The sequence below is a fragment of the Dipodomys merriami genome, unplaced genomic scaffold, assembly GCF_024711535.1.
Source record: "Dipodomys merriami isolate MVZ:Mamm:240054 unplaced genomic scaffold, mDipMer1.0.p SCAF_296, whole genome shotgun sequence".
Classification (NCBI taxonomy): Eukaryota; Metazoa; Chordata; class Mammalia; order Rodentia; family Heteromyidae; genus Dipodomys; species Dipodomys merriami.
The window spans coordinates 1,335,966-1,408,054 of NW_027204448.1; the positions used below are offsets into that span (position 1 = coordinate 1,335,966).

Sequence of the window (72,089 nt, forward strand, 5' to 3'; positions counted from 1 at the left end):
AAGGAAAACGCAGAGAGATGGCTGGATATTTGAATCCCAAGTATTCCACAAGCTGAAAACTATTCTCCATTTGTCAGGGAGTAGACATTGATCAACTGCAACAATCACAGAATTCATGTTTTGATCATGGTTCCTATTAGGTGTGAGAAACAAGTAGGCCCTTATTTTAACTGTGTGGCGGTTATCTACCTGAACATTATGCAATCTAGCACTAGAGTACTCTCAGATGGAGTGGTGACTGGTGACACTTGAGAGACAGAGAGAAAAGGGATGGGAAAGCAGAACATTTGTCACAGTTCCATTTAGAGCATTCTAGGACCACACCTGTGCTATGATCACCAACTTCTTTCCAACAATTTTATCTTATCATGAACTTGCCAACAATCATTCACGTTGCACTGAGCAATGATTCATCGGCTCATGTCAGGTCCAAGTGATCCAAAGGCTGCCACAGTAACATGTAATAAACAATGGCAAGTTGGATTATGAGTCCAGTTCAGGGTCAAGCTTCTCCACTTTGACGACTATCTCTGGGGCTGGAGCATCAGCAGAGGCGTGGTGGGCCTCTGTCTCTGACTCGGACAGCACTTCCTCCTTGATCTTCACAGGCTTACCACTGGCTTCCTTCTCTTCATCTGAGACTCATCCAGCTCCCATTCATCATCGATGTCCATTTCAAATACTCTTACATGATGGAGACTTGAACTTAACTAAAGAAAAGGCACATTAATGTGTGTGTGTGTGTGTGTGTGTGTGTGTGTGTGTGTGTGTGTGTGTGTGTGTGTGTGTGAAAGCGCACATGCACCTGGAACTGGGACTTGAACATGGGGCCTGAGCATCTTTTGCTCATAGCATTCTAGTGGAGCCACAGCTCCTGAGCAGCTAGAATTATAGGTATGAGCCACTGGTGTCAGGAGTTACATTAACAATTTTCTAACTAATGGCTTTGCAAACAAATTTTATAAAACGAAGCAGAAATCAGAAGCTTTAAGCAAAGTATAGATTTATAGGAAAGTTATATTTTTAACAATTTACTATAAAATCACCCAATTCCACCTTCATTTTACATAAAAGGATCTCCACACAGCACATGGTGAATTTATGTAACTTAGAAGCCAAACTATTTTTGCCAGTCCTGGGGCTTGAATTCTGGGCCTGGGTGCTATCCTTTTGTTCAAGGTGAGCGCTCTACCACTTGAGCCACAGAGCCACTTCTGGCTTTTTCTGTAATTCATTGGAGATAAGAGCCTCTTGAACTTTCCTGCCTGGGCTGGCTTCAAACTAAGATCCTCAGATCTCAACCTCCTCAGTAACTACGATTACAGGCGTGAGCCACCAGCACCTCGCTCTGAAATTGCTCTTAATTACTCAAAGTTTCTCCAAACAAGAAAACAAAATAACTAGCCTGCTGCTTGCTCAGTTAACTGAAACCAAGGGACAGAATGACAAGCAGAGAATGAGCCTTGGAGATGACATGCTTGAGTACTCATAGGATGCTGCATAGAAACAAAGCCATACTCACCACACAGGACACTTTGTGAAAAACATTCCCAGCAACGTACTGAGCTTTCATGCTCTCCAGTAACCGCCAGTGCTTCTCAAAGTGCAGGGTGCATGTGGGAATAACACTGCTTTGTTCATCTAGCCTGGAGGAAAAACCAGCCCAGGAATCAAACAGGACCTCCACCTCCCACATTCACTAGAGGAGGGGTTTGGGGCAACTGGGGTCCTACTCCCACCCACACTCCATTCCCAGGTGACAAGACAGTCTGTAAAAATACTACATTCCACAGAGCCTTGGCTTCATTTTAGTAAGGTCTTGGTGCCCTTTGTTTTTTGGGTGATGGGGAGGGAGGATACAGTACTAGAGATTAAATTCAAGCCTTGCACAACTGAGCTATTCACCCAGTCCTCAATTCCCTTTCAAGGAGAGCAGATGCTCATGTTTTTAAATTAGAGAAGGAATCTCATTACTTTAAATCCTCAAGCAACTAAAACTATCTCCTAGAACTGACTATAGACTCTGCAATGGAACTGGGGTCCCAATTCTGGAAAACACTAAAGGCAAGTTTATAATTATTAGTGACAACAAACTAAAGTTAATGCTATCCTTTAAAACATAACTCAAATGAAGTCCTCTTCTCCATTCCAAATAATTCCTCATCTTATTCTAGCAAAAAATCCTAGTTTAATATTAAAGCAAGGGACAAGACAATGATTAAAGTCGGCACATTTTTTCCCGTTTTTTAATTTTTGAGGTAACATACAATTGTAACATTAGGAAATTTGTAACATTTGGGAAGACTTTGTAGCATGAAGGAAGACTTACCTTCTGATTTTTTTCAGTTGTGGGGTAGATGATCCTCCTAAATTTAATAGCAATTAGTCTCCTCCTCATCTTTCCTAACAGTGTTTGGTGGGTTTCAGTGTGTTGTATGAAGTTCGGATTTTAAAAATACAAAGTAGGAAGCCAGGCAGGCACTGGTGGCTCATTCCTGTAATCCTAGCTACTCAGGAGGATCATGGTTCAAAGCCAGTCCATGCCGGAAAGACTGTGAAACTCTTCTCTCCAATAAACCACCACAAAACCCAAAGTGGCACTGTGGCTCAAGTGGCAGAGTGCTAGGCTTGACCTGAAGAACTGAGGGACAGCACTCAGGCCCAGAGTTCAAACCCCATGATGGACAAAGAAAAAAAAAACAAAGCAGGAGGTTTTCTGCTCAGCTGTCTGTATGGGTAGACCAGTAACTAAAAAAACATTGCCTAGCATATGTAAGAAACTGGAATTCTTGGCATATGGTAAATATAGCTAAATATAAGCTAAGCCTGGTACCATATGACTGACAACTCAACACCTTGGAGACCATGCAAGAACTTCATGAATTTGAGACAAGCCTGGTTATTTCAAGGCGAGGCAACCTGAGATACACAATGGGACACTTCTTTTTTAAATTTTTGGTGGTTCTGGGTTTTGAATTCAGCACCTGGTACTGTACCACTTGAGCCACACTTCAGCTCTTTTTGAGATCCTACCTTTAAAAAACTAAAGCTAACTTTAACCACACAGACCCTATACCACTAAGGTAGTTAGTTACCTTGTGGCATAAGTTCTAGTGAATTGATACTCTGCAGCATCTTCACTGTTATACACAAACGACAATGGCAACTGGACCAAGAGTCTGTCTCTTCCTTCACGTCCCATGGTGTCTTTAAGAATGACTGTTACAGTTTCATCATCATAAAACTGGGCATCTAAACAGCTGTAGTTGCTGGAAGTGAGATGCATTTTGTTATATCAGAAATGATCATAACCACATAACATGCTGACACTAAGCAAAAACAAAATAAAACCATAGGTGATATTCCCTGCAATGACAAAACACCTTATCAGTTTATACTTTTATATCAATTTTCACAAATATAACTAGTTATAACAAAATAAGTAATCATCAGATCAAACAAAATGATCTGTGACATTTTATCACTGTTCTAGAAAACTCTGAACATAAATGGCTAGGCCTTAAGCCTGTGAAAATTTCATGAGTTATACCTTATATATAACTGAGTGAACAGAGCTAACAAGAATCAAAGTAAAAGAAAATCTGCCCCCCTACAAATGACAGAGCCCCTTTATTGACAGCACATCTGACATAGCACTGACTACACATACATCACACATGCTTCTGTCCCAAATCAGGCTTGGGCGTTATTTTCTTCTGACTTTTTCAGTTGTAGCATAGGTGAAGCTCCCAAATTTCACAGCAATTAGTCCATTACTTACAGATCTTGAAGAAAGAAAGGAGAGAGGGGAATGAGACCCTATGGAACAACTACATAGCCAATAAATCTAAATGCCTGAACAAACATGACTGGCAATGTTAGCACACATATCTACTTCCCAAATCCCAGACCAACACTACCACTTCCACTCCAGAATACTATAATTTAAACACTTAGTCAGGCAAACCAGCTTGGTTTAAAATCTTAATCACTAAGCAGCTAAAGGCCATAACTAAGGAAAACTAACATCTTGAATTCAAAAATTCCCTTTAGTGAAGGTTCTCAAAAGGCACATAGAGCTCCCCTATGACCCAGCAATCACCTGCTGGGCATTTACCCTAATGACCACAAACAAGGCCATACTAAAGCTACCAGCACAACTAGGTTTATTGCCGCATTATTCACCATAGCTAACATATGGAACCAACCCACACGCCCTTCAGTAGATCAATAGATCAAGAAAATGTGGTAAAGCTGGGGGCCAGTGGCTCACGCGTGTAACCCAAGCTACTCACGAGGTTGAGATCTGAGGAATGCAGTTCAAAGCCAGTCCAGACAGGAAAGTCTGTGAGACTCTTATCCTCAATAAACCACCAGAAAACTGGAAGTGGCACTGTGGCTCAAGTGGTAGAGCACTTGCCTTGAGCTGAAGAGCTGAGGGACAGTGCCCAGGCACAGAGTTCAAGTCCCATGACCAACAAAAAAGAAAATGTGATACACATATGTATACATACATACACACATATGTATACATACATACACACATGTGTGTGTGTGTGTATATATATATATATATATATATATATATATATATATATACATATATGAAATTCTATTCTTCCATCAGAAAGAATGACACTGCCCCATTTGTAAGGAAATGGAAAGACTGGGAAAAAAATCCTATCAAGTGAAGCCAGACACCCCCCCAAAATAGGTCCCATTGTTTCCCTTATTTTCAATAATTAGTATACTTCTAGGATAATTTTAACAGATGAGAAAAATAGCTCAAGAGCTATGTACATATGACCATATAAGATGATGCTAAGTGAAATGAACTCCAAGACATGGAAACATGAGGTTTTTCTTTGTTATTGTTGTTTTTGTTTTGTTTTGTTTTTTGGTTCCGTTCATGGGGCCTGAACTCTAGGCTTGGGCGCTGTCCCTCACCTCTTCAGCTCAAGGCTAGTGCTCTACCACTTGAGGCACAACGCCACTTCTGGCTTTTTTCTTTTTGCTTATGTGGTGCTGAGGAATCGAACCCAGGGCCTCAGGCATGAAACGCAAGCACTCTACCACTGAGCCACCTTCCCAGCCCTGTTGTTTTTAATGTACTATGTACTTTTTGTTTCTTTGGTGTGTTCTTCCCCCTGCGGTTTATCCCCTATTGTCACTGTATTTGATTTTGGTACCCTGGTATTATACATACATTTATCTGAATTAGGGAAGGGAAAGGAGAACAGAATCGTGAGACAAAGGACAAGGGGGATCCAATACAATAGCCATATTCACAAGTCAATATGTTGGAAATGATCTGTACAATTTGGCAAGTGGGAGGATTAGGGAGGGGAGGGAAAGGACAAAAATGAGGCAGGGGGTAACAAGTTAGACAAGAAATGTACCTATTATCTTACTTATTAACTGTAACCCCTCTTGACAATGAAAAAAGAAATCCCTTTAGCTATGTGCTGGTGGCTCATGTCAGTAATCCCAGCTACTCAGCGCTGAGATCTGAAGATCATCATTTGAAGCTAGCCTGGGCAGGGATCCAGGAGACTCCTATCTTCAATTAACCACCAAAAAGTCAAAAGTGGAATTGTGGTTCAAGTGGGAAAACAATAGCCTTGAGCACAAAAGCTGAGGGACAATGCCCAGAGCCTAAATTCATACCCCAGAGTGGCACACAAAAATAAACTAGTACCTTCATAGTGAGACTTAAAACGATTTAAAATGCTAATGGAACCCTGAATATCATTTGATTTTCAGAATGTTTACTTTGGAATCTCAAAAAGTCTCTGTGGGCAAGAGCTCTTATTTGATGAAAGATAATTAACCTAAAATTTAAAAAAGCCTTTCTATAAAGTACTTACTAACACAGTTTTGAATCACTAAGTGTTCTTAGATATAACACAGGTCTGCTGTCATTTTCCTAAACCTATTTTTAAAAAAAAACTTATATACGAGGCTATATACTAATATAAAAGTTAAAACTCTAGAACAAGAAGGGATCAAATAGCTTCTCAATTCAGCATTACCATCTCCCAGATGTGAGAACTGAGAATACTGAATGCAAACCTAAAGTCATGAGGCAGCTTCGCTGAAACCCGAAATGCTGGAGGGAAGCTGAATGGCTTATTATTATTACAAATATTAAGCTCTCATCTCTTCGGTTCAAACTTCAAAGGAATACTCACTGGGAAATATCAGTATGCCTTAATCTTAAGATACACATTTTATACAGTGAGTCTTCTAAAATAGTAAAAAGAAGGTACTGTAGATTTGAACTTTTATTATTCCACCTAAGGAAAGAAAAGTAATGTATTTAGCTATTTAAGTTTAGAACAAAAACTACTGTTTACACAAGACGAGGAGACACACACAGAAAAGGAAATGTGAACAATCTGCGCGCAGAGTCCTCACTAAAACAAAAGCAAAAAAAAAAAAAAAAAAGAGAAAAATTCAAACTTGCTGCTAAATTATACTACCTAACAGGTAAAGAAGATAACCTTCTAGCATCTCTATATAATGGAATACAGATGGCTTGATTCATTGATTTTCCAATTTCATCCTACAGAAAAGCAAGATTTGGAAACATCATTAGAGAGAAGGGGAGCAGCTAGTGGTGAGGAGCCTGCTTGGCCTGTGCTAAAAGACCACTCCCTCCCTCTGGTCTCATGACATCAGTCACTGACAAGACACACCAGCTCTGGGACTAAGACTGTATTGAGATTGATCTGGGGGGGCAAATAAAACACTAAAGATACTTTACTAAGACGATAATTTTTAAATTTATGTGAGCAGAAAATGAGGGAGGGGGTTACATTGTTGAAAAAGAAATGTACAGTATTCAGTACCTGACCTATGTAATTGTAACCTCTCTGTACATCACCTTTACAATAATTTTTTTTTTTTTTGTCGGTGGAGGGGCTTGAACTCTGGGCCTGGGCACTCTGTCCCTCAGCTCTTCAGCTCAAGACTGGGCACTCTGTCCCTCAACTCTTCAGCTCAAGACTAGTGCTCTACCACTTGAGCCACAGTGCCACTTCTGGTTTTCTAAGTGGTTTATTGGAGATAAGCCTCATGGCCTTTCCTGCCCTAGCTGGCTTTGAACTCGATCCTCAGATCTCAGTCTCCTGAGAAGCTAGGATTACAGGCATGAGCCATAAGTGCCTACCTTATAATAATTTTAAAAATACATAAAGTAAAATAAATTTATATAAGGAATTAACTATGGATATAACCAAGCCATAAGAAACTGCCAATTTTGACAATCAAAACGAGTTGAATATCAGCATTTTTACAATTTATCCTAATATATATGTTCATTTACATAGACGAGACATACTATACTCTTGTTCCCACACGAAGACATGCATTTCTTCCCAACTTACTGCTGTCATTTGCAAACACTGATCAATAATGGTTTCCATTTGCCTTTTCACAAAATGCAATGATTTTCGAGCATAATAAGGAAACAGCAAAGGGCTTTCTGGTTTCAGACAAAAACAGAAACAAAACAAAAACTATAGCAAACCAATGATTAGGAGAAAATAATCCATTGTCAGAGGCAGTCCATACTTTTTCTTTTTTTATTTTTTTTTATTTTTTATTTTTAAATTTAAAATTTTATTTTATTTTATTTGAGAACATACTGTACAGAAGGTTTACAATTACATGGGCAGGATAATGCATACATTTCTTACCAAGCATTGCAGCCTCCTCCTTTGTTTACCCTTCACCTCCCTTCCCAGCCACCCCCTCCCCCCGACCCAATCATACCCCCTCCCCCCCCACACCGACATTGTAAAGCTGGTTTTGACATGACATTTTGTACTTCTCATTGTTGCAACAGGTCCACCTGAATCCTTAAACGACTTGTTTGTCCCCATCTCCTCCACATGTTATACTGACATCAAATATAGTGAAAGCGGGGGTTACACTGTGGGGGAGGGACATACAAAGCAACAAAGAAATAATCTTATAAATGCATTAGAAACACATGCATGAAAGAAACGAAAACATTAAAATACATATTTAAGGGTTCATTTTCCTAACATCATATTATCTGACCTTTTCCGCTTGACTCATACCTATACTAGATATTGCAAATAAGGGAAACCATGGGACCTATGTTTCTTTGGGCCTGGCTTACTTCACTTAATATAATTTTTTCCAAACCTTTCCATTTCCTAACAAATGGGGAAATGTCATTTTTTCTGATGGAGGCATAGAATTCCATTGTGTATATATACCACATTTTCTTGATCCATTCATCTACTGAGGGGCATCTGGGTTGGTTCCATATCTTAGCTATGGTAAATAATGCTGCAATAAACATAGTTGTGCTGGTAGCTTTAGTGTGGTCTTGTTTGTAAACATTTGGGTAAATGCCCAAAAGTGGGATTGCTGGGTCATAGGGGAGATCTATGTGAAGTCTTTTGAGGAACCTCCATACTGCTTTCCAAAGTGGTTGAACAAGTTTACATTCCCACCAACAATGAAGTAAGGTTCCTTTCTGTCCCCATCCCCTCCAGCATCTGTTGTTGTTAGAGTTCTTGATTTTTGCTGTTCTAACTGGAGTGAGGTGATATCTCAATGTTGTTTTGATTTGCATTTCTTTTATGGCTAGGGATGTTGAACATTTCTTCATGTGTCTATTGGCCATCCTTCTTTCTTCTTCAGAGAAGCTTCTCTTTAAGTCTTTCGCCCACTTATTTATTGGGCAGTTGTTTCTTTGAGGATTTGTTGTTGGGTGGTTTAATTTTTTGAGTTCCAAGTATATTTTAGATATGAGACCCTTGTCCGTTGTATGGCTAGTAAAGATCTTCTCCCAATCCGTGGGCTTTCTATTGATCTTGCTAGCTATGTCATTTGCCCTGTAGAAGCTCTGCAACCTTATGCAATCCCATTTGTCCAACCTTTCTTTGATTTGTTGTGCTTCCGGGTCTCTATTCAGAAAATTTCGGCCTGAGCCAAGGAGACCTAGGGTTTCTCCTATTCCATCCTGTAATGTTTTCAGAGTGTCTGCTTTGAGTTCAAGGTCTTTGATCCATTTGGAGTTGATTCTGGTGCAGGGTGATATATAAGGATCTAGCTTTAGTTTTCTGCATGTAGTTAACCAATTTTGCCAGCACCATTTACTGAAGAGGCTGTCTTTCTTCCATTCTATTGTTTTAGCTCCCTTATTGAAGATTAGATGGCTATAGGTCTGTAGGTTCATTTCTGGGTTTTCAATTCTATTCCATTGGTCCTGAGGTCTGTTCTTATGCCAATACCAAGCTGTTTTGATTACTATAGTCCATACTTTTTCATGGTGGAATTCTCATTATACTTTCGACATACCTTGTTAAAATAAATGACCAGAATCTCCCTTCAATCCAGTCCACTTAATACAACTACATTCGCTTGGTCCTTCTCATGCTTAGTCCTACACCAAAGCCCAACAGTAAAATGCTATTGGCTATTAGAAAAATGGAAGGCATTGGAAACCATAAGCTATGTACTGAAACCTGTTCTTTCTTCTCAACTCTGCCACAATGTGATAGCAGCAGCAGTCCAGGATACTCTGCCACTGCTAGCTTTGTTTCTTTTTTGCTGTTGTATTCAGTATGCTTTTTATTTTAAAATGGCTTTTTTATACAGTATTACAATATCCATAAGAACTCATCTTATTCTCCAACTTAAAAGGAAAAAAAACAAAGAGGCCTACTGGGCCTCTGGAACTGCCTGGGATGAAAAGAGCTGTGAATCAAGCTGTGACTCAGGCCCACCAGCTCAAATGGCTCTGAGACTGTCTCTCCCACACTCAGCACTTCCCTTACCAGCTGTGTTAGGTAAAAAAAAATAATCATTTCAGCACTTTAAGGTTCAAGAGGTGACATACTAGGTAATTACAGAAAAACATGTTGCCTTTGTCGCCAGTTCCCAAAACTCAGCTCCTGAAACCCAGATATCCTGAGTAGTAAATGTGATGGCCAATTTTAATTTTTTTTGGGGGGGTCCGGTTGTGGGGCCTGAACTCTGGGCCTGAGCGCTGTCCCTCAGCTCTTCAGCTCAAGGCTAGAGCTCTACCACTTGAGTCACAGCTCCACTTCCGGCTTTTTTCATTTTGCTTATGTGGTACTGAGGAATCGAACCCAGGGCCTCAGGCATGCAAGGCAAGCGCTCTACCACTGAGCCATCTTCCCAGCCCATGATGGCCAATTTTAATGTGGCCACTCTGGCAGGTTCCTGCAAAGCCTCAGGGTTGGGTGGCGTGGAAAGTCTATGCCTTAACCAGAAGCTTATAAGTTTCAGCTCCATCTGCCAGACTGCAGGAAAGGAATCGGGGCTTGGGGTTGAATTCTACCCCAGTGACTAAATCATTATAATGAAGCCTCCATCAAAAACCCAAGACAAACTGGGAGAGAGCAAGGGAAAGGGTGACATTGTCAAAAAAAGAAATGTAATCTTTACCTGCCTTACGTAACCATAACTTTTCTTTTCTTTTTCTTTTTCTTTTTTTCTGGTCCTGGGGCCTGAACTCTGTGCCTAGGAGCTGTCCCTCAGCTCTTCAGCTCAAGGCTAGCACCCTACCACTTGAGCCACAGAGCCACTTCCAGCTTTTTCTGCTTATGTGGTCCTGAGGAATGAAACCCAGGACTTGATGCATGCAAGGCAAGCCCTCTACCACTGAGCCAACTTCCCAGCCCACCATAACCCTTCTTTACTAACCTTCTTAATAATTAAAAAAAAAGACACTGGGGAGGTTTGGATGGCTCCCTGGTTGATGAACATGTTGAGTGCTGGGAGGATCTAAAAGCTGTGGCCTCTTCCTCCATATCAAACCCTGAATGATGTTTTCCACTGGGCTATGCCCAAGTTAAATTTTTATTACAAACAGTCTGGAAAGGAAAGCTGAATGTGTTCCTGAGCATTGTACACCAGTCTGGAAGCTATGCCAACTTAAGGGAGAAAGTTGGGACATATGTCCCATAGTCAAGTCCCACAGAGGTGTGGGTAAGGGAACCTAGCTCTTGGGACTGATGTGATGTGAGGAGTCTAGCAGACTGAGCCTTCCTCCCTCTGGAGGCTAATGATCATTGTGGGTGCTCAGTGTCATAATTGCAATGAATTGCATTGCAGGACCTTCAGCTGGTATCATAACTGGCTGGTGTCAGGAGGGAAAAAATAATTTTAGTGTCAGCATAGTTAATGTACCACAGCACAGTTAATTTCAGGGTGTTTTCTATCTATCATGGTGACATCATACTCTACTTGTTAAAATGCTGTTCTCTAATCAAATAAAATGGACATGCCAAGTAAGCCTGAAGAAATTAGACAAATTTTGAGGTTACTCTTTAATCTCAAATATGTATAAACATGGCCAACATCTGCTTGGTTCATAAAGTACCTTTAAGATGGCTGCTGTTTTGGAGGAAGTCATACCACTGGTTTCCTTCCGTGTTAGGGGGTGACACAAGGCCATCATCTTCATCTTTCAAATACTAAAAATAGTTTAAATTTTTTTCAGTTAAGCAATGATTCAGGCTCTAATCTGTATTTAACATTATTCTAGTTACTAAGTTATCTTGTTGTACTGCCAGGTTCTCTGAAGGTACATTATTTTTCTAAGTGAGGTGACAAATTCTAGACAACATGAAAATGACTTAAATGGTCAGAGTATAGTAAATGTAGAAACCAGAGTTTACATTTTGTGGTTCATTTTCAAGATATATTTTAACCTTACCTATCAGGGCTATATTTTAGTTTTACAAGTACCAACTGACAGTATGCTCCACAAGGGCAGTTCTCACAGTGTAGCCCCATCCCTGAGAGTGCTCAGCATGCTTCCATTGACTACAAGGTTAATGCCAGCTTTAGTGCCAAGGTGTCACTTGCCCTTTCACGGTGTCAACATTTGCACTGAAGGTGTGGAAGAAAGAACAGCCAGTACCTGCACCCCTCACCTAGTAGACCAAATTCTTGTGTTCTTTGTCACATATTCAGTTTCATTTATCCTGATAGAACTATTAAATTGTTAATTCTCAAGTCTTGATGGCAGATCTTTTAACGTTTTTTGAGTCAGAGTTAGGAGGCACACGGGTGATTTTACAACACATCAAAGCATGCAAAGTTGTCTTGAAGAAAAACTGAAACTGTCTTGTTTCAGTTGTAAAGGCAGACATTTTATAAAAAATGACATTCCAAGGGGGAGGATGGGAAGGGATGGGAAGGGGAAACTAAGGAGGAGGCTACAATGCTTGATAAGAAACGTACTCATTATCTTGCCCATGTAATTGTAACCCCTCTGTACAGTATTTTCACAATAATAAATAAATAAATATTTTAAAAATGACATTCCATTTTTACTTAGAAACAAAAGACTAGGGGACAAACTGGTTCTTCATACTTAGATGTTTGTGAGGTATTTTTTAATTTTAAAATTTTTATTTATTTTATTAAATAGATGTACAAGGAGTTGCCATGGTTCAGCTTATGGACAAATATGTCTTGGTCAATGTTACCCCTTTGAACATGCATACTCATCCATCCCTCTACCCCCTCAAACTCTTACTTTTGGCAGGTATTTTTTTGAAAATAAAGTGACTTTGAACAAAACAACCTAAAATATTTATTGCAAATAACATTTCAGCTAAACTTGGTTCTAAAGGCCTGTAATTCCAGCACTTAGAAGAGGATGAGGCAGGAATATCACAATTTAAGGCCTATAGAGCAAGACCCTGTCTCAAAAAAAAAAAGCAACTTTTAAGCAAAACTCAAAATGTTGGCACCTGCATCTGTTACTGAGTGCCTGACAGCTTCACAGTAACTAAAGACTGATTAGAGTAGACTGAAGTCACATATTTATAATGTATAATGGAAGGCGTCAGTACTTAAAAAGATCTGTAAAAGCCACAGAACCAATATTTCTAAAAAGACCAAGTTATGATGCTATGAAAACAAGCATGAGTAAAAGTGCCTTTCAAAGTGCAAGGAAGATGGAGAGATTTTTAATGAAACTGAGTATGAAGTGTCTACTAAACACAATTTTAGATTCCACATTAAAAACTTCCAAGAGACCAACACTTGGAAGGATTTTGTATAATATTAAAGAATATCCTCAGTTAAAGGACAAAACTAGTTCAGTACTTTCTCCTTTCCAAGGACACACACCTGCTTGAAGTTAGATTTTCCTTATATACATTAAGCAAATTAGCATATTAAAACAGAATAAACACATAGGTAGACATTAAAATTAGCTGTCTTCTATTAAGCTGGACATCAAAGACAGCTGAGAAAATAAACAACAATGCCAGTTATACTGGCATTGTATTATTTTCCATAAAATTTAGATAATATGAATTAACAGTACAAAGTCTTAAAATTCGTTCTTAAAAATCAAACCAAGTTCAATAGAAAGCCCATACCTGACCAACTTTTTCAACATTAAAGTATTTTCTTTTTCGATTAGAAAAGTCTGGAGCCTAGAAAGAACAAACATAGTTTATTTCTAAAAGCTCAAAATATTAAGAAAATAATCTTAAAATTAACAAACTCAATATGTATTTTATAAAACAGCTATCCATTGCATTTAGTTTTTTGCAGATTGTAAGATACATACAGACAGAAGTCTACTTATAGACTTTATGTTTAGTCTTTTTAAAATTAGTCTTTTTATAAAAGTAATTGCTCATTACTTTTTAACCATGAACCATCTTTGCTGTGATTATTTTCAAAGTGACTTAATTGTAAAAATAGCTATTTCTTTCCTCATTGAAATGTTCAGTAAGAAATTCAGTAACAAATGTGATATCTTTCTGAGTTATCTATTAACAAAAAGGGGCAAAAAGAAAACAAATCACGGTAAAAAGAAAGCTTCCCAATAATTTGCCTGAATCCACAGTTTGGGCCTGGGTGCAGGTGAGTGGGCTGTGGAGAGCAAGGAGGAGGCTGGCTGTTCTCTAAGCTCGCTTTCAGGGAATGCTTCTTTCCACATCCTCACAGAAAGAAACTGCTCATTTCCAGGCTTCAACTTAGGTACAACATTTAAGTACTTATATTTCAAGGAAAATAAAAATGCATTTAAGACTTAAGGCATAAGATATAGAACCAACCCAAATGCCCCTTAGTAGATGGAGTGGATCAAGAAAATGTGGTATATATACACAATGGAATTCTATGCCTCCATCAGAAAGAATGACATTTCCCCATTTGTTAGGAAATGGAAAGGTTTGGAAAAAATTATATTAAGTGAAGGAAGCCAGGCCCAAAGAAACATAGGTCCCATGGTTTCCCTTGTTTTCAATACTTAGTATATGTCTGAGTCAAGCCAAAAAGGTCAGATAAGTTGATGTTAGGGAAATGAACCCTAAGATATGTATTCAAATGTTTTTTTTTCTTTCATGCGATTGTTCCTATCACATTTATAAGATTATTTCTTTGTTCATTTGTATGTCCCCCCCCCCCCCACGGAATAACCCCTGCTATCACTGTATTTGATGTTGTTATAATTTGTGGAGGGGAAGGGAAAAAAACAAATCATTTAAGTAGGGATACAGGTGGACCCATTGCTACAATGAGATGTACAAGGGCTGGGAAAGTGGCTCAGTGGTAGAGCGCTTGCCTTGCATGCATGAGGCCCTGGGTTCGATTCCTCAGCACCACATAAGCAAAAAAAAAGCTGGAAGTGGCGCTGTGGCTCAAGTGGTAGAGCGCTAGCCGTGAGCTGAAGAGCTGAGTGACAGCGCCCAGGCCCAGAGTTCAGGCCCCACGACTGGACTAAAAAAAATGAGATGTACAAGTCATATGTCGAAAACGAACTTTACAACTTTGGTGGGGGGGGGAGGAGGGTTAAGTGGGGGAGTGGGGATGGGAAGGGGAAACAAAGGAGGAGGCTACAATGCTTGATAAGAAGTGTACTCATTATCTTGCCCATGTAATTGTAACCCCCTCTGTACAATATTTTCACAATAATAAAAAGACTTAAGGCAGTTAAAGAGTATAAGGATGCTATGTTGTAAGAATTATACAACCTCATTCAAACATGAAAATTGTAAATTCAAATATCCGTAACAGTATTCCGCGAGATGAAAATATTATGCAACCACTCAAATTTATTTAGATAACAAGACCAACGTCCTGTTATCTAACTCTGTAAGAGTACCAAAACCATGAGCAAGGCTGAGCTCAATCAGGACAATAGGTAAGGAAATTACACAGGTGTCCCCTGTTATCTGAGAGATTGGTTCTAAGACCCCCACAGATAACACAATCCTCAGGTGCTCAAGATCTTTATATAAGAAAACACATCCTCCTGTACACTTTAAATCCCATTTAGAGTGCTTGTAACACCTAATACGATGTAAATAACTATTGTTGTATTGTGTAAGGAATAGTAAAGAGAAAAACAAGTACATATGTTTGGAACAGATGCATTATTTTCAGAATATTTTTCATTGGTGGTTGGTTGAATCTACTGAGATGGAACCTGCTGACACACAGGGCTGGCCATAAGTACTTCTGTGCATACCTTATTCAGCTCAGGAAGCAAATGGTCTTCGGTCATTCTCAACATGGCTGGAAATACAAAGTTAAAAATTATCTTGAAATGTAATTTTTATTACAGATATACCTCAAAGACCAAATGAGGTTTACTGAACTAAATTTTCCATTTGAACAGTTTCTTTTTACTACAAAAAACTTTCTCTTTGAACAATTTAGTATGAACTAAAATCTGACTTAATCAGGATCTAAAATATATTCAGGATTGTTGGTCCTCACCCCAAACAAAACCTTATTGATTATGCTGCTGGGGACAGAGCAGTAAAAATGCCTTCATGGAAATTACATTTTACAAAAAAAAAGACAACAAAGTTATAACCTTGTGTCAGTGACAAAGCCAGGGTGACAACAGTGTCACATTCTGGAGATAAGAACTGAGCCGTTACTCACTGCTCTTCTACTGCTGATGCTTAGTTAGAGCACGCAATAATTATAAGTAAAACTAAACCACTAATCCCATCAGAGAAAGGATTTCTAAAGTCCTACTTTTAATATTGCAATTTATTCTAATTAAAACTCAGATCTGCAACAAGCTAGCCTGAAAAAACTCCAGTTCCCTATTCCAACTATCAATCATATAGTTGAAAAAAAGGAAACAAACAAAAATATCCAACCAAGAATTCAAGTAACTTAAGATCACATTCAGGTTTTAAACAAAAGTAACTATAGTAGAGTGATAAGCATAAAGTCTGCTTTTGTAATATTAGAACTGAACATTTGGACACTTTGCAGTATTAGCATATCAAAAGGAATTTATCTTGTATTTCACTCTAAATTTTAACAAATATGAGACATAAAACTAAATGTTGCATATGTTGGAGAGAAATGTTTGTTTCATTATTTAAAGAATATACTTCACAAAAATAGCAGTATAAATGGGCCTAAAAAAATGCAAGTACCTCAGAGTGGTGATCAAACCATCTCATGTGAAGTCAACAGGTATTTGTTAATTAAACTGCCTACCCAATGGCAAAGACGTAGTGGCATTACAAAGAAAGTCCTAAAGAAGTCTGTGTACCACTTAGCAAGGGCACCACTGCCCATGAAAATGTAATAGCAAGATCCCAGTTCTGTGCTGTCAGTGATCATCTGTGAGTCCTAGGAACTTCAAAGAGGCTAGCCTGACTACATAACTAAATGTGTAATTTTAGATGATTTCCATCAATTCAACAGCCACAGGCTAGTTAGTGGTTACCACCATGGACCACACAGCTCTAGAGACTGAAGAACAGAGTGTAAAATGTAACACAAGCTACTGAAGGGCTTTTTGAAAATCTTATACCCGTGCCCAATATATAGCAAGGGCTCAAACACTAAATTTTAACCTAAGGAAATGCAGTTGTCCCTCGCTGTATTGTAGCTTCATTGCATCCCAGGGTTAAAAAACAAAACGAAACAAACCAGAAATAGTGATCCCTCACCTATCAGGTAGTTACTTTCCAGAGCAATAAATGAACCACAATAGAGCATGGGATTTTCACTTATCACGGGGTTGTCTGGAACTTAACTCCCAAGATAGGTAAGGGATCACTGTACTAGTGAGTGTAAGGGGCACAGGTGTTACAAATTAGCTTTAATACTTCTATGGGGGAATCATGGAGTAGGTGAAATAGGACTGCCATAGATGGACAACAGTTGAAGCTGGGTGAAAGAAGGAAACAAGGAGGCTCATTATACTATTTTATAAGTATTTGAAATTTTAACAGACTAATTCAAATCTAAGATGTATTTCCACAGTTTTCAAAAGTGTTAAAACAACAATGTTAAAGTTAACTTACCCACAGAAAGCCACTGGAAAAATGCCTTGAAATTCTTTATACTAATGTCTATAACTCTGAAAAGATAAACAAATCAGAAAAAAAAAGTCATGTGCAGTTCATGTAGTACTGTTCAACTGTCACAGAGTAAAATAAACCTTACTGTTCTTCTTTGTCTTGTCAGGATTTAAGCCCTTAGAAGAGCAGATTTTACAAGCCAAACATTATTACATTCCTAAAATTAAGGCAATCAAAAACAAAACACATCTCGATTCTTTCAAAAATTAAGCAAATAAATGATACTATCTGGTTGTAACTGTGTTTCCAAAAAACTGAATCTTTCCCAGCATTCTGTGACATATGAATTCTTTTCCTAACTCTGCAAGTAAGTGAGGAAAAAATTTTCCCACATTTTTTGTTAAAAAATTACTAATCAGTAAAAAAAAAAAAAAAAAAAAAACTGACTCCAAGAGGAAGTTACTACTATAAACTTATGTTATGTCACAATGTCTGATACCACTGGACATCATTTTATGAAACTAATCTTTTAGTCCAACAAATAAATGAGGTCTCAAAAATTGAACTCTCTTGGATTTGACACAAATGAAAAAACGTTAAGTATTATAAATCAAACTCATTTTCATTTTGGTGAACTTTCTGAATACAGAGATGAGTTCAATTTTTATAAACTCTTTAAGTTTACTTCTATGTGATAATTACAGTAAGCAAATAATACCTGTACTGATTTTCCTTGAGGTCCTAAGACCTGAACCGGGAGCCTGTGCATACTAGACAACAGTGTGCCAGTGAGCTACATTCCCAGCAGTACAAGTATTTTTTTTATGTTTCATAATATCACTGAGAGGTGGATCAGTATCAATCACCCTACTAGGAAATCAAAGATTGCAGCACTCCTATGTTATCAAGTAAGGTAACTAACATTCTCTTGCAGCACCAGTGAAAAACAAAGTTTTCTGTGTTCTACCTAACTAATACCTTCACCCCTACCTAACACAACCAGACCACACTAAAGCCCTCCCCCACTGCTCTGTTCCTCCATCTGTAACCCTTCGTAGTGACATTTTTTCTACTTAAGAGGATCAAGAAGTTAAATACTTTCTATTCATCGTGAGAGGTAATCCTAGAAAACTTAGTATATCATATTTGCTCTCAGCAAATGTAAATTCCAAAAATATTCCAAAACACAGGAAAAGCAATGTCATTTCTCCTCTCACTTTGTCTTCTGAGCAAGTGCTGGGGTTTTCACTTTCTAGAGCCCAATCATAATGACAGTGAACAGGAGGAAGCATATGTATTATAAACTTAGAAAAATAAAGAGTAAAGAACAACTTAAAACTAGTTTCAGAAGTACTGAATACTGGTGAGTGACAAAGTTCTCCAGGAGAAGCCAAGTGCAGAAAGCTCAAAGAGCCAACAGCCAGGAATGACAAGAGAGTCTGAGAAGCTTGGTGCTGTGGCGGTTCACGCCTCATCCTAGACACTCAGGTGGCTGAGATCTGAGGCCTGCAGTTCAAAGACAGCCCACACAGGAAAATCCAGGAGATTCATAAACTCCAACTAATCACCAAAAGCCAGAAATGGAGCAAATGGTAGAATGCTAGCCTTGAGAAAAAAAGCTCAGGGACAGCACTCAGGAATTGAGTTTAAGTTCTGAGACTGGCACCAAAAAAAAAAAGAAAGAAAGAAAAGAAAAGAAAAACAGCTCAACAGAAAGAGAAAGTAAAATGTATTCCTAAACTGTATCTTACTGTACTGGACATACTAGCCAAATATAAATAGATTAAAAACTGAATCAAAGTTAAATTTCATAGACTTGAAACTCTTTGTATGATTAAATAAACTTACAATCCTTTTGCCTTAGCATACCAAGCACTGGGATTACAGGTATGTGTGTAAGGTTCTTATTAATTTCAAATGTAAATATTCACAATCAATAGCATCTAAAAGGAAATAAAAAATATAAAGAAATAGTCCTTGTTAAATAAGTAAACTATACCTAATATATTCTGTTGAGAAATTAAATCACTACCTTCAATTCCCATAGCATCCAGTCCAAGGGGTTTGTATTTTTGCTTCCATGAAGCCATTCCTTTCAGTTCACTCAAATAATACAATAAAGACTCTGAGCCACTAGCACAACAGGAGACATAGTATCATTACTTAGTCACAGGAGACATAGTATCATTACTTAGTCAGGGTGGTAGGCAGTGGTAGACAGTTCCAATTTTTCAGAAATAAAAATTTAAGGTAACTATTTAATTTTCTTGCCATTAAAAAAATTGTATCTCTAGTTCTATAAACATAAGCACAATCATCTGGCTATCATCTACTGAAATGAATATACATGACAATACGATTAAATTTTATATGAACAAATTGTGTTTCACAGTCCTGGCACTATCTGAGGGGAGGCGCAATGCTAGGGATGAAGCTAGGGCCTTGCATAAGCTAGCAAGTGCTCAACCACTAAGCTACCCCTTAGCCCCAATCTTGGCACTTTAAAGAGAGCCAGTAGGCAATCTTGTTCACCCATATCTATCCGATACTAAACAAATAGTTTTTGAGATCCAACTTTGTGTCAGACATTGTGCTAGATGCTAGGGACAGAAAGCTGACAAGAATCAGGTCCTTGTGACCACAGAAATTACAGCATAACAGGGGAGACAGGTCTCAACCACACAATCATACAGTGTAATCTTCCCAATGGCCATAAATACCTTGAGGGGAATGCATAGGACAAGGGTATAAGTGTAATATGAGTTAATATGGGGACTGGTGAAAAAATATGGGGACTGATCAAAAAGAAGGGAACAGGAGCATCTGTGAGAGGTATTCTATTGGATTTACTGAGGAATACACATTCTACAGGGATGAGGATATAGCTCACTAGTAGAATCCTTGCCCAGCATATACAAGACCCTGGTTTTGACCCAGAGCATTGCAAGAAAAGGAAAAAGAAGAGTAAAAAGACCAGACATTTGTGGAACAAAGTATAGAAAGACCAGTGCAGAAGGCATTACATAACGGGCTGTATACAAATTTAAACTGAACATTCAGCATCCGCTTGTAAAACTGTCACTCAAGCAGCTACGGATAGGAACAACACGAGACCTGGAACACTAAAAGGAATTGTGGCTCTGCCATGTACTATCTTTGGGCCATACATATAACTAATTCAGTTTCATCCTGGTAAAATGAGACTCAGAACAAAATTCTAGGGTGTTGAATGAAAAATACACAATATGTTTTACAAGATAAAATATACAACATACTCAATTTTCTCTGTGGAACAAAAAAAGGAATATATGCCCTATTTCAAAATATACCTTATAGTATAGTGGGGGGATCCAGATGGGAGACTTGCTTGGTGAAAAGATAGTGAAAAATTATTTCATGAAGCAGAAATAATCTTTACCCTTGAGTGTGCCAAGATTCCCCTTCAAATGCCAATGCAAAAATTTCAGCTAGGCACTATTCACAATCAATAGCCAAGATATAGAAACAACCCAGATGCAGAGAAATGGATGGAACTAAAATGAATCAGTGTGAGTGAGGTAAGACAAGAGCAGAAAGACAAATAGCACATGTTCTTCCTGATATGAGGATGTTAAAATCCAAAACGCAAGGAAATACGACAAAGTAAACAGGACTCAAGAAACAAAGGACATCTACTTAATCTGCCATATAATTTCTAAATGACTCCATGTTCTTGACCTCATATGGGGTATATATGTGCACACATCTAAGGGAAGCTAGGAGGAGGGCATGGAATCAGAGGGAAACAGGTGAAAAAATACAACAGAGGAACCCATCAGCTACACTGGGCATTGATGAAAATGAACTAAAGAACTCAAGGGAGGGAGGGATGAGAGGGAAAGAGGGAACAGCTAACACTAAGCAAAAGGAAAGAAATATATTTATCACCCAAAGCAGAAGAAATATTGTCAAAGCTCATAGAATTCACAAACTTTATAGACCAAGATAATGACAATTTGCCTTGCAAAGGTTAAAATGTGTTTGTGATTTTAACAAAATATCACTATCCTACAGTACTATGAAATTTGTGACATTTATATAATCACTTAATCTCACTAAAAATTATTATTAAAAAATTTTCAGGGTAGTGGCACTGTAGCTCAAGTGGTAGAAAACTCTCCTTGAGCTGAAGAGCTGAGGGACAGTGCCCAGGCCCAAAGTTCAAGCCCCATGACTGACAAAAAAAAAAAAAATTCAGCTAGGAAAGATTCCAGAAGAAAATGCCAGACAATAAAGGTAAATTTTCAGAAAGACCAAAGCAATGTCCATCATCTTTATACCTCTGCAAATGACTTATAACCAACTTCTGAATACTGGAATATGATGACTTTAACAGCACCTTTACAGTTAGCTGGTTCACCAAAAGGGGCTGAAGTTCAGCACTACAATGTAAAAGGATGTTTTAGTCATTTCTCCATCTAAAATCTGTACACATTGCTTAAAATCATAGATTTCAAAGAAAAAAACAAGATTTTGGAACAAAGTAAAACTACTCCCAACAAAAATAAAACTTTCTTAAAAAAATACAACTTTCTTTTGTATACAAAAAGAAACAAAAAAATAACCCTAACACACTTAAGTACACATGAGGATACACTGCATATTAAAAAGGACTTGGCTTAGTAAGGCAAAGGGCAATGCTCACTAAGCCATATTGTACCAATCTAAGCATTTAGGAAAAGGATGGCAGAGGTTTCCACAAAGCACCATGGAAATCACATCTGAAACACGGGAGGGAATAAATGAAAACCATAAAAAATAATTCCAGAAGTAAATACAGATTAACCTTTTCATGCGCTTAAGATGGGGAAAGTTCTAAGATACCAAAAAGAAAAAGTTTAGTTTGGCAACATAAAAACTAAAATTTCTGTACAAAATGATCACATTAACCCAAAAGGGTATATCAAAAAACCTGGAGATCTATACTCCTAATACTCTTTTTATACCAGAATTTTCTATTTCATTTGGACAAATGAATTATTCATTTTTATTTACTTTTAAAATCAATTGATTTAAAAAGGGGAGAGAGAGGTGAAACAGGGCATCAGTGGCTCATGCCTATAATCCTAGCTACTCAGGAGGTTGATATCTAAGGATTGTGATTCAAAGACAGCCCAGACAGGGCTGGGCTCAGTGGTAGAGTGCTTGCCTTGCATGCATGAGGCCCTGGGTTGGATTCCTCAGCATTACATAAGCAGAAAAGGCCTGAAGTGTCGCTGTGGCTCAAGTGGTAGAGTGCTAGCCTTGAGCTGAAGAGCTCAGGGACAGAGCCTAGGCCCAGAGTTCAGGCTCCAGTACAGAAAAAAAAAGACAGCCCAAACAGAGAAGTCTCTGTGAGAGTCTTATTTCCAGTTAACCACTCAAAAAACTGGAAGCAGGGATGTGGCTCAAAGTGGTAGAGCGAAAAGATCTTAAGGACAGCACATAGGCCCTGAGTTCAAGCCCTACAACCAATCGGGGGAGAAGGGAGGAAAAGGAAGAGTTTATTACCTTGCCTTCCCCCACAACAGCAAGTGCATAAATTCATCCTGTACTGATGTGGTTATGTTCTTTTCCTAGATAAAATAAAAAGAAATATGTGGTACATGTTTTGCAGCTTATAAAGTACATCTACTCACTGTTCTTTCCTCTGTCTTCTCTCAAGCCCTTATATACAGGAAATATCTGAGGTTCAGTGACTGGAGACAACCAGTCAGCTGTTTCAATAGCTTCCTCATTCCCAAAGCACACCCACTGCATTAAGTTGTTCCAATGGTGGAAGAGTCAGCTATGGATCTGATATGGTTTGTCCCCCAACGGTTCATGTATTATGATGCTGCTGAGGTAGTGGAATCTTTAAGAGGTAAGGCATACTGGGAGGTGGTTAGGTCACTGAGGGTGCTGCTATGTGAAGAAAATGTAGTTCTCATAGGAACCTGGTTAGATCCTGCAGAGTGAGTTATTCTAAAAGAGCAAGACCACCCTTCTCCACTTTCTGGTTCCTGCGTCACAAAGTGATCCCTCTGCCAAGATGCCATCTCCCAGAGGAAGAAAATAACAGAGCCACACAATCTGGGACTTCTAGTCTACAAAACTGGAAGATACATAAACCTCTTTTCTGTATACATTACCCAAGTTCAGGTACTTTGTTATAGTAACAAAACCTAATATAGACTCCTTTTTGCAAATATTTTCTGTGAAAATAGTCATTAGGCCAAGCTGTCTGAAGAAATTATGGTCTTAATATTTCATAAATTAAACTGACCTTTCTCATATAGCATATAAAGCAAATAGACTTTTAAACTCTTTCCACAGGAAATATCAGTTACATTACCTGCACAAACTTAGTGAGACGAGAATCCATCTGCATCAGTATTTCTTCCCATACTTCACACATACATGTCAGTGACAAATTTATATACTATTAGCAAAAAGAAAAAAATATTTTAAACCCACATTCTACCTAATATGTGCTATTTAAGGTCACAAAAAATCCAGAACTTACTTTCAACCACCCTAATTAACTTAGTTAAGCCAAAGGAAAAGAGAAGACCATAGCTAACCTTTGGTAACTTCTTTTTTTTTTTTTTCCAATTGTGGGGCTTGAACTTGTGGTCTGGGGACTGTCCCTGAGCTCTTTTGCTCAAGGCTAGCTCCTTACCACCTTGAACCACAGTGCTACCTCCTATTTTCTGGTGGTTAAATGGAGCTAAAAGTCTCATAGACTTTACTGCCTGGGCTGGCCTTGAACCATGATCCTAAGATCTGAGCCTCTTAAGTAGCTAGGATTACAGGTGTAAGCCACCAGGGTCTAACTGTTTGGTAACAACTATTTTTACCAAAGAATCAATGATTCTTAGAACTTTAGAAAGGAACTTTTTTTATACTTAAATTTTATTGTAAAGGTAATATACAGAGGGGTTACAGTTACATAAGAAAGGTAATGAGTACATTTCTTTTTTGCACAGTGTTACCCCTTCCTTCATTTCAAAAGAACATTTCTATACCTAGTAAAACAAACATCTTTTACATTTTATTATTTAAGCTGTGTTTTATTACACTGTCAAAATGTTAATTTGTTCAACTATTAAACTGTCAGAGGACCCTTAAAAGATTTCGACACCTAGTTACATTTGCCATCAAGTAAATTAATGGCTGTGGTAGAACAATAATGAAAAAAATGGCCTGAATTCTTTACAGTTCTTCTATCCTGACTTATTCTCCTCACCTTGCACCTGGCTGCCCTATAACTTGCTCTAACTGAACATAGCAGAAAAAACACTGCTGAGGCCAGGGCTTTCAAGTTGTTTATACATCTTGACTTGCACTTTTTTTTGAGGGGACGGAGAGGGAGACAGGATCTTGTTATATAGCCCAAGCTTGCTATATAACTCAAGTTGATATTATAATACTCTTGCCTGAGCCTCCCAATTGCTGGATTATAGAAGTGTCCCACCAACCACAGTTCAACTTACACTCTTATTTATTTAATTTTTTGCTAGTCCTGAGCTTGAACTTGGCCTGGGCAACTGTCCCTGAGCTTCTTTTGTTCAAGACTATCACTCTGCCACTTAAGCCACTGCTCCAGTTCTAGCATTTTTTGTGTACATGGTACTGAGGAATCGAACCCAGGGTTTCATGCATGTGAGGCAAGCATTCTACCACTGAGACACATTCCCATCCCTCAATGTGTACTCTTGAAACCTTTGCTGCCACTACCCTAGAAACAGCCCAGGACTAGCTGGCTAGAAGATGAGGGATGCAGGGCAGAGGCAAAGCCACTTCAGCCAGGGACACATATCAGCTTGCATGATCAAGCTGGGTGATATGAGCCATACCAGGTACAGATCACCACAACTTTCTGGCTGAGTTTAGTCCAAACTGCTAACCTACAAAATTATCTACTAATTTGGGGTATCTTTGTTATGATCAAAACCTAAAATCATAAAAAGACTATTTTATTTGCAATAAAGTATAAGTAACATTAACAGGAACATTTAAAAGATTGACTATTTTTTCCCTTTCATTTGGAGGTGATAGGATTGGATGAGTAGATTAATTAAATTACTTTTTCTGGCTTTAATAAATATTGTAAGATTAGCAGAATAGACATCCAACTGACGTCAGTTTTAAAAAATAAAATTACAAATGTTACAGTAGATACTACTAGAAAGCAAGTGATGAATAAATACCTGCAACAGAGCTGAAATGTGAATAAACTTCCTGGCCATCTGAGTTACTTCATGTAAGAAGGAGTAGAGCAGATTGGTTTCAAGCTGAAAAACAAGAATAAATTGAGTCATAATCAGATGTATTTACTTTTTTAAAGATAAATTGTTCCTGTAAAACACACACACACACACACACACACACATACACACACATGTGCATGCGCACACGTGTGCATCCTCTAACTTAAAGAGGAGCAAAGATGTAACTAAGTATCAGGAAGACCAAATCATAATTCTGTCCCCTTTGAAACATAACCAAGTTGGAGGCATCAGAACCAAGGGAAGGCATCAAAAGGCATTAAAATACTACTGGTAAAAACAAAGAAAATATCCCTTACCAGTTGTATCGCACAGAAGTTGTCATTAAAAAAAAATCTATTACTAGCTGGGAATGTTGCTTAGTTGTAGAGTGCTTGCTTAGCATGCATGAAGCCCTAGATTTGATTCCTCAGTACCACATAAACAGAAAAAGCCAAAAATGGCACTGTAGCTCAAGTAGTAGAATGTCAGCCTTGAGCAAAAGAAGCTCAGGGACAGTGCCCAAGCCCTGAGTTCAAGCCCCAGGACAAAAAAAAAAAAAAACTTTTACAAATTTCACAGAAAAAAAAAGAGCTGCTCTATTATAGCACAAATACAGCCTGGTGATCACAGTTGCTCAGCCTTAAGACACAAATGTGTACTACCATTGTTGTGAATTCTATGTCTAGGGTGCTCTGGAACACTGAACAGCATGCTATTGAAGACACTAAGCAGTCCTCACATCTTCTATCCTTTTGTTCTACTTTGTTTGAAAATTCACACATACTTAGGATAAACATATAGGATTTTCAGAGGAAACACTGGGGAAGTTTTCTTGGCAAAGCAAAGGTACAATCTAAATAACAGGAGCCCAAACAGTTTCCTAATCTTATTATGTATGCTACACACAATAAAAGAGCCCTCACCAATACTTAAATGTTTTACACAAAAAGCATGTTTAGAGCCTAATGGTGCACACCTGTAATCCCAACACTTGGGAGGCTAAAGCAGGAGAACCTGAAGTTCTAGGCCAGTCTGGATTACAAAGCAAGCCTTCCTCTCATTAGAAGGAGAAAAAAGGCACAGAACCTGAATGCAGACTGCCTAGTATCACTTTCCAATTATGAGCTTTTGTATGTGTCCAGTACTTTCTTCAGGTATAATAACAGTGCCTATCCATATGTTGTTGTGTTTAAGGCACTAAGGGTTTGGCATATAATAAATGATGAATATCAGCCCTTATTATTACTAATAACTGAGTCCCAAGAAAATGCTCAAAACCAAGTAATTCTGTTATAGGAACCAATTTGTAGATCATCAAAACATTGTTTTTATGTGGAAAATAATAGTACTACAACAGCATTCAATATGTACAATTTAGAAACTCCATGGAGATGTTTTATTTTGCTGCCCATTAGAATACAGTGAGATATAGATACAAACCCACAGAGGTGGGGACCCAGCTCAGTGGTGGACAGCATGCTCGTACGTCCTGTCAACTCTCAGCACCAACCACCCTAAAAAACAACTGAAAAACTAAAACATATTCTTAATCTCTACAATTACATAGCTGAAAGTATGAAACCTTTGAAGCATCACCAGTGGAAACCTCTGCGACCACTGATAATGATTTCAAATCACTTGATAGACACAATGCAAGACAAGTGCCAGCAATCTGCAAAATAATCACACACCCTCATACATGTGGTATCACTGCTAGGGTGCACTTTGTAATACTGGAAGCAACAATTTATACACAACTTTAGAAAGCTGTGACACACACTTCTGGTTTCAGCTATACTCATGTAGCAGGTAAAGGTAGGTAAAGCAGGTAAAGGGCTCCTCCTAGTCACAAAGACCTATAAACATTAAAACTTCTGATCCCAATCCCATCAACAGTTGCACATCAAAGGTTGATGAACAAATTCCCTGAAGGCTATGATATTTTCTACACCTTGGGGAATTGTGAGAGCGAGATGAAAAAGGCTCTGGAGAAGACTGATTTAGCAGTAGTAGGAGACTCAGTACTCAACAAAGAGTGGCTTCCGATAGCTTTCATTAGGCTCCAGTTAAATCACAGTCAAGTGGATCAGATCAATCTTTTCATTAAAGGAAAAAGCATGAGTAATTCCACCAAAAGTTTCTCATCTCTATAGTAATATCATTATTTTAGCTTAAAAAATCCTCTAATTATTTAAAAACAAATTGAAACTGAAAAAATAAAAATAAAACTTACTATGTTATTCTTATTCCATAAGTAAACTAGCCACTATATTTTAAGAGAAATAATACAGGAAACCTAAAAGAAAAACTCACTCCTGTGACTCGAGCAATTTTGAACATCCCATAAGCATAAAGCTCAATAAATCCAGAGCTTCCTCCAAGGACAAGAATATTTAATCTAATAAAAAATGTAACAAGCAGAGAACCAGTGAACAACACAGATGATTGTGGGTGTTTTTTATATTTGTGGATTTTATTTCTACACTATCTTTAAAAAATAATTAGCATGAACTTATAGTACAAAAGTGTTACACTGTGATATTTACAACATGAATATAATACACTTTGATCAAATTTACTCCTAATCTATATTACTCTTTCTTAACTATCCTTCCTCCCTATCTATTCCTTCCTAAGTTTCTGGAGGGCTTCATGCTGGTATTGTCATACATATATATTCACCTTCCCTCACCATCTCTTTTTCCTTTCTCCCTCCTGCTGGTTCCTCTTCTCTCTTTTAGATGACTGTGGTTTTTTTAGCCAAAATATCAATTGTTACTGCTTTAATCTAATCTGAGTGCTAAAATTCCTCTGTGGGGAAAACTGATACACTAAGCAAACACAGCAACTCTCAATATTCAATCACAGCAGGCCATTTCTTTTGTTTCCAAAGAACAATATATATTTCTTATAGCTAACATTAAGCATTTATAGTAACATAACATACTAATAATTGTATTCACATACAGCCAATAACAAAACAGTTTTATTATGGATATGACACAATGAAGAACTTGGATAATTAAAATTGAAATTTTAAAAATTCTAGTACTATCCCCTTTTACTTATTAAAAACAAGTATACTGCATTACTGCTAACACACGAAACAAAGAACGAGCACACAGTAAAAACAGCAAGACGGTGACATCTATTATTTGAAGACACAGCGTGTCTACAATGAGATAACATAACAAAAGATTTGCTCCTGAAAATTTGGAAATGTTCCTCCAATATGAAAAGTGACTTATTTAAATTAGATTTACCTGACATCTCCCAAGCGTTTAATAATTTCATCAGAATTCTCCTCACTACAATATAAAAATAAATTGAGTCATCTTTCAACCATGTTCTTTCAACTAAAAAAAAACATTATTTTATTTGAAAACAACAAAAAAGTATATTTTACCTAAATATTTTTGAGGTGCTGCTATAATGAGAGAAAGGAGAGACAAAGGTAAAATGATACTCATGAGAGAAGTATGTACCAATATTTAAAGCAGATTAACCTGCAAGATTAAGTCCAAAGAAATACAACTCTGATACTTACTTTTTTGGTAATGTGGGCAGCTTGGGTAAGAGAATGTTTGACTCATCTTCAGCATTATAGAACGATATTAGAACACTAAAAGGAAGGGAAACAGGCATTACACAAACAGTAATAAGTTACTTCTCTTTCTATTAAAAATATATTTTTAAAGACTCATTCCATAACTTTAAGAAGTAAAGATATACAAGACACCCTGGCTCATGGCTCATGCCTATAATCCTAGCTACTCAGGAGGCTGAAACATGAGTGTCACCGTTCAAAGCAAGCCGGGGCAGGAAACTCAGTGAGACTCTTATCTCCAATAAACCACCAGAAAATGAGAAGTGGTGCTGTGGCTCAAGTGGTAGAGGGCTATCCTTGAGCTAAAGAGCTCAGGAACAGAGCCCAGGCCCAGAGTTGAAGCCCCACAACCAACAACAACAAAAAGTAAAGATATGGCACAGATAGTTTACCTGTCTAATAATCACAAATAAGAAATGATAAAAGCAGAAATTTCTTTTGTTTGTAAAAACAAATGGACCTACTGTTATTCAACAGTTTTCTTGGGCTGGGAAGGTGGCTCAGTGGTAGAGCGCTTGCCTTGCATACATGAGGCCCTGTGTTCGCTTCCTCAGCACCACATAAGCAGAAAAAAAAAGGTCAGAAGTGGCGCAGTGGCTGGAGTGGTAGAGCACTTGCCTTGAGCTGAAGAGCTGAGGGACAGTGCCCAGGCCCAGAGTTCAGGCCCCACAACCAGACCCAAAGCAAAAACAAAAACAGCTTTCTTAGCATAAAATACCTTCGGCCAGGTGCCTGTAATCCTAGCTGCTCAAGAGGCTGAGATCTGAGGACCATGGTTCAAAGCCAGCCTCGGCAGGAAAGTCTGTGGGACTCTTATCTCCCATTAACCACAAGAAAACAGGAAGTGGAGCTGTGCCTCAAAGTAATAGAGCACTAGCCTTCAGCATGAAAGCTTAGGAACAGCACTTAGGCCCTGAGTTCAAGCTCTTATGCCAGATAAAAACAAAAACAAAAACACACACACAAAATCCACCTTTCATATATACTCAGTATTGGGATACTGAAAATATATGATTTTTTAACTCAAATCTAAGAAATTTTGCTACTAAAAGTAACTTTACAGAACAGTGCAATTAATATATCATTTAATTACTGGTTCTATGGCTTACATACATTTGCCATCTGACAAAACAGCAGGTACAAGAGACTATATCATAAACTTTGCAACAGTCTCAGTAGCTGGGATAACAGCATGTGGGTTTATAGGCATGTACTACTGCACTTGGCTTATAAATAGGTTTATTTCCCCTTGTCATTTTCAGATAAGACTGGAAACAGATAAGCTAGCAAATGAAAGAATGGGAATTTAGAAGTATTTTTCACACTTTTACACAAAGTAGCTATCCTGAGTTTCTAGACTTAACAGGAAACAATTCTAAACCATGAGTACCAAGTATTGAGAACACAGTTAGCAAGTAAGTGAGCTGGGATAGGAAGTACAAATATGGTCTGCTTCTCTCACTTTCTAGAAGATTCACTGATTATCTGATAACGGATTAATCACTGTGGATTCATGTATATTTCAAATGCCAGGCTACCACCTTGTTATCTATTTCTTTCAGGCCCTTCATCAAGTTGTCAGTTAACATTCAGGATTTACAAATTTATTTGATATCAAGTTAGTAAAATTTAATCAGTGAGGAGGAGGTGAGGGAAAAAATTATTTTTTTAGGGGGGGGTGGTTGGTAGTGGGGTTTGAACTCTGGGCCTTGAACTCTAGCCGGGGTGCTGTCCCTCAGCTCTTCACCTCAAGGTGAGTGCTCTACCACTTGAGCCACAGGGCCAATTCTGGTTTTGTGGTAGTGAATTGGAGATAAGAGTCTCATGGACTTTCCTGCTCAGGCTGGCTTTGATCTTAGCCTCTTGAATAGCTAGGATTACAGGCGTGAGCCACAGGCTCCCTGCAGAAAAGTAAATTTTTTAATCCTCCCTTCCCCAAATTCAACATCACCCAGATTCACTAGCCCCTCAGTCTACCTTTACTGCAAGCTTTACTTGTCTATACTATTTTGAAAGCATTTTTGGAAATTTTACTTCTAGTAATTAATCTAAGGAGTAATTACACAGAGTTATTTCAAGTACTCAGAATGTTTATACAACATTGCTTATAAAAACCCAAAACTGACAATTACCTAAAACCACCATAGGAGTCATATTTAGTAAATTAGAATATATGAAAGAGTGAATTGCTATGCAGGCATTTAACATTAATGTGATAAATCTATCTCTATTGAGCCAAAAAGAAAAAAATTATGTATGAAAATAGGAAGCATCATTAACTTTAAAAAATTGTATTGTTATTATAAAGGTGATGTACAGAGGGTTTACAGCTCACTGACTTAATAAAAGTACACACATAGATCTCTATTTGAACATATCAAGCAACGTGGAAAACTGTTCACCAAAATAAAAGCAGTTGCTACTTTTCAGTGATAAGCTTTCAAAGAATATTATTTATTTGTTTGTTTATTTATTTATTTATTTTGGGTTCAGTAGTGGGGCCTGAACTCTAGGCCTGGGCGCTGTCCCTTAGCTCTTCAGCTCAAGGCTAGCACTCTACCACTTGAGCCACAGCACCACTTCGGGCTTTTTTCTTTTTGCTTATGTGGTGCTGAGGAATCGAACCCAGGGCCTCATGCTTGCAAGGCAAGTGCTCTGCCACTGAGCCACCTTCCCAGCCCGTCAAAGAATTTTAAGTCCTTACATTTACCTAGATAAAAATTAAGCAATGAAGAATATATATTCACTTTACAAAAGCAATTTGCTTTTTTCTTAGAGTACTAATGATGCAGACAAAGTTGACACTAGGATTTAGTAGTTTACAGAGCTGACTGGATGTGTACCACAGCTCAGAAAAGGACTGTCACTGTGAAACACCTGGCAGAGAAGTTCAGTCATCATAGCCCTACCAGCCACGATAGAAGAGGTAGCAAGAGGCAAAAGACCACACAGAAATGAAAGAACTGGAGTCAAAGCAGGGGGTCCTCATGTGTGACCTACTTATTTACATTATGCATATCTTATTCACACTTATTCATACATATTCATAAGAATGCTTCCGAGCCTGTACAACTACTGCTGAAATATTTTCTGGGTAAAAGGCCATGATGGCATTGATTAGACTGGCAAACGGCAGCTGGTGCTTGACCAAAGGGTAGAGGACAGGAGTATAGAAATAACAAAGTTAGAGTTTACTGCACTTATCTTTGCCAAGAAGCCACATTTTTCCAAAGAGGTATCTCCAACAGATAGAATTCGAGCTATGAAAAATGTTTAACCATTTAAAAAAATTCCAAAGGACGGGGCTGGGAAGGTGGCTCGGTGGTAGAGTGCTTGCCTTGCATGCCTGAGGCCCTGGGTTCGATTCCTCAGCACCACATAAGCAAAAAAGAAAAAAAGCCAGAAGTGGCACTGTGGCTCAAGTGGTAGAGTGCTAGCCTTGAGCTGAAGAGCTGAGGGACAGCACCCAGGCCCAGAGTTCAGGCCTCACAATTGGAACCCTCCCCCAAAAAAAAGAAATCTAATTTTGCCCAATATTGGATTATGTGACACTTGTTTACAACCAGAATATACACTGATAATCTTTGGTTTTTGTTTGTTTGTTTTTTGGGTCCAGTCAAGGGGCCTGTGACCCAAAGGGGTAGAGTACCACCACAAAAGCTCAGGGACAGTGCCAAGGCCCTGAGTTCAAGCCCCAAGACTGGTGCATATGTGTGTACACACGCATGCGTGCACGCACACACACACACACACATACACACACATACACCATGCTTCCTCTAACACCAGTATTTCTTATTATCATTTTCTATGACCTTAGGAGCATTAACACCTTGGGACTAGCTAGGTAGTGAAATTCTAGGTAAATGAGAGACACCCTCTTCTTTTGACATGTAAGAAAAAGCCACAAAGGGGAGAGGGGAGGGCTGGCACTGTCTCTGGCAATGGAAGACAGGCAGGCGGGAAGGAAAGATCTGGAAACTAGAACCTTCCGATCACCCACACCTTCACACTCCTTGCAGAGCTGGGGGTCCCTGCATGTCCTCTGCTCTCTACACTGGAGGCGGCGGCAGTGGCTGCAGACGGCTCTTTGCCATTCCCTGAGCAAGGAGAGGCTGTGGTGCCCTATGCGAACCTCGCCCCGGGGTGATGCCAATGTGGGCCGCACGACTTTCCTCTCCTCTTTATCTCCCAATAGGAGGGAGCTGACAGCTTGGCCCAGCCAGCAGAAAACCTGTGAGCCAGGCTCCACTAGACAAGCAGGCCTTCACCTCCCTGAGGACTGGGGACCTGAGAGAGCAGACACAGGCAGACATTTCCCCCACCGCAGCCAGGGCAAAGCTGCCCATGGCCTGGGCAGATGGCACCATCCCCATGGCCCTGCTCTAGCTTGTCTTCCCAACGGTCTCTCCCATCCTCTCCTTTTCCACACTGGTAGCTCACGCCTGTCTTCCTACCTACTCAGGAGGCTGAGATCTGAGGATTGTGGCTCGAAACCAGCCCAGGCAGGGAAGTCCGTGAGACTCTTATCCCCAATGAACCACAAAAAGCTAGAAGTAGAGCTGTGGCTCAAATGGTAGAGCATTACTCTTGAGCAAATCAGAGCTCAAGGGCAGCACCCAGGCCCTGAGTTCAAGCCCCATGACCTACATAAAAATAAAAATTGGAAAACAAATTGAAAAATCAAGAGAGTCTTCCCCCAGTCAGAGATTTTTACCCAATTTGAGGACCCCACCCCAGCTTCTATCTTCTCATGGGATAAAGTCCAACACAACCCACATTTTGGTCTCATCCAAAGTCCCAGCTGGGACCTCTGCTCCATCCCCTTCTCCTGCTGCTCTCCCAACACTAAGCAGGCAAAGGTGGGCATTAAATGTCCTTTGAATACCAGCTAGCTTGCAACACATAAACACATAAGTGATGTTAAACAAAATCCCTATGAACAAGGACACAGCATTAGACCATGCCTGTGGAGAATGTACACCTTGGCAGAGAAGCAGAGAGAACACTGAAATAAAAGGTGGGGTTCTGAGGCAGGCTCCAGTGGCTCATACCTATCAATTCTAGCCATTCAGAAGATTGAGATCTGAGGACCGTGGTTCAAAGCCAGCCTGGGCAGGAAAGTCTGATGGGAGTCTTTAGTTCCAATGAACCAGCAAAAAGTCAGAAGTGGAGCAGTGGTTCAAGTGGTAGAGCACTAGTCTTTAGTAAAAAAGCTCAGAAAAGCACCTAGGCTCTGAGTTCAAGCCCCAGGACCAGCACACACACAGACACACACACACCGAGACACACACACAGACACACAGACACACAGACACACACACAGACACAGACACAGACACACACACACACACACACACACACACACACACTTCAGCCCAGGCCAAATCCTCTGTTCAGGACTTGACACAAGATAACATGAGTTTTACCCCCAGGAAGTACGGCATTTATTTAGGCACGAGAAAGCCGACTCTACTTCAGCTCCCGATGGACACGCTGACACTAGTCAGAGGGGTCCTGGGGCCTCGTCTGCATATGACTCATGGCTGACCTCCCTGAAGAGCACTAGGCCAGCGATTGCAAAGATACCAGAGTAACACGTGTAGCCACAGAGGCGATACTCAGGGGTGGGGAGCCTCACGGGAGGGTGGCTGAACCAGTCAGACACTAGGGAGAGAGCTCCAACCAAGAGCCAGCCCAAAGGTCACCTCCATGGAGAACCAGCAGACAAACTTCCTTGGAGGAAGTCTGAGGACATGGAGAACGTTCCAGATGAGCATCTGCGACTCCCTGACTTACATGTTCTGCCAAGATCTCAGAATAGATTACCCCCCCCCCATTAAAATGGAGGCACCTGGCAGCTCACACCTGTCATTCCAGCTACTCAGGAGGCTGAGAGCTGAGGATCGAGGTTTGAAACCAGCCTGGGCAGGAAAGTCCATGAGACTCTGATCTCCAGTGAACCACCAAAGGCCAGAAGTAGAATTGTGGCTCAAGTGGTAGAGCACCAGCCTTCAGCAAAAATAGCGCAGGGAAAGCGCCCAGACCCTGAGTTCAAAGCCCAGGACAAGCACAATAAATTTAAAAATGCGACAATGAACTTGATACATGGCTCAAATGGTAGAGTACCTTTACTCCACTTAATTAATTACTAATTTATTAAAGTATCACTTTAATAAACTGACTTTTTAGAGACAGGAAGCATAGCTCAAGTAGTAGAGTGTCAGCCAGGAGAGAAAAATCTGAGCATGAGCAAAGGAGGTCCTGAGTTCAAGCCCCAGTACTATCACACACACACACACACACACTCACACACACACACACACACACACACACACACACACACACACACACACACACACACACACCAATTGACTTTTGGTTGTTAAAATTATTATTAGAGAAGGATAAGATGACATCTAATACTAGTACCCAGACAATCATGCAAAATGTCAAACTGTGTTGAATGCAAAGGAATAAAGAATGATATTCTGGGGCAAATACAGGCACACTGTCTCCAAGGAAGGAAAAGAAGAAGGGGAGGGAAGAGAGGAGAGAGGGAGAGGGGGAAGGGGAGAGGGAAGGGGAACAGAAGGGGAGGGAAAAGGAGGGAAAGGAAGGGAAGGGGAAGAGGGGAGAGGAAAAGGAAGGGGAGGGGAGCGGAGGGGAGGGGATGATGACATACTATCAGGGACCCATCTGCCCCTTCCTCTAGGTTGAAATTCAAAAATGTTCCCAGCAAAAGAACAGAGTCTTGTTCAGTCTGGATGGGGGGCAGGCTGGGGGGGAGGGGTTGCTACACGGCGCCCAGGCTGATTGTGCTCTGCATTTGCAGGGCAGTCCCAGTCCCCCACCACACCCAAATAGCACTGCCCCACACGCATGACCCCGTAGATCCTGCTCTCTTTGGATGCCAGCCACTGACCCCCCAACCCGGCTGGCAGGGGAGGCTGCGGACGGAGGGGCCACATCCTCTAAATAAACAGACACCCAGGGGTCCCACAGGTTCTCAAGAAGTATTGAGCTCATCCACTGGCCAAAGAACCCACATGCTTCTAAGAGACATCGGGAGAGACAAGACATGAAATGTATCCAAGATGCCGCCAAAGCTGCTGGCTGCATCGGAGAAATCTCAAAACAAAATACATTCATAATACAGCAGGTGTATTATATACACCAGGTATAATACATCAGGTACTAGTGGCTCACACCTGTCATCCCAGTGACTCAGGAGGCTGAGATCTGAGGATCATGGCTCAAAGCCAGCCTGGGAAGGAAAGTCTGTGCAACTCTGATCTCCAATGAACCACTAGAAAACCAGAAGTGGTGCTGTGGCTCAAGTGGTACAGCACCAGCCTTGAACTCACCACACAATTCTGTACTGCCACCTACACACTTGGGAGACCTCAGCCTATTATGATCATGGGTGAGCAAGGAAGCCATTCCATCCCATGGATTTTCAGACAATGATCATAAACCTGTCCCTTAGCTCTTTTGCTAGAGACCTAGTGCTGTACCACTTGAGCCCAGCTCCATTTCTGATTTTCTAGTGGTTCATTGGAAATAAGAGTCTCGAGGATTTTTATGCCTCTGCTGGTTTTGAACCTCAATCCTCAAATTTCAGAGAAACTGGGGTTCCAGGCATGAGCAATAGGCACCTGGATTCTCCTGAATTTTTTACCCTAGCTGATCTAGAAACTCCATCCTCCCAATCTCTGCCTCAGGCGTAGCTAGAATGATAGGAGAAAGTGACAACACCTGGCTTCACATCCTTTCTGGAAAGCTCCTTTAAAAACAACAATGATTAAAAAACCCATCACTGAAACAGCACTCCCGCCGGCCATTCTTGAGTAGGGAGAATCACAGTCAATCTCCACATAGAGTCCGAATACACAGACAGAATGCAGGCAGAGACAGGCGCAGGAGAGTAGACGGTCTCCCAGATGCACAGGGGGGCGCTGGGGACATATGTACAGCAGGAAAGGGGAAGGTGGAGAGGACAGCGGCCAGAACTCAGCCTTGTGGGAAACAGGATCACCACGTGCGGGGCAATTTCCCGCCCTCTTGTCCTCCACAAAGTACATCAAAACCTGGAAATGGGCTATTTTGCAGGAATTCTAGTCATTCATTCGAACCAAATCAGCCTTGTGTGATGTGCGAAGAGACAAGGCTCTAGAAGGGCACTTTGGGGGACGTCCCAAAGCCAGTGCGGATAAGGAGTTCCTTCACTTACAATGTAAACCGTGCCTTACACCCCCAGCAGGCCACACACCAGGAGCTCAACTCTCAGGAGACCTACTCGGAAACCTGGCTGGTATCAGTGCCACCCCAAGTTCTGCAGCCCCTGTCTCTGTGCCTCTGAAGGGCAGCGAGAATCACACAAGGCCAGTCTCCTGAGGCCTCCACGTATGAACCTGACACAGAATGCCAAGGGCCAGCCACGAGCCTCCAAGGACATCTATCCCATCAGCACCGTAGCTGCCGGAAGTCACCACCAGCAGAGACCAGTCACAAGTACCAATGGGAGACTATCCTAGTCAGATTCACACCAAAGGCCTGTAGAGCTTTCACCCCACCCTTTATTTTTTTATTTTTTCAAAAACATTAATGATCTCAAGTTCCCTATGTCTAGAAACCTACTTGTGTTTTCCCTTAAGTGCTCTCATCTTGCTTTCTGTAAATAAATGTGGATTCACCGGCAAAACAGACTCCAGGAGAAGGTTCTTGAAAGGATCGTGTGTATTTCAGAAGTAACCTTCTTGGGTTTTTCTTCTTGAAACCAAAGCACCTTTGTAAATAGGCACAGAATAAATTTTAAAAGAAAACAGCTGGGCGCCAATGGCTCATGCCTGTGATCCTAGCTACTCAGAAGGCTGAGGTCTGAGGATCATCGTTCGAAGCCAGCATGAGCAAGAAAGTCCCTGTGAGACTCTTATCTCCAATGAACCACTCGAAAACCAGAAGTGGCGCTGTGGCTCAAGTGGTAGAGTGCTAGCCTTGAGCACAAGGAGGCTCAGGGACAGCGCCCAGGCCCTGAGTTCAAGTCCCATGACCAACTAAATAAATAAGAGGTCGGGAAGATTAAGGAAGTAAGATCGTGTTTGTTCCAGAAAACGGAAGGACAGAGAGAGGACCTGGGATGACGAAGGGGTGAAAAACCCTCATAAGACCTGACCCCAAAACCACTTAGGAAAAATGCTAGGAACACAGATGAGGACAGGAGTTCGAGGACAGACATGCTCAGAGCTTATTTCTAGCTGAGGAGAACAATCAAGAATTGCAGCGGACAGCCCCTTTGGGATGCAACTAGAGGAGAGAAGAGCTTTGAAATGGAGTTGGAGGAATTTGGGGAAACAGCATCCACACAGAAGGATGAAGCTAGATGAAGACCGAATGACCAACACAGGTGCAATTGGTTCAGCCCTCCTCCTACATGACTACAGCTAGACCGGCAAGGCCTTCCCTCCCTTCAAGTCTAGTCTCCGTCTCACTCCAGTAGATTCTACGTGCCCCTCCCTATGATAGGGCACCTGCGGCCCAGAACCCTAGGTAGGCCAAAGTGGAATTGTTCTCAAGTCATTTCCAGCAGAGGTGGGTGCAAATCAAACAAATAATGACCCTTGAGTTTCATCAACAATTCCTGGAGTTTCTAACAAGGAGAAACACACACACACAAGCAAGGCTCCCATTCTGACACTCCAGAGGCACACCTGGCCTGCCTGGTAGGAACTCCCAGCCATGGTCACTCAGTCTGTCTGTGATCACTGCCCCTGCCTAGGTGGAGCCCACCAGCCAAGGTCTGAAAACACAGATCCATGAGGCGTGACTTGATTTCCCTGAATATTGTAGAACCTACCACACACACCCGAAAACCCAGATTACACTCACTACCACTCCTCCCCAACCCACCTCCACCAACAGGCATCCAGAAGAAAAATAGCAGAAAAGAAATAGGTAAATAAATGAATGCACTGGGCTTTGTTCAGGAACACAGATCCATAAATCTTGATCTTGATTGGCTTTTTTTTCTTTTTCCTACCTCTGTACATCTGGGTTCCCATTTATTTTAAAACACAGAAAGGAGGAAGCCAAAAAAGGTGGTTGTGCAAAAACGACGAAGCCAGCCAGGCTAACCATCAGTGATTATAGCCACAGTCAGGTGAGCAAAGGTGTCTCTTAAGGCTTCCTCCTCCTCCTCCTTGCTCTTCCTCCTCCTCATTCCTCCTTCTCTTTTTCTTTTTCTCCTCCTCTTCCTCTCCTGCTCCTTATTCTTCCTCCTCACTCTTCCTCCTTCCCCTCTTTACTCTTCCACCAACCTCTATTTTGACATCCGCATGACCTGATGGGGCCCCAGAAGACGGGAGGAGGGAAGTGCTTTTATCTCCAATGAGCCGGCAGAGAGGTGGGAAGTAGAGCTGTGGCTCTAGTTCAAGGCCAAGGAAGCTCTCACCTACAACTCTCTCCCACCCCCCTACAACACCCGGAAGTCCAGTGAAGGATTCTGACCACCATGTCCACCTCCCACCCCCAGCCAGGCCTGACATCTATAGATCCACCTTGGCCTCTCCTCAGTTCCCCTCTTGCTCTGGCCTCAAAGGCAGAGTCTTGTGCCTCTACCTCCAGGCGCTGCCCTTCAGAGACCCCTAAAAATTCATCCCCAACAGTTCCAGCCCCAGAGTACCACATCTGGCCTTCAGGCTAAAGGCCAGGTATGAGAGCTTGCACCTGTAATCCCAGCTATGCCAAAGGTATGCATGGGAAGATCACCATCTGAGGTCCCCTACCTGAATAAAAGCAGCTAAAGTGAAAAGGGCTGGGTGCCCAGCTAGTGGAGGAAAGCACCCACCCATTGAGTGAGTGAGAGAAAGAGAGAGCTAGAGAGGGGGGGGGAGAGCAAGTGAGCACATCTTCAGCTGAGCCTCGCTTCGTGTTTGTGAATTGTCTTTCCGAATGCAAACCACAGCGTGGAGATTCGAAGGTGAAAAATCAATTTGGGGGCGGTATCTGTCCAAACCACAACCCCAGGGGCTGGGTGCTTCCGTGCGTGGGGTCTGCCCCCGCCCCTTCCTCTGTCCACATTGAGGAAGGAAGTGCTACAGGATTGGGACACGCCCAGAGGTTGTCCTGGGCACCCCCCTTCTGTCCAATCCCCCCCACACCCCTCACCCGGCCTGCTCTGCACCCCCAGTGAAAGTGGCCAGTGTGTGCACGGCACGGCCTTCACCACTCCAGAAACACAGGGGCCCAGGCCAGCCCCTCGCTGTGAACAGCCAGGCCTGGGCCCCCATCCAACTCTGTCTTGGCCGAGAGTCAACCAGCAGCTTCCCTTTCTTCCTCCTGGCCAGCAAGAAAGCCAGTGGCCAGGGAGGAAGCTTGCTTCGTGTGTCCTTCACTAGCCCCTCAGCTGGACAGCTCTGGTGCGGCTAGATCAGGGAGCCGGCCCCCTTCCCGCTGGCCAGAGAATGCATGCACGTGCCCCTCGTTATGTGTCTCCCTGAGTGGGGGTGCAGAACACGGAGGGCTGGGCCCTCCACCAGCTCCTTCTCCCTGTGTCCTTCCTCCTCCTCCTGAAACCACTCTCTCCTCCTTTCCTGCAATTCATCCTTCAGGGGGAAACTGAAATATGGGTGGGGAACATGTGGCTCTGGCCTGTCACCTGAGGAGCTCAGAAGGCTGAGACAGGAGGATCGTGGGTCAAAGCCAGCCTAGATAGAAAAACTCTGTGAGACTCTTATCTCCAAGGCACCAGCAAAAAGCCAGAAGTGAGGCTGTGGCTCAAATGATAAAGCACTAGCCTTGAGCAAAAGACAGTATCCAGGTCCTGAGTTCAAGCCCCAGGATCTGCATCAGAAAACAACCAACAACAACAAAGGAAGGGGAGGCACAGAAATGAGGCGACAGAGGGTGAACAAAGGCAGCCGTGGTCCTCAGTGGACACCACGTGGAGAATGAACTCTACCACTCCTGGATGGGGACGGGAGGAAGAAACTGGGGGAGAGAGCGAGGGAAGAGAAGACATGGTCCACAGAAAAACGAGCTCACAACCCAACTGATGTAACTGTCACCCTTCTGCACGTCATCTTTATCATCACAATAAAAAATCAATTGTGGGCTGGGAAGGAGGCTCAGTGGTAGAGTTCTTGCCTTGCATGCCTGAGGCCCTAGGTTCAATTCCTCAGCACCACATAAGCAAAAAAGCTGGAAGTGGCGCTGTGGCTCAAGTGGTAGAGTGCTAACCTTGAGCTGAAGAACTGAGGGACAGTGCCCAGGCCCAGAATTCAGGCCCCAACCAGCAAAAAAAAAAAAAAAAATTAATTGTAATATGGACTATCCCTCTCTCCCCACACACTCTTCCTGAGATATCTCACCCGGCCCTGAGATGGTCTCCAAGCACTCTGTTCCCACAGTGCTAGAAGGCAGAGAACAGAGTCCAGCCCCAGTGGTCACCCCATGTTTGGCAAATCTGTCTGTAGCAGGTATTTATTGAATAGTTGAATAGAGAAATCACACACACACACACACACACACACACACACACACACTTAGAAAAGACAGAAGTTGGGCACCAGTGGCTCACACCTGCAATACCAGCCACTCAGGAGGCTGAGATCTGAGGGTCAATATTCAAAGCCAGCCTAGGCCAGGAAGGTCTGTGAGACCAAAAAGCAAGAGGTGGAGGTGTGACTCAAGAGGCAGAGCCGCCAGCATTGAGCAAAATCAAAATTAATTAATTAATTAAAAATTAAAAAAAACTCAGGGGCAGCGCTCAAGCCCCACAACTGGCACCAAAAAAAAAAAATCTAATTAACTAAAAGAAGACAATGTGAAAGAGAAGAGATGCCAAGATATCAGATAAGATCAATTACAAAGGGGGGGACCCAAAGAAAGAATAAGAAAGCAAATCACCCATTAAAAGAAGACCCACTGGACATGGGTACTGAGGAGCCGCCAGCCCTGAGGCAAATCAACCTGGAGACCCTGGGCCTCACTTTCCCCCATCTCTTAAATGAGAAGCCGGCAGTGGACATCTTTCTAGCAGGTCAGAGCTGGACGTTTCCGGTTTCCTCTAATCCACCAGACCAGACAACCCCTGCCCCCAGCTTCATTAACTCATTCATTCCTTCACTTAGTCCACACGTGTGTATTTCATTAGGTGCTACTAGTCACTCAACAATGTTAAATACAAGTGCTGAATTGAAATCTCTCTCCGCGCCCTGGAGAAGTTCACATACTTCCCGTTCTCCAGCAGGGTGCGTGAAGAGAATTTCGGGGCACCAAGTACACCCAAAATCCTGAGCAGGTGCCGGTAGCTTCGAGAAGGCCCAGAGAAAGGCCACAAGGCCACTAACCTGGGAGGAGCATGGACATCCAACCACGAGCACGCCCTTCCAGCTCATACCACCACTCTCCCATTCCTGCCCCCAGGGGCTGAGGCACCCAATGGGTTTTGTGCCACCGCCAGGGCCTGGGCAGGCCCTGAAGCCCACCCCTCTCTGGACTGCCTGCTGCTGGCCCAGCCCCGGCATCCTGGAAGAGGACATCAATCCCACCACTAATCTCCTGTCTCTGGAGAATCCCTTGTGGTTGAAAGAGGAGATCCACTCTAATAAAATGTGAACAACTCATTAGACCCATAACTCCCCTTTTGATCTCTATTTACAGAGAGGGTAGGGGAGGGGGGTGGAGGGACTCCACGAGGATGGGGCTGTGCACACCCAATGGCAGAGAAGGGAAAATGGGAGTCAACTGTGAGGAAGAGCTTTCTAGAATTGTCAGGGAAGCTTGGAGGATGGGGCTGAAAAACAAAACAAAACAGAAGAGCCTTGCCTGGCCAAGACCATCCACACCCCACCCCCTTGGGTCAACCTTTATCTTTGTAGTTCAAAAGAGGAACTGCAGGGGGGGGAAGGAGGCATGTCTCCGTTGATAGAGTGCCAGCCAATAGGGTCAGGGACCAAGTTCAAGTTCAAAATGGAAAAAGGAAAGAGAAGCACACTAGCTTGGAACCACCAAACCCAACCACACACAGCCACAGAGGCGTGTCTCCGTTGATAGATTGCCAGCCAATAGGGTCAGGGACCAAGTTCAAAATGGAAAAAGGAAAGAAAAGCACACTAGCTTGGAACCACCATGCCCAACCACACATAGCCACAGAGGCGTGAACCACACATAGCCACAGAGGCGTGTCTCCGTTGATAGAGTGCCAGCCAATAGGGTCAGGGACCAAGTTCAAGTTCAAAACGGAAAAAGGAAAGAGAAGCACACTAGCTTGGAACCACCACGCCCAACCACACACAGTCAAACGGCCAGTTCTCCCTGCCCCTTCCTCACACCCTGCCTCAGACAACTGAAGGGACGTCAGCCCACAGAGGGGAGCACAGATGTCATTGTCAGTTGATTCTTGAACAGCGAAACATAAAATGCCATCATCATCTTCCCTGTCCTCTCCCGCCCCATCCTCAAATCCAGCAGAGATGAGAAGGATCTGGAAAGATGTCTTATGATGTAAAAAACATGCTGAGAGCCAGATCCACTCAGCCTGCTTCTCCCTGCTGAAGATCACTTCCTCCATCTGCTGATTTCAGCCCCGGTGCTGTTCCCTACCTGGCCTCCCCTGCACCAGGCCCTACCCATGGGGGCCATGAGGCCAAAAGCCAAGAGGACAGGGAAGAATCTGCTGCCATCTTTCTAGATGCAAGGTCCTACAGTTCCCTCCGCCTCCAGTAGGAGCCGCTCTTCTCAACCAGACTAAATAAAAGAAGGAGGAGAAAGAAGCCAGGCACCAGCAGCTCACACCTGTCATCCAAGCTACTGAGATCTGAGGATAGAGGTTCAAAGCCAGCCCGGGTGGGAAAGTCTGTGAGTCTCTTGTCTCCAGTAAATTACTGGGAAAAGGTTGGAGGTAGTGGTGCTGTGGTTCAAGTGGTAGAGCACTCACCTTGAGCTCAAGCCCGCAGTGACAGCACCCAGGCACAGAGCTCAAGCCCCACAACAGCCAAAAAAAGCAACTGGTGTGCAGAGGGGGTGATTTTTCGAGAGGGATTTTTCTCCTCCCTTCCCTATCCTGCCATTTATCCTCACTTACTCCTCTGCCTGCTGCATCACCCCTAAGAAAAAAATCACCCAGTAGCAGAGGCAGACTTTCAGACAAGACAGGCTTCCTAGAGCCAAGGCCAATGAGTGAGAAGAGGAGGCAGGCCGGAGCCCATGGGCCACCATCTCCATGCAGGGACCCCAGCCCGGCAACCCAGAAACACGGCCCCCAGGGGGGCTGGGACTCCTCGCTTCACAGCACCACTGACCCTTCCTGGGAAGTCTTGGTTTCCTATTAATTTCTTGTTTTAATTGCATACCATGCGTGCTCCTCATTGCTGTTGCTATTAAAACTACTTTTGCTCCCACCAGCAACCTCGTCATGCATGACAGGGGGGAGGGGGCAGGAGGAGACAAAAAGCCAACCCAACTGGCAATTCATGCAGCCAGGAGAGGAGAACAAAGGCTCCCCCCTCACCCTGACCCCTCGTCTTGGGGGTCCCCCCCACCCCACAAAGGCCCACCTGTGGCCACTCCCCCAAAGGCCTTGGCCAGTCGGAACCCCTCACCCCCACTCGGGTCCTGCCCCTCCACATTCTCCTCATGCCCTTTCTCTTCTCTTCCTCTGCACCCACCTTCTGTCACCCCTCCCTCCCCATTGCTGGTGGGTCCTGGGGTCCACACATGACAGCTGGAAACCTGGCTTTGTCCTACTGGGTGAGTGGGGAGGGACGGGGGCTGAGACCCTGCCATCGCCCCAACCCACTCCACGCCAATCACTGGGAGACCCAAAGGTACTCACCTGCGAACTCTACCTGCAATCATGGCCCACCCCACCCCTGCCTCTGAGCTATTCTGAAGAAAGATGAAGAGTTCTCCCAGCCCACCTCCTTCCTGGAGCAAGCAGGTGGAGAAGCCAGCTGAGGGACCTCCAAAGTGAGCAAGCACCTCGAGGATGTGTGGAGGCGGTGGGACTCGAACCTCTCACTCTGAGACACCTCGGGCACAGACTGGAGTCTCACACACACTCTGAAACAAGAGGAGATGACTGGGCATCTGGCTGACATCCATCCGCCCTTTCTGGCCAATTCTTTTTTTTTTTTTTTTAATAATCATCTACTACAGGGCAGAGGGACGAGCGCCTTCCGTTGACTCTCCATCTCAATGGTTCCAAAGCATTGCTGATTCGCTTTTTTAAGACCAGAGATGGGAAAATAAGTAACACACATAAAGAAAGGGATGAGATATCGGGAAAGCATTATTGATGATTCTGCTCTAGATTCCTTCCAGACCTTGATCCCAAGCTCAGGCTGGTGTGTACCTGTTCCCTGAGTTTGCAGCTGTCTGTTGAGTGAGGCAGGAAGGTGGGCCCTGGAAGATCAGAAGCTCCAGCTGTTGCCACCCCTAGCTGGGTCGTGATCCCATCTTGTTTTTCCCTCAAGAGTTACCTTGGCTTGCCCAAGTGGCTCATAGAAGAATCATTTCACTAAGTCTTTCTTCAGCTCTCCTCCCCCGCCCCCACACACACATGCACACACACATTAAGATGCTGCCTAACCGACATTTTGCCATATTGTGAAAATGGATGAAAGGGGAAGGTGGGGGAAATGGAAGTATCCATGCGATTTTCAGGGCTGGTAAGACACACACACACACACACACCACACACGCACGTACGTGCGGGGTCAGTACCATCCCTTTGTTCAGCACAAAAGCTCTCTCACGTGTGGACTCCCTTCCCACACACCCTGCATTTTGAACTCAGGGAGAGAGCCATTTGCAACTGAGGAGCTCCAGCAGTTTGCCCCCAAAAAATAGGGAGGGAAGGGGGAGGTGGGAGGAATGTGTGGGTATAAATAGATGTGTAGACACAGGAGAAATTTACAGCTCAGAGAGAGAACACATGGTGTGGAGGATGATTGAAAAACATAAAGAAATAAAGAAATCTCCCCCCCCCACACACACAAATCCAAATGAAAAAGCAGATTACAGACACAGTCCCTCCTTGCCCAGCTCAGGATTTTAAGGTCTCCCTCAGCGACCCCCTAGGGGGGGTGGAACCTGGCAATCCTGCCTCTCCAGCCAGCCTGGACCCCTGGGCGACCTGGCCTCCAGGGATGGGAGGCAGCACGGGACCAGCAGTCTGCCCTCGAGATGGCCGCAGTGACCCTTGCTGTAATCCTCTCTCCTGATTTTTAATGTAAGGGTGCAGATCATTAGGATGGGGTGGAAAGATGGAGCCAGGAGATAGGGGGGTGGGGGTGGGGGTGGAGACATTAGGCAGAAGGGGAGAAGTGGGGGGGGTTGGAATCTAGATAGCTGGAGCACATGGGCTGGGGAGGAGGCTCAGTCGTAGAGCGCTTGCCTTGCATGCATGAGGCCCTGGGTTCGATTCCCCAGCACCACATAAGCAAAAAGAAAAAAGCCGGAAGTGGCGCTGTGGATCAAGTGGTAGAGCGCTAGCCTTGAGCTTAAAAAGCTGAGGGACAGTGCCCAGGCCCAGAGTTCAGGCCCCACGACCGGACCCCCCCCCCCCAAAAAAAAGAAAAAAGAATAGATAGCTGGAGCTCTTGGCGAAGACAATGGCATTTAACTAGAAAATCATCATTCACCCAGACGCCTACCCACCCTCCCACCTGCCCCCTGCCAGGATCCCCCAATAAAACCTGTTTGATGATGGAGGGGAAAGAGGCCGCCTTCTTTGTTAGAAGTCTTCCCCCCCCCAAAAAAAAGCATTATTTTTCAGATCCGTTTTTTGGGGTGAGAGACCCAAAAATAAATGAATAAAGAATCACTTGAAGGGAATGAATAGTAGAGACCCCTTTTGTGTGTGTGTGTGTGGTCCGGGAAGGGGACAGGGGTGCGGGGAGCCCCTTGAGCCCTGTGAGGAGTGGGGGGGGGCACGGCCAGCGCGGGGCTCACCTGTATGGGTAAGAGCCGAACCTGTAGCCCGGCCGGTCAGCGGCCAGCATTGGTGGGTGGCTCAGGCCTGGGGTGCTGCCTGTCATATCCACTTGGGAGGGAGCCAGGGAGCTTGCATGGAAATCTGGCCCTGGGGTCCGAGGGCACGGTGGGGCGGCCCCAGCATGGGTGGCGGGGTGGCGGGCCGGTGGGCTGGCGGGCAGTCCAGTGGGTCGGTCGGTGGGTGGCCCCGGTTCCCCCCTCCAGTGGCCCGAGGGTGGGGCTCCTACTGTCGGTGGGGCTCCGCGCCTGGCTCTTCTTCCTGACCCTCCTCTTCCTCACAGAGGCTCAGCAGTGGAAGCTTGGGGTGGAGCAGCAGGGAGCCAGCTGTGTCCCCCTGGCGGCGGTGGAGCATGGCGCCGCCGCCCCTTCCTAGGGGGGGGGAAGAGAGAGAGAAAGAGGGTCAGTGTGGAGGGGGGCGTGCTCCAGGAGACATCCCAAGTGGGTAGCAGTGGAGGGGGAGAACCGCACCCCGAGTGCGTGTGTGTGTAAGGGGGGGCGCAGGGCAGCGCCGGGACGGGCGACCCGAGGGGGTCGGGGGGCGGGGGGGGGGGGAGGCGCGCACACGGGCACGCGCGGGCCAGCACCGGCAGTCACTCACACTGGCTTCGGCTGATGCGGCCGAAGCCCCGGGCTGTGGGGGCTGACAGGTAGGGGGCACCCGGATCATGGCTGCGCTGGCGGCTGCGGCGGTGGCGGCGGCGGGGCCTCCTCCTCCTCCTCTCATTCCTCCTTTATCTCCTTCCTCCTCTCCTTCCTCCTTTTCCTCCTTCCTCCTCTTCTTCCTCCTCTCCTTCCTCCTCCTCCTACCCTGGCTTGTGCAGACAGCTCTGCAGGTGCCCGTGCCACAACCGGGGCTCCGCTCGCAGGCCTGTGCTGGCTCACACACGCTCAGCCCCGCAGGCCCCCGCCGTGCTCCCGCCCCCCCCCCCCCCCGCGCGCGCTGCCGCTGCCATTCCCCCCGCCCTTACGCATATGCGCACTGCCCGCTGTCCCCTGCGCACGCCCCCACCACCATCCCCCTTGCGCACTGTCCCGCCCCTTCTGCACGCACGCGTCCTCAGGGGCTTCACCTGCCATGCCAGCCCCGTGCAGGACCCGGGAGAAGGGAGGGATCCCCAGGGCCCAGGGGGATCCCCAGGGCCCAGCCCCGGCCCCGCCCCCGAAACCCGCAGAGAACCACAACAAGCCCCCCGGGATCCCCTCGACCCCCAAAACCCGCAGAGATCGACAGCGAGGTCCCCGCAGCCCAGCCCCGCCCCCCGCAGGCCCGACCCTGGGCGCTCACCGCGGCTCCGTGCGCGCGGGCGGGGGTTGGGGTCAAGGGTCGGGCCGCCTCCCTCCCGTGGCAGGTTTACCTCAGTTGGTTGATTGGCGTCTGGAGCACTCTGGGAGGAACCGGGCGGCGCGGCAGCACCCCAGGACCGCACAGGAGGCCGGGCCATGGCTGGATTTGGGGTTCACACCCCCCGAGGCTGCACACACAGCACACGCAGGCGCGTGCCCCACCAGCGGGCCTGCACCCCCGCCTCTGCCCTGCGGGATCGCGAGCACCCTAGCTGGGGGCGGCGGCCCACATCAAGCGCCAGGCACTGGGTCGAACTGGGGGATACCCGAGGCCAAACCCCAGTTGGCGGAGCCTCCTGCTGGCCGCTGAGGCGATGAAGGGGCCCAGGCCGTGGGCGGGGCTGCCCCTGGGTGCCTCTGATTGGCTAAACTCCTCCGTGGGGGCCTCTGATAGGTTGAGAGGTATGATTGACAGGCGGTAATTTGCATACGGTGGCCTTGGCCAGGTGGCCAGGCGCATGCTAGGCTTGGTTCCAGCCTTTTAGGAGCCTAGGCGCAGCCGAGGGCCACCGCCATCTCCCCTGGAACCCGTATCAGAGCCCAGGCTGGGAAGTCTGCGGGGTTCTCCAGAGTTCCAGCTAACCAGCACAAAACCCGGAGTGGAGCTGTGGTTCAAGCGGTGCAGCGCCAGCCTCAAGGGGAAAGTGCAGCCTGCAGGCCCAAAATTCAAGGCCCGGAGTTTGATCCCTGGGAAGGTGCAGACTGAGATAAGTGCAAGCAGGATGGGGGGTCCAGGGCACCCCGCAGTCCCCAGCCTCCCCGACACTCGAGCTGGAATCACACCTGTCACGCCTGTTCACACGGTTCACAGTTCACACCCGCTCGTTCGCGTGCAGACCGTCTGTCTCGGGTGGGTGCTCTGTCGCCAAGCCAGGCCCCGGCCCACTTTGCACCGGCTTCCTGTGCAGGACCTAGCAGGACTGCGGCCCGCTGGTTCTAGACTTCTCCTTAAAATCGGAATGGCAACCCGGCTTTGTCCACAGGGGACTATGTCCAGCCGATTTTGCTGCCCCTTGCTGGGCCTCCAGACTCCGGCCTCCAGATCTCACCGAGGACTCCAGACATGATCCTCCAGATCTCAGCCTCCTGTGTAACTAGGATGACAGGTGTGAGCCACTGACACCCGGCTACTTTTACACATTTTTACAAACAACTTGGCCTCTGTGAACCACAGACCTTTCATTAAAACTATATCAGGAGCCAGGCAGCTTTTTCAAATCTGAAACGCCATTCCTTGATGTGACAAATTATGATGTCCTGGCACACCTCCTCACCACCCCAAAGGAAAGTGCGTTCTAATGAGACAAGGGGTCTGACTGTATTCCCCAGCAATGCTTATTGAGAAAAACAAATTCTCACCGAGGACTGAGAGAGAGGCAATGCCAGATACATACATACATACATACATACATACATACATACATACATACATACATACATACATGCATGCATGCATGCAATACAGAGTGCCTCTTTCTGTATGTCTATAATGTATATGCATATACGTTAGCTTGTATTAGTATTACAGGTGTTTCATTGTACATTTCCACACAGATTATCAATATATTGCAGTCCCACCCCTTCTAGCACTCTTTCTCCCCTTCCCAGAACAATTTCAACAGGTTTTTTCCTTCCACTTTCACAGTTGCCAGCAATCTACTTTAATCCATTTATCTATCCCACAGCTTCACATCCAGAAAGAGCAAGGAGATGAACAGGGCAATTGTGACTTGTTCTTGTACCAGAAAGTCTTTCTCTCTCTGGGGCAAGCTACCAACAACCTAAGTCTCTAAGGAGCTGATTCGAGCTTCATAAATAACATCTCACTAAACCCGTTTCCAGTTCAACTTGCGCTTGCATTCAGCTTCATCTCCAGAGTGCTCAGCATCACTTTCAAAATACCCAGCCAAAGGGGCTGGGGGTAGGGTGGGGGTGGAGAAGGGGACAGGGAAAACTAGGTTGAGATCACCAAGGATCATGATTAAAATATCCTTGGGCCAGGCACTGGTGTCTCATGCCTGTCATCTCAACTACTCAGGAGGCTGAGATCTGAGGATTGGCTGTTCAAAGCCAGCCCGGGCAGGAAAGTCCATGAGATTCTGATCTCCAATGAACCACCAGAAACCAGAAGTGGAGTTGTGGTTCAAGTGGTAGAGCACCAGCCTTGGGTGAAAAAGCTCAAAGACAGTACCCAGGCCCTGAGTTCAAGCCTCAGGACCAGCATATACACCAAATATACATAAATGTATAAGCAAAAATCAATAATGACCATTATTGACCATGATTCATTATATAAATCATTACTCCCTTGGGATGCCCCACATAGTGAACAATGGAAACAAAAGGTTTTTCATGCAAGTCATAAATGCTGAAGGAATGACAGGAGAAAATTGCTAATTTCCAACCTCACGTGTAATAATTATCAGTGAATGCTAGTAAATGCTTTTCCGATGATAGCCGTAGGCAAGGCACAGTTACTTGTGTCTGAGTCGCTTTCTTTTGTTCCTTCTGGATTAGCATAAATTAATTGCACATAGGGATTTTATTGTCATATTTACATCTATGTGTCTAGTGTACTAACATCAAATTGCCTGAGCTTTTTTCATTCAAGGTTGCCACTCTACCACTTGAGCCACAGCTCCACTTTGGGTTTTGTTGGTAGTTCCTTGGAGATAAGAGTCTCCCGGACTTTTCCTGCCCAGGCTGGCTTTCAACTGTGATCCTCAGATCTCAGCTTCCTGAGTCTCTGGGATGACAGGTATGTAACTTTTTTAAAATTCAATCATAATAAAAGGCTAAAAGGACCCGAGTTCAATTCCCTGTACAAGCACAAAAAAATTAAAAATTTTAATTTTCCCAGTGTATAAGAATGTGGGGCTTTCTGACAGTGGATATTTCTGTGTGTCTTTAGAGATTTTTTTCATTGTGGTTTTCATTTCACTTTCTGGAACGTTTTTGGTTTTAGAGGATGCTGCTACACTCCTGGGAAGAGATTTTCCTTGGCTCCTTGTCCTGTGCCCCCTTTATCTGGGTTTGAGTCTGCACTAGCACTGTCAAGCTGAACGTAGCCCATCCTTCCTCCTGAACATGTTTATTTAGCATGGTGTTATTGAAATTTTCTGAAGGCCTGGTAAAATTTGCTATTGACACCAGCTGGCACTGGGGTGGCACTGTAGGAAGATTTTTAATTACTAATTCAACCTCTATATATTTCAGACCTATTTAGACTTCTATTTCTTCTTGGGAATTTTTTTTTGAGAATTTGTATCCTTCTGGAATATTAACTATTTCACCTAACTTGCCTAATTTGTTGCATTAAATAAAAATAGCTCTGAATAGTGCCAGATGCTGGTGGCTCACACCTGTCATCCTAGCTACTCAGGACACTGAGATCTGAGGATCGTGGTTGGAAGCCAGCTCAGGCAGGAAAGTCCGTGAAACTCTGATCTCCAATGAACCACCAAGAAAAGTTGGAAGTGGAGGTGTGGCTCAAGTGATAGAGCACCAGCCTTGAACCAAAGAACTTCAAGGACAGCACCCAGGCCCTGAGTTCAAGCCCCAGGACTGGCATCAAAGAGAAAGGGGTGAGAGGGAACAGAGAGAGAGAAAAGGAAGGAAGGGAAAAAAAAGACAGACATGGGAAATCCACTTGGGTCTTTGTGAGAATGATAGACAAAGTTTTGACCTAACTAAGCATTGTTCAATTGTGCCAAGATGTGGAGCACAATTTAGTGGCCCTCCTGTGGTCATTCAAGGCCTGTGGCTTTTGTGTCTCAAGTACTAGGATGTTCCCTGATGCAGTGCAGTTCAAACAGCCACAAACCAGCCAATAAGCCCCAATGCAAGGCAAGACAAGGCCTCTTAGAATCCTTCCCTGGGCTGATGGAACCCACTAGTAAAGGGCTGCTTGTCCTTCACAGGGCTGGGGGGGGGTCTGTCTGTCCCCTGTCCTCTTGTCTCTGAGGGTGGGGCCAGCTCATGTCGATCCTGAAAAGGCCCAGTTAAGTCCTGCTGTCTGAGACTGGCCAGGTGCTGAGCCGCCTTTGTGGAGGCCTTCTGCTGGAATGTTTGCAGAGAATGGAAGGCAGCAGGGTGTGCCCAAGCTATTGTGTCAGAAAAGTCACCAGCCAAGAAAGCAAGGACACATGCCCTCGACAAACACGTCCAAGCCCTGCGCCCAGAAAGGGGGCCTAGAGCTAGGAACAGCTGGGGACAGCTGGCAGCCTCAGTACACCAGCATGGAGAACATGAAGAAAACCCACAGGGGACACGATGGACAGCAAGGTGGTCCGGGCCGGCCCCAGGGATGGATTTGCTAACCTGTGCTCTTCTTCAGTCCAGGCTGGCCCAGTGAGAACAAGAACTGCCCCGTAGTCTGTATCTTCATCCCAGCCACTCAAGAGGCTGAGATTGGAGGATCGTGGTGAGAAGCTCAGCAGGAAAGTCCTTATCTCCAATGAACCTTCAAAAGGCCAGAAGTGGAGCTGTGGCTCAAGTGATAGAGCACCAGCCTTGAGCACAAAAGTGGAGAACGGTGCCCAGACCCTGAGTTCAAGACAGAGGATTGGCACTCACTCACACACACACACACACACACACACACACACACACACACACACACACACACACACACTCACCCCAAAATGTTAAAATATCAAATTTGAGAAACCAAGTTAAACAGCACCCAAGACTAGATACTTCGTTTGGCCTGAGGAAGTTCACTGTGAATCTCTGAGGACACATGGGCAGCTTTTGTGATGATTTTGACCCCTGACCCCAGGAGACCATCAGGATCTCATGAAATGGTAATGTTCTTCCCAGACTCAGAGTGAGGCCCAGTGTATGATCTTTTTTCTTTTTTTTCTTTGTCGATTGTGGGGCTTGAACTCAGGGCCTGGGCACTTCCCTGAGCTCTTCTGCCCAAGGCTGGCGCTCTACCACTTGAGCCACAACTCTCTATCTGCCCTTATTTATTTATTTAATTTGGTGGTTCCTTGCAGATAAGAGTCTCATGATCTTCCCTGGCTCAGGCTGGCCTCAAACCTTGATCCACAGATCTGAGCCTCCAGAGTAGCTAGGATGACAGGCGGGAGCCACCAGCAATAGGCTGTGATGATTTCTTAAAGCAACAATAGAAAACGGATAACCGAAACTGCAGGTATCTTCCCTCTGCCCCTGCCCATCTGCCTTTTTGACACTTGTATCAACATAGAACGATTTGGAATCAACCCTGAGAGTAGCTGAGCTATGTATTCTGTCCACAGCTCCTGTCCACGGTTCCTGTCCACAGCTCCTGTCTACCTTTTGAAGCCTTGTATGAATCTGAGACAGAATAATGTTAAATAACATGTTGGGTGGCCCAGAAAGAGACCCATGCCATTAGTTAATGAGAAGAAGAGATAGTAACTAATGAAGACAACTAATTGAGTTTTTGGATCCCTGTGGAGTGGGAGGAATCCAGGAGAGCTGACCTACACTACACAGATTCACCAGAGACTTAATATGAATCAAAATGGCAATTCATCATGTTAAATGTAGGGCATATCTTCCCAGTGGTTAAAGTGTCTATGTCCATAAGAAAGGAAACCTTCCTGTGATCAGATCAACTGGTAGATTTAATTAAATAGGCCTACAGCGACTGATTGGTTGAGGATGGGAGCAAAGATGGGTGATCGCTGCGGGTGTCATTGGCTGTGCTGATCAGACCCTGCCAGCTGCCCGGCTCTTCACTGCCCTTGCAAGAATTCTACAAGCCAGGCACCTGTCATCCCAGCTACTCAGGAGGCTGAAATCTGAGGATCACAGTTCAAAGCCAGCCAGGGCAGGAAAGTCCATAAGAGTCTTGACTCCAATAAACTACCAAAAAACCAGAAGTTGCACTGTGGCTTAAGTTGGTAGAGGGCCTGCTTTGAGCAAAAGAGCTCAGAGATAGTGCCCAGGCCCTGAGTTCAAGACCCATGACCACCAAAAAAACAGAGAGAATAGCTGTCTTACAGTATTGACATGCTTGTGGGACCAAGTGACAAGACGTGTTCCGACCCTACACTCCTGTGTGAACTTAGAGCTCTAGAGACTTGAGCCATTCCACTCTGTGAGTGTGTGTGTGTGTGTGTGTGCCAGTCATAGATCTTGAACTCAGGGCCTAGGCACTGTCCCTGAGCTCTTCAGCTCAAGGCTGGCACTCTACCACTTGAGCCACAGTGCCACTTCTGGTTTTCTGGTGGCTCATTGGCAGTAAAGTCTCACGGACTTTCCTGCTCAGGCAGGCTTTGAACCCTGATCCTCAGATCTCAGCATCAGGCCCTCAGATCTCCCCAGATCCACACCAGGAGCCCAAGCCAGCACTGTGCAATATCCCAGTGCTGTCCGCATCAACCTCGCTCAACCTTGAGGAAGACTGGTCGCCCCTTGAGCTGAGGAAGATGCTGAAATCAGGGGCCTGGGGCAGGGTGGTAGCCGTCGTGTGCTTTCACCCATGTTTTGACTCCTATCACCTTCCACTGGCCGAGACACTTATCACAAGCACTCAGGCAAACAGAGTCCTCCTCCCTCTCCAACAAGGTACTGATTCTCAGTCCTGGGAAGCCAAGCCCCACTGCCTTCGGTAGGATCGCTGTAGGAAAGGGAAGCAGGGAGGACAAGGGGTGGGGTGGGGGGGGGACTCAGCTGACCCACAATGGCTCCTGACGGAGAGCAGAGCTGAGTGGGGCCTCCCAGGCTGTCTCCCCCTCATCTAGTAACTGAACAGAAGCCAGCACAGAAATCTTTCTTTGGGAAAACTTTAAATAAAGAAGAGCTCCATCTCCTAGGAAACCACTCCCCTCCTCGTTGTGTCTCTGCTCAGAAAAGATGTCCAGCATTCTCTCTTCCCCTCCCCCACTTGTTCTAACACCCCATGCCATGCCTTCTCCAAAAAATCACACACACACACACACACACACACACAAATCACCCAGTCACACAAGGCACCACAAGCGCTCAGTGTCAACCACGACTGTGGCCAACCCAGACCCCAACGCACCAGCAAGGCCCAGCACCCACTTGGAAAAGATGATGGGGGATTTCAGACATGCTGTACCTAGAAGCATCGAGATCCACGGGGAACAGATGGCACAGGAAAGAGACTGCAACTCCACCTTCCCACCCGGCCATGACCTTCAGAATTCAGCAAAGGCCTCATCATTATTCTCAGAGCAGGCGAAGCTGAGACTCATGTCTCCCAGATTTGGGGAGGGAGGTTGTACCCACTCGCATGTTCTGGTGGAATGGTGAGGCAGGGGATGAAAGGCCTACAAGGAATGGCCAGCACCCCAGGTTTAAGCGAGGAAACTGCAGAAGAGGGGACTGTGGTGTTGGAGGGGAGGAGTCTCAAGAAAAGTTGAAGGTGGCCGGTGCTTGGTAGCTCATGCCTGTCATCCCAGCTACTCAGGAAGCTGAGATCTGAGGATCACAGTCCAAAGCCAGACCTGGCAAGGAAAGTCTGTGAGATTCTCATCTCCAGTTAGCTGCCCAAAAGACTGTGACTTAATATGCTAGGGTGCTAGCCTTGAGGGGAAAAAAAAAAGCTTAGGGACAGTGTCCAGGCCCTGAGTTCAAGCCCCACAATGAGCAAGTAATAATAATAATAGTGATAAGAACCTTGTTTTCTTCACTTGGTTTAACACAAGGGCTAGTCCAGGTGACGTGGCTACAAGGTAAAATACATTTCTTTTCATCTAAATGCTCTTTGGGTGCTTTGCTTGCGAATTCAGTGCGGTCTCCAAGTATACAAAAAAGAAAAAGGAAAAAAAATGTGAAATTAAAAGACCAAAGAGGAGAGTAATTGGATGGCTCCATTTGGGAGGGACAAGAAAGCATGTGCAAAAGAAAATGTGCTTAAAAGCCAAAGCAAGCCAGGGTCTTTTATTTCGCCCATGGCACAAGCAATTGGACGAGCTGCCTCCTCTGTGTGGTCAGTGCAAAGAGGAAATGGTTTTGAAACAGTGGAAATGTGCCAGGTTCACAGCCACCTTGGAAGAAATAAAACTCAGGGCCTGGGACACTGTCCCTTGGCTTTTTGTTTTATGCTCAAGGCTGGCGCTCTACCACTTGAACCACAACCCTGCATCCAGCATTTTGCAGTCCAGTGGAGCTAAGAGTCTCATGGACTTTCCCAACCTGGGCTAGCCTCAAACTGTGATCCTCAGATCTCACCCTCTTGAGTAGCTGGGAAGACAGACATGAGCCACTGACGCTCATAGGATATATATTTCCTGTTGCTTCACTCTGTTCTGGTTAGCTATAGCCAGAGAATGCCACCCGTAGAGGTAGCTGGATAAGAGAAAGCCACCGGTGGCTGGGCCTTAGCATTCTGCGTGCATGGTTGGTGCCTCATGAAACCTCAAGTGGAGACCCAGGACTGAGAACCCGGAGGACCTGCTTCATCTGTTGTCATGTTACCCCACTTCACAGCCCAAGGCCTGGATGGAGATCTCACCCAGCCACGGGCAGGCAGAGTCAGAACCACAGGGCTCTACCTGGATCACACATGACACAGACAAGACACCAGGAGCAGCCACAGGAGCATGCCTGGGTGTGGTTCAGTAAGCTTCTCTGCTACTTCTTTGCTCCTGTCCCAACTGTCTGCTCCCTACTCCTTCCTCCCCACTGCCTCCCCTACCTCCCACACCATCTGGGCAGCCTGGCTTCCATGCTCCAGGCTTCCAGGTGGCCCTTGCAGATCCCGGACCACAGAGAGCTGCGTGGACTGGAGTGGGCAGCCGTGGACTGGCTGGCTTATTCAGTGTTTGCCTGCCTGCTTGGTTGGTTGATGGTTGGCTTTTTGGCTGGTTAATTCATTGGTTGGTTGGCAGTTGGTTCATTCATTCACGCATTCATTGGTGATTGGTTTGTTGGTGATTGGATGTTTGGTGAGTTGGTTAGCTGGTTAGTAATTGGTTTATTCACTCATTTGTTGGCAGTGGGTAAGTAGCTTGATGGTTAGATGTTTTTGGTTAGTTTTAGCTAGTTGGCTGGTTGGTTAGTAGTTCATGGCTCATTCATTTGTTGTTGGTTGGTTGGTAGTTGGATGTTTATTCTTTCATTGGTTATTGGTTAGTTGGTTGGATGTTTTTTGGGTTAGTTTTGGCTGGTCAGTTGGTTGGTTAGTAGTTGATGCTCATTTATTTGTTGATGGTTGGTTAGTTGGATGTTTATTCTTTCATTGGTTATTGGTTAGCTGGTTGGATGTTTATCTAGTCAGTTGGTTGCTTAGTAGTTGATGGCTCATTCATTAGTGATTGTTTGGTTGGTTGGCTGGTTAGTAGTTGATAGTTCATTCATTCACTCACTGGTGATTGTTTAGTTGGTTAGTTAGTACTTGATGGCTCATTCATTCATTCATTGGTGATTGGTTAGTTGGTTAGTAGTTGCTGGTCATTCATTCATTCATTGGTAATTGGCAGGTTCATTCATTCAACTGTTCTCTTCCTCTTCCTTGAGGGACAAAGCTTCTAAACTCAGCAAAATGGAGGTTCTGCTCACCCTCATCTTTATGTTTCTTTCCTGCATGGGAACTGTCCACTGAGTTCTCCTGGGCAGTGATCCTTAGATCTCAGCCTCTTGAGTAGCTGGGAAGACAGGCATGAGCCACTGATGCTCATATGACATATGAGCAAGGCAGTGGCACCAGCTCCGTACTGCTGGGCTAAGCTTCCCGGCTGCGAACCGAGTGAATTAAAACCATGGTAGGGGGGGGTGCAAGGACAAAAAAAAAAGTCCAAAAAATGAGAATCAGCCCTATTTCCAGTGCTAGCTTTCTGATGACAATCGTGCTTGAGGAAACCGTAGTTCAACAGTGGAAATGCACAGCTCACTTGCGGTCTGCAATGCAATGTGGGATGGGACGACTTGGGGTACAGGGAGCCAGTTAGAGGCTGATGTGGGAAAGAGGATTGGAGAGAAATAGAACACCAAAAGATTTTTCTGGGGCTCGCACCAAGATTTGAATCTAGAGCCTCATTCTTCCAAGGCAGAAGCACTACCATTTGAAACATAAGCTCAAATACTTTTTTCCTTAGGTTCTATTTTTTTTCCAGAAAGGGCATCATGCTTTTGCCTGGGCCTGCCTCAAACCTTGATCCTCCTACCTACACCTCCCATATAGCTGAGATTATAGACATGTGCCACCATGCTCTTTCTATTGAGGTGGGGGGTGGGGCAGGCAGTCTCACTAACTTTTTGCAAAAGCTGGCCTGGAACCATGAGCCTCCTTGCATAGCTGGGATTACAGGCATGAGTCACTGGTGGCCGGTGATGCAGAGATTTTCTGTCTACCATTGGTTGGACCCATAGATGTGGCCCAGGTGAATATGGAAGGCTGGCTGTCTTTGGTTTGGGGAAGTCATGTAAGGTTTATCAGTGAAGTCTGACCTCATGACTCTTCTGTGTGTGTGGGACTGGACCACAAGCAATGTTTAAAGCCCCTGAGAGTCATGGCAGTGACCCCCTCAGGGAAAACATGACCCCTGCTGTGACAGAACGAAGAAATCCTGGACCCAGATGCATCAGATATGTGGTGATATGATGTCCTTTTCCTGACATTGATGTCCGGCTTGCTTGCTTCTCATAAGAACCATTCTTCGAGGGTAAATGGGTTGAATTCTTGCAGCAATCAGGAACGGAACACTTACAGTAATTGACATAATTAAGGTACCAAATGAGGAAGAGAGAAAGGTCCATGAAAGATCTCCAAGGGGAAGACTTACTTATTTATACAGTCTTTATTGAGTGTTTACTGGGTTGTATGTGGGTTTTTTTTTTAAATTTCACCAGGCAACTGATGGACCAAAATAACTCAAGAATGATCTCAGCTTCTAAGGTGGTCAGATTTGTGAAAAGGAAAAATAGTGAGAGCCGTGCAAACAGACGGTCACAATCAGTTATAACAACTTGCAAAGGAGAGGTTTTGAGGAAGACAGTTTTTTTAAGGGAGTCTTTAGGAATTTGTATTTCAGCTTACTCACAAATGAGAAGCCTGAGTTATCAAGGAGAGGGGAGGAAAAAGGAGAGGAAATAAAACTGTGAGATTTATTTTTTTATTTTTTATTAGTCCTGGGGCTGGACCTCAGGGCCTGGGCACTGTCCCTGAGCCTTTCACTCAAGACTGACACTCTACCACATGAGCCACAGCTCCACTTCCGATTTTCTGGTGGTTCATTGGAGATAAGAGTCTCATGGACTTTCCTGCCCGAGCTGGCTTTGAACCACAATCCTCAGATCTCAGCCTCCTGAGTAGCTGGGATGACAGGCGTGAGCCACTGGTGCTTGGCTTGAAATCACTTTTTGAGACTCAGAATGAACAAAGTATTTAAATTTTAAGGAAAATATTTAAATTTTAAAGCAAGAGACAATCAAACAGCAACACACATAACCACAATTTTTATTCAGCGTCTCGGAGATTGGGAGGTGAGGGGTGGGGTAATGGGAGGTCAAGAAATCTTGACATGGGACAATTCAGCATGAAACATTCACTTATCAACTGACATTTCTCTGTCCCCTTAAACCTGGGCTACAATTGACAAGAAAAATCTTTAAGCATTCATGGACTCCCGGGTAAAGGAACCAGAAGATGGCGGCTGCAGCTATTCACAGATGGAATGCTCTGTGCTAATAAAAAATAAATAAGCAAACTTAGAGCCAGGCGCCAGTGGCTCACGCCTGTCATTCTAGCTACTCAGGAAGCTGAGATATGAGGATCTCAGTTCAAAGCCAGCCTGGGCAGGAAAGTCCATGAGATTCTTACCTCCAGTGAACCACCAAAAATGCCACAAGTGGCTCTGTGGCTCAAGTGGTAGAGCATTAGCCTTAAATCCAAAGGCTCAGGAACAGCACCCAGGCCCTGAGTTCAAGCCCCATGACCAGCACACACACACACACACACACACACACACACACACACACACACACACACACACAAGATAAACATTGTCCAAAAAGAAATGTACTTTTTATCTGACTTATAGAACTGTAATCCCTCTGTACATCACCTTTATAATAACAATTTTTTAAAGTAAAAATAAACACGTAACATAAAATAAACCACTTTAGATTTAGACATCGCTTGTAGCTTCAAAATTGCACAGAGCAGTTTCTGCGAGAGAACCTGCTGGAAGAAGCTGATCAAATGCTCGGTAACCCAAATGTTTTTTAATGGCCCAACCCACTAAAATTAAAATTAAATGGCAAAAAAGCCAACCCTGATGCCTGTGTCTGAATGGCAGGGGAGCCGTCACCTGGGGAGGAGAACATATTTACTTAAGCAGCACTCCTGTTCTCTCCGAGCCTCTTATGAACATGGGGTAATTAATGAAGTTTAAATTTCCCTAATGATCAGTCTTCGGCTCTGCCTAGGTGGGAAGCAGATGCTGACATCTGTCTTCTTAATCGGGAACTTAAAAAGCAAGGAAGTAGCCAGGCATCTGCCTGACATCCCAGAGATTCAGGAGGCTGAGATCTGAGGATCATAGTTCAAAGCCAGCCTGGGCAGGAAAGTCTGTGAGACTCTTATCTCCAATAAACCATGAGAAAAGCAGAAGTGGGGCTGTGGCTCAAGGGGTAGAGTGCCAACCTTGAGCTGAAGAGCTGAGGGACAGCACCCAGGCCCTGAGTTCAAGTCCCAGGACTGGCATCAAAAATAAAAGGTCAACAACATCATATACATATAACAGTACCTGGGCTATAGCTCAGTGGTACTGCACTTGCCTAATAAGCATGAAGCCCCAGGTTCAAACTCCAGCACTGGAAAAAGAAAACACCATATGCACACACACACACACACACACACACACACACACACACACACACACACACACACACATGATAACCAACCTCTGGCACAAGGAAAATGCTTCTGGGGCAGATACTGTACCACGCACTACCCCACCTGTTGTCAGCACCAAAGGTGAACCTCAAAACTCTCATCACCAGCCCTCTGGTCTGCCCCCCAGCCATGCCCTGTCATCAGCAGTCCCAGCCCCACCCCAACCCCCAGACTTTCCTAAGAATCTCCCACAAACCAACCCCAAGGCTTACACAGCTCAGCCCAGTCTGTGTGCCAGTTCTCTGTACCTTAGCTCCTCATCCCAGGGGACACAACAATGGAGGGAGGGAAGGAAGGAAGGAAGGAAGGAAGGCAAGCAGGCAGACAGGGAGGAGGAAAGGAAGATAGGGAGGAAGGAAGAAGGAAGACGGGGGGAGGAAAGAAAAGACAGGAGGGAAGACAGGAGGAAAGAAGGAAGGGAAGGAAGAAGGGAGGGAGGAAGGAAGGAAGAAGGGGGAAGGAAGGAATACAGGGAGGAGTGAAGAAAAAAGGGAAGGCAGAAGGAAGGAAGGAAGAAGGGAGGGAAGAAAGGAATACAGGGAGGAGGGAAGAAGGAAGGAAAGATGGAGGGAGGGAGAGAAGGAAGGGGGAGGGAAGGAAAAGGAAGATAGAAGGAGGGAAGGAAGACGGAGGATGGAGGGAGGAAGAAAAGAAGATAGGGAGGAGGGAAGAAGGAAGGAAAGGAGGGAAGAAGGAAGGAAGACAGGGAGGAGGGAAGGAAGTAAGCCAGGCCCAAAGAAGCATAGGTCCTATGGTTTCCCTTATTTGCAATATCTAGTATAGGTATGAGTCAAGCAGAAAAGGTCAGATAATGTGATGTTAGGAAAATGAACCCTTAAATATGTATTTTAATGTTTTCGTTTCTTTCATGCATGTGTTTCTAACGCATTTATAAGATTATTTCTTTGTTGCTTTGTATGTTCCTCCCCCACAGTGTAACCCCCACTTTCACTATATTTGATGTCAGTATAACATGTGGAGGAGATGGGGACAAACAAGTCGTTTAAGGATTCAGGTGGACCTGTTGCAACAATGAGAAGTACAAAATGTCATGTCAAAACCAACTTTACAATGTCGGTGTGGGGGGGGAGGGGGGTATAATTGGGTGGGGGGAGGAGGGAGGATCGCAGTTCAAAGCCAGCCAGGGCACGAAAGTCCTTGAGACTCTTATCTTCAATAACCCACAAGAAAACCAGAAGTGGCACTGTGGCTCAACTGGTAGAGCGCTAGTCTTGAGCTGAAGAGCTCAGGGACAGCGCCCAGGCCCTGAGTCCAAGTACCATGACCAACAAAAATACACGTGTGTGTCAAGCCTAGGACTTAATCACAAGGCCTGGGCACTGTCCCTGAGCAATTTGTGCTCAAGGCTGGTGCTCTATCGTTTGGGCCACAGCTCTACTTCCAGCTTTTTGGTGGTTCACTGGAGATGAGAGCCTTATCAATTTTCCTGACAAGGCTGGCTTCCAATCACGATCCTCACATCTCAGCCTCCTGAGTGGCTGAGAATCACAGAAATTAACCTTAATCTGTATGATTGTCACCAAATGGACAATTATCATTTCAATGTCTCAAGTACCGGATTGTTCGGCACAGTGTGTATATTGGTTCTAGAGCATTCTCCTCGTGTTATTTAACGACTTTCTCTGCCTGGTGGGAGGCCTGAAGCTGACAGAACCATGGGCTTAATTTGGCTTTGTTTTTCATTTTTTCAATTTGAGAGGGCCACCATAGTTCTGTTTTGTTGTTTTGTTTGCTTTTGCTACTGCTAGTCTATAGATGCGCATGGAAATCTGCAAAGAAAATGAATCATTGTCACATATGAGGTCATCTTCAACCTATGTTCTTCTCTAAGTTGTGTGTGTGTTAGTGTGTGTGTGTGTGTGTGTGTGTGTGTGTGTACGAGAGTGAGTATCAGGATTTGAACCCAGAGCCTCGAATGCCCTCACTTGGCTTTTTTGAAGGCTGGCAGCCGGACACTTAAATTCTGTGTCCATTCATGGGCTGCGTGACCCAATCTCTCTCTCTAGGAACTTTGTGACGTATATGTACCATTTGCGGTGATGATGGTAGCAGCCCCAACAAAGGACTCTTTTTAGGAGGACACAATTCTTGTCTTACTGAAGAACATGGCTCTCACACGTGATGGTGGTGGTAGTAGAGGAAGGGAAGGAGGGAGTTAAGAGCGGCTTCACTAGAGAAAACAGCCCTAGTTAGAGCTCAGGCTGACGACTAGGTTGTTAAATACAGATGTTGTTTGCCAAGTGTCATGGTACACCTCTGTAGTCCCAGCATGCCGGGGGAATATCAAGTTCAAGGACAGCCGGAGGTATCCAGAAAGGCCTGTTTCAAACGCCCAAGGAGCTGTGTGTACAGCACTTCCCTAGCGTGCACTTTTCCTCAACCTGAGATTTCTAGAATAGTCAATTCCTTTCCTTGCATTTTTTATTCTAGTAGCTTCTAAATAATTATGGTATACAGCCAGGCGCTGGTGGCTCCCGCCTGTCATCCCAGCGACTCAGGAGGCTGAGAGCTGAGGATCATGGCTAGAAGCCAGACCAGGCAGGAAAAGTCTGTGAGATTCTTATCCCTCCAATGAACCACTCAAAAAGCCAAAAGCAGAGTTGTGGCTCAAGTGGTAGAGCTCCATCCCTGAGCAGAAAAGCTCAGGGACAGCATCCGGGGTCTTGAGTTCAAGACCCACAACCAACCAAAGATTTAAAAAAAGAGAATAATGGCATATTTTCTCAAATTACATTTGGAGAGTGCATAAAGCAAAAGATATAAGTAGCATTTGAACATCTCACGGTCTCATTTGGGGGAGTGTTATTTCATTTATTATAATTATTATTGTTGTTGTTATTAGTATTATTATATTTGTGCTATTGTTATTGTTATTCTTATTGTTATTTTGCCCCCAAGCACCCATAAAGCTTTTGCATTTAAGACCTCATCCTCCAGGTCATTTTTGACATGCACTATACAAACAAGCTTCACAGCCATGGCGAGGCTGCCTTGCCTCCATTCTCCTGATGGTGAGTTTGCTGGGCTTTAACCAGGGCCCGTGTGCAGGCAGCTGACTGCTCTGAGTGCCCTGCCTTACACCTGGTTGGTTGGAGGACAGCGGGAGAGATGCAAAGGAGAACACACGCTTTTAAGTCAAACAACATTCTACACGTGGAGACCAATGGACGCCTTCCTAAAGTCTACCAGGAACTGGAGAACGCTCTCTGAGGAGCCGTGTGTGTGTGTGTGTGTGTGTGTGTGTGTGTGTGTGTGTGTGTGTGTGTGTGTGTGTGTGTTTGTGTGTGTGCACATGCACATGCATCCCCATCCACCCAGGGGCTATTCCCAGGCAGAAGACCCCGGTGTGTGCTGCTGTGGGACCAGGGGCCACTGCACTTCTCCACACCCCAACTCCATCCACACATGGGGCCAATCCCACATCAGCCTCTCCTCAGACATCTGGAAAGCTCCAGAACCTTCCAGAGGATACAAAGATTCAAGCCCAAGTGAGCAAAGACTTGTAGATAGATAGATAGATAAACAGAAGATAGATAGATAGATAGATAGATAGATAGATAGATAGATAGATAGATAGATAGATAGAAAGATAGATAGATGGATAGATAGATAGATAGATCTAGATCTGTAGATATTAGATATAGACATAAATATAGATATCTATATAGATATAGGTCTATATATATATACACATATATGTATATATGCATATATATGATTATATTTAATATAGTAAATATAATATATTTAAATATATACATATTTAAATAATATATAATTTAAATATATATATATATTTAAATATGTTATAGTCTAAATGTTATTTAAATATACTGTTTATATATTATATAATATATACATACTATACATTATACATGTGTTATACTTAAATAACTTATATTAAATAGTACACAGTATATGTAATATATACTATATATTGTGTATGATACGGTATGTATGATACGGGCCATGTCCAGGGAGGAAGATCGTGTAGAGAAGTGTTTTTTCCCGATGGTTTGGCTCAGGTCAGAATTGGGGCTACAGAATTTTCCAAGGACAGTCTATGATAACCTAATTTTTTTTTTAATATTCCCACCCTGTGAGCAATATGTAGTGTTCTGACGTTTTACTTCTCTCTCCTTGGAGGAGAAAGGTTTGGTCCACTGGCTGACCTGGCCTGCAGAGGTGGTTGACCGGAGCTGACAAATACCGTGGGAGGTCTTTCAAGGAGTTGTTCAAGAAGGCACCAGAACACACAGGAAGGAGTCCATAGAACATCCACTGCAAGGTGCCGGGGCTGGCCGGTGAGAGGACAATTCCAGCTCACCCCTGGTCTAATGGTGCCATGTGCAAAACACCATCATCCGAGACAAAAGGGAAAACGATGGTGTTAACTGGCAGGAGCAGACACTGCCACTCCATGAGGGCTGAAATCTCATCTCTGTGTGTGTGTGTGTGTGTGTGTGTGTGTGTGTGTGTGTGTGTGTACAGTATACCTATCTTGGGGCTTGAACTCAGGACCTGGGTGCTCTACCACTTGAGCCACAGCTCCATTTCCAGTTTTCTGGTTGTCCATTGGAGATGAGAGTCTCATGACTTTGCTGCCCAGGCTGGCTTTGAACCGCAATCCTCAGATCTCAGCCTCCTGAGTGGTTGGGATGACAGGCGTGAGCCCCTAGGACTGGCCTTTGTTGTTGTTGTTGTTAAGCCAAGTGGAGAAATGAAACCAAAATGAAGTGGCCATTTAACCACATGTTATTCCAGAAGGATCTTTGCAAAGATCTGCGAGACTGGAAGCGATTTCAGATAGAGAATTACCAACGGTGTGGCAAGAATCAAATGAAGTCGGCAGAGGCTGGAGGATGAAGGAAGGGTTCGTGGCAGAGCTCAGCATCCAGGAGTTCAGTGCTTGGGGTGTGGTGGGGCCCAAAGCTGGAGGAGGAGGAAGATGATATCACCACAAACTCCAGTGGAGCAGAGCCAGGGAATGGGCACTGAAGGCAGGCTGGGGAGGCAGATGACTGAGGAACAGATGAAGAGGTTCTGTGGCAGGATAATTCCAGATCCCAGGGACTGGCACAGAGGTGAAGGAGAAAATGCAGGGAGGGAGAAACCTAGCCAGGGTTCGCTTAGATGCACCACCAGCCAACAGTGCCTGGATTCTGCATCCAAAACAAGATGAAGCAGGCGGGGCGCAGTGGCTCACGCCTGCCATCCCAGCTACTCAGGAGGCTGAGATCCAATGATCGAGGTTCAAAGCCATCCCCGGGCAGGAAAGTCTGAGAGATTCTGATCTTCAGTAAACTACGCCAAAAAAAAACTAGGCGTGTTTGCTGTGACTCAAGTGGTAGAACGTCAGCCTTGGGCAAAAAAGGAGCTCAGGGACAGTGCCCAGAGTTCAAGCCCAAGGAAAAGAGGGAGGGAGGGAGAGAGAGAGAGAGAGAGAGAGAGAGAGAGAGAGAGAGAGAGAGAGAGAGAGAGAGAGAGAGAGAGAGAGAGAGAGAGAGGGAGGAAGTGGGTTGCTGTGGCTCACACCTGTCATCCCAGCTACTCAGGAGGTTGAGATCTGAGGACTGAGGTTCAAAGCCAGCCCAGGTAGACCGATCTGACTTGGATCACCCGAGTGATCCCCAAAACACTGCTAATGTAGAGAGGGCAGCCACCAACCCCACACCACGTGTGCCTTCCTTCACTTCTCCGACCATGTCCTCTGCAGAGCTGAGCGCGGGGCAGGTGGCGCTGGCTGTGGGGAGGCAGGTGCCTTGTTTGTTTAAGGAAAAGGAAAAAATAAAGGAAAAGGGAGCAAAAGGAAATTTCAAAGCTTCCTTATGGCTTCCGTGACAGAAATAACACGAGGCAGATGTTGTTATGCCTCGTGGCACGTCTTTGCTGTGATTTAGCTTCGTTATTTCTTTTTTAATTTTCCTTTTTTTCTTTTTCTGTGCCAGTCCTGGGGCTTGAACTTGGGGCCTAGGCGCTGTCCCTGAGCTCTTTCGGCCAAAGGCTGGTGCTCTACCCCTTGAGCCACAGCGCCACTTCCTTCCTGAAGGCCTGCTCTGAGCTTCCGCCATCTGCTTGCCTTCACCCTGGCCACTTCTTGCATGAACCGAGATTCGTGTAAGGCCCCACACACCCCACACGAGCACTGTGCCCCCTGCCTCCTCCTAAGGACACTCACGTCATCCTCTTGAATCTCCATTGCTCCGTAACACGAAGACGTCCAAACAAATCCGGTTCTGGGCAGTTGGGAAGATTATAGTTCAAAGCCATCCTGGGCCCAAAAAACAAAAAATTACAGAGAATACAAGTATGGTGGTTAACATCTATAATCTCAGCCAGACAGAAGTCTTGAGTGAGGAAGAAGGAGGCCTGAGGCTGGCTAGGAGTGGAGGTGTGGGGCTTTCACAACACTGTTGTGAAAGGAGATGGGAAGTGGGGCTCAAGTTTGTGGGGCGTCTGCCTAGCAAACACAGGGTTCTTGGTTCAAATTCCAGTACTGGTAATAAACAATACTTGATGCTTCTGTATTTCACATCATGTGTACTTTCTTCATTGCCTTCCCTGTCCAAGGCCTCCAGAAGGGACACAGGGCCGAATTCTTGACTTTTACAATACTCAAGTGCAAGCGTGTCACAGATTTATTCAGAACCACGTGGCCACTCATGGCTTTCTGGGCAGGGAGACGGAGGGTTTGCTGTGCACACGCCCAGCTCTGCTGGTATGTCAGTGTCAAGGGGCCTGGTCATGCCCAGAGTCCATGTGGGAAGCACTTTCACAGAAGATGAGTTCTTCATTCACAGCCCAGTGCAGCCACAGCATCATGCCACACAGGGGTTGCAAGTCACTACAGCTGGGAGGAGAACCGGATCCACCGAGGCAGGGAGGCCAGCAGGGGGCAGCAGACCACCCCCCAGCCTCCAGACACAACACCCACCACAACCACCGACCCCACTGCCACTGGCAGGATCCCAGCTGCCAAACTCTGTAGTCACAAGAACCAACTCCACAGGTGACAGACAGACAGACAGACACAGACAAGAGATGGGTGAGAGCTGGAGAGAACAGAAGGGAGGGAGGAAGGGAAGAAAAGAAAGGAAGAAGGGAGAGAGGGAAGGAGGGAAGTAGATAATATGATTGATAGACTGGATAAATTGTAGATGATTGATAAGAGATAGATGGATAGATGATACATGATTGAAAGTGGATAAATGATAAATGACAGCTACATACATATGGATGGACAGATGAGTAGATAGATAAATGGATGGTGGATGTATGGAAGATGGATGGATGGGTGGATGATGGATGGGGTAGATGGATGGATGGATGGATGGATGGGTGGATAGACAGATGGGTGGATGGATGGATAGATGGGTGGGTGGATGGATGGATGGATGGGTGGATGGATGGCGGGTGGATGGATGGGTGGTGGATGGTAGGTGGATGGATGGGTGAATGGATGATGGATGGGTAGATGGACCGATGGGGATAAGGACACAGGGAGACCCCCTTGCTTCTACTGCCATCTCTGGGGGGTCTTTCCTGGACCCAGCCCCGCCCACCCGCCGGCCCCTCAGTGCCCGTGGGCAGAGGGGCAGTGCACACAAACTGCACACGGGCCTCCTCACATGACAGTCTGCATTTCAAACATGGGCCCGGGCCTGGGGGGGCAGAGATGCCTGGGCATGTGTGTGTGTGTCTGTCTATGTCTGTGTGTCTGTATCTGTGTGAGGCAGCTAGGCCTCCACAGCCAGGGGATCAATGCCACCTGTGCACGACCCACACCCTGAGGGCCCCCACCCCCCGACTCCCGCCCCACCCACCGAAGGCAGACGAGGGGCCTGGAGCTTCTGATCGAATCCCACCTGGCCATGCTCTGGGAATCCACCCTGGAGTTGTCTCGACCCTCGGGTGACCCCTCGTGGCCACAGGCGGGAAGGTACCCACCGGGGGCAGCTTGGTGTGACCGGCTTGCTGATGACCAAATGAACACCTTAACTCAGGCAGGGTGGGTTGAGGGCGTGGGCAGTGGAGTGCCTGCAGAGCAAGCCGGAGGCTGGCTCCAAACCCCGGTCCTGCCAGGAATACCCGCCTGTACATGTGTGTGTGCGTGTGCGTGCATTGTGCATGCACATATGTGCATGTGTGTGCAATGTGCATGTGTGCCCATTGCGCATGGATGTGTGCCCACCCATGCGTGCACATGCACACACATACATGCATGCAAGAGAATGGTGTCTGAGTCCAGATGTGCCCACATTATTCCCTGGCTGAACTTCGGTGTGTGCTCTCCGTGTGTCTTTGACACGTTATTCACCTTGGTGAGCTGCATGTCATTTACTTAAAAAAAAAAAAGAGTAGAAATGGAAAGAGGATTTTTCTTCACTTTTGCTTGCTTATCTCTGGTCTCCTGTGTGGGTTTCTCTGTCTTCGGGTGAAGGAGGCATAGAAATAGGGGGACAGAAGGGGAATCAAGGCAGCCGTGGACCTCACTGGACACCATGTGGAGAATGAACTCTATCACTTGTGAGTGGGGACAGGAGGGAAAAGCTGGGGGAGAGAGTGAGGGAAGGGGGGACATGATCCACAAAGAAATGCGCTCATGACCTGAATGATGTCACTGTCACCCCTCTGCATGTCACATCATCAGTAAATTTTTGGATGTTTTGTTTTGTTTCCAGTCCTGGGGCCTGAACTCAGGATTGCTGCTTCTGCTCAAAACTGGCACTCTAACACGTGAACCACAGCACCACCTCCAGCTTTTTCTGTGTATATGGTCTTGAGGAATTGAACCCAGGGCCTCATGCATGCTAGGCGAGCACTCTACCACTGAGCCACCTTCCTGGCCCCACAATAAAATTTTTTTAAGTCAATGGACTGCAAGTGTTCAGTTGAACTTTTCCAATAATTCATATTCATATTATTCATGTAATTCATGTTATTTCCTAATAATCTTATTCTTCTTAGCTCACAAGAACAACAAACTGTGGTTATGTCTACGGTGAGCCGGTGGGCCCACCTCCGCAGGCCTTCCCATGTCTGTGCGGCCACCACGCCAGCTCTGGGAACATGGCGGCCAGGAAGAGGCACCAGTGCTGCTAACACAACTCCCCAGGGCTGCATCCTCTACCTGGTCACCTACAAGAAAAATCCCTCCCTCCCTTCGCTCTCTCCATTCTGCTCCTATCCATCCACCCATCCATCTCTCATCTACCTCTATATATCTCTTCCTTTTCTTCCTCCTTCCATCCCTCCCTCCTCTTCCTCCTCTTCTTCTCTTTGCTCCCTCACTTTCCTTCCCTTCCTCCCTCCCTCCTTCTCCCTCTCATCCTTCCTGTCCTTTCCCCCACTTCCCCCCCTCCCTTGTATTAGACTATGGCTGTCTGTACCTCTGAATTTCATCTGACACCTTTTTCTTAGGGGGACCTTCATTTTTCCTTATTAATTATCTTCTATTTGATTTTTTTTTCTCCTCAGTCCTAGGGCTTGACCTGAGCACCTGAATGCTCACCCTGAGCTTCTTTTTTCACTCAAGGCTGGTACTCTACCACCTGAGCCACAGCTCCACTTCCAGGTTTTGCTGGCTCACTGGAGATAAGCATCTCGTGGACTTTGCTGCCTGGACTGGCTTTGAACCTCCATCCTCAGATCTCAGCTTCCTGGTAGTAGGGTGACAGACATGAGCCACCAGTGCCTGGTGTCCTTTCTGTTTAATTTTTTATTTAATAATTTATTTATTGAATTTATTTATTTATTGTCAGTCATGGGGCTTGAACTCGGCCTGGACACTGTCCCTCAGCTCTTTAGCTCAAGCCTAGTGCTCTACCACTTGAGCCACAGAACTACTGGCTTTTTCAGCTTATGTGGTGCTAAGGAATCAAACGCAGGGCCTCATGCATGCAAGGTAAGCACTCTACCACTGAGTCACCTTCCCAGCCCTATTTATTTTTTACCTGATCTCTGCTTCTCTTCCTGTCTGAATCCATTTCATCTCCCCACCCCAGACCACAGTACACAGACAACTCAGAATAAATACATTTAGAGGGGGCAAATAGGTGACTAGAAATGCCAAAATACAACAGATGTTCTTCCAGTGTGGGAGGAAGCATCTATCTATCTATCTATCTATCTATCTATCTATCTATCTATCTATCTATCTATCTATCTATCTATCTATCTATCTATCTATCTATATCTATATATATATCCCCCCACCCCCACCCTCCAAGGAACACTGTCAGTATATAGGCCTGTTGCCATGGAAATGAGATGTCATCCGCACCTCAGCAGCAGCCACCAAATGCCCACAGTGCTGTCCTGAGTTAAGGCTCCTCACCATGGAGAAGAAAGAGCGGAAGCTCACTGTGAACAAATTCTAACCTAAAGGCCTCTCTCAGGGAAGGCCGCCCCTGCACTCAACACTGCCAGGTCTTGGGGATACAGAGATTAGAAAACCGAGCTCTTGAGCCGGGTACCATGGATCACACCTGTCATCCCAGCTACTCAGGAGGCTGAGATCTGAGGATCATGGTTCAAAGCCAGCCCAGGCAGGAAAGCCCGTAAGACTCTTGTCTCCAATAAATTACAAAAAAGCTGGAAGTGGTGCTGTGGCTCAAGTGGTAGAGCACTAGCACTGAGCCAAAGAAGCTCAGGGACAGTGCCCAGGTCCTGAGTTC

At 44.7% G+C, this 72,089-nt stretch overlaps 1 protein-coding gene across 1 annotated transcript; it reads right to left on the reverse strand.

Annotated features, from left to right (window-relative positions):
- Nucleotides 1-483: 483 nt before the first annotated feature.
- On the reverse strand, nucleotides 484-47,204 carry LOC138839175 (anaphase-promoting complex subunit 4-like). Its single transcript, XM_070038780.1, is given in 26 exon segments — nucleotides 484-641; nucleotides 644-710; nucleotides 1,523-1,646; nucleotides 3,096-3,271; nucleotides 3,713-3,785; nucleotides 6,192-6,296; nucleotides 6,378-6,416; nucleotides 6,504-6,565; nucleotides 7,389-7,486; nucleotides 11,390-11,483; nucleotides 13,407-13,463; nucleotides 13,722-13,805; nucleotides 15,509-15,555; nucleotides 17,319-17,374; nucleotides 17,763-17,787; nucleotides 19,315-19,448; nucleotides 21,635-21,736; nucleotides 22,845-22,909; nucleotides 23,668-23,754; nucleotides 25,526-25,609; nucleotides 27,126-27,257; nucleotides 27,899-27,983; nucleotides 28,849-28,893; nucleotides 28,992-29,019; nucleotides 29,134-29,207; nucleotides 47,148-47,204. Coding segments are annotated over 26 exon segments (2,151 nt in total). The 5' UTR covers nucleotides 47,198-47,204.
- Nucleotides 47,205-72,089: the final 24,885 nt, after the last annotated feature.